General features: G+C 38.0%; 1 protein-coding gene across 7 annotated transcripts; it reads right to left on the bottom strand.

Annotated features, from left to right (window-relative positions):
- Positions 1-29235: 29235 nt before the first annotated feature.
- On the bottom strand, positions 29236-62862 carry LOC143022953 (histone-lysine N-methyltransferase SETMAR-like). 7 transcript variants are annotated; one of them, XM_076181373.1, is made up of 4 exons: positions 62525-62862; positions 55653-55721; positions 32493-32564; positions 31186-32323 (listed from the first exon to the last, which is right to left on the bottom strand). In XM_076181373.1, the coding sequence occupies exon 4, from the start codon at positions 32049-32051 to the stop codon at positions 31674-31676; it is 378 nt and encodes a 125-aa protein (XP_076037488.1). In that variant the 5' UTR covers positions 32052-32323; positions 32493-32564; positions 55653-55721; positions 62525-62862; the 3' UTR covers positions 31186-31673. The 7 variants fall into 7 exon arrangements, with proteins under 7 accessions (XP_076037492.1, XP_076037488.1, XP_076037493.1 ...); XM_076181378.1 differs by having other exon boundaries at positions 32493-32533; XM_076181374.1 differs by lacking the exon at positions 62525-62862 and adding an exon at positions 59422-59656.
- Between the last annotated feature and the right edge of the window lie 9227 nt (positions 62863-72089).

Raw genomic sequence — 72089 nt, 5'->3', positions numbered from 1 at the left:
CCTTAGATAGATGACTTGATTGAAGAAGCTGCATCAGCTAAATTCAAGTGTGAGTGTAGTAGTTTCAGAGGGATTAGCTTGTTAAGTGTAAAGTTGGGGAAGGCTTATGGGAGGGTCTTCATTGAGAAGATTAGGAGAGGGACAGAGGGAGTAATTGGTGAGGCACAGTGTGGATTTAGGACAGCTAGAGGTTGTGTAGATCAGATCTTTGTGGTAAAACAGATATGTGAGAAAGCCATAGGAAAAGGTAAAGATGTTTATTGGACTTTTATGGATCTGGAAAAGGCTTATGACAGGGTAGATAGGAAGCATTGTGGGAGGTTTTGCAGATATACGGTATAGGAGGAAAGCTTTTAGGAGCTGTCAAGAGTTTTTACAAGAGTAGTAGTGCATGTGTCCAGGATTAGAATTGGAGAGAGTGGTTCAAGGTAAAGGTGGGACTTTGTCAGGGATGTGTTATGTCACCCTGGCTGTTCAACTTATACATGGATGGGGTGGTGTGAGAGGTAAATGCAAGGGTGGTGGGTCAGGGATTGGAGATATTTAAAGAAAATGGAGAAAAGTGGGAGGTGAGCCAGCTGTTGTTTGCAGATGACACTGCACTTGTAGCAGGATCAGAGGAGGGATTGAGGAAGTTAGTGACAGAGTTTGAGAGTGTGTGTGAAAGAAGTTGAAGATAAATGTGGGTAAAGTAAGGCGATGAGATGTACAAGAGGAGAAATTGGCAGCAGACTGGAAGTGAGCATTAAGGGAGAGTGACTGGAAGTGGATAGTTTTAGATACTTGGGTGTGAATGTGGCAGGGGAGAGAGGAGTAGGGGTGTGGGTAGAATGTAGATTGAGAGAAGAAAGTAAATGCCTTGGTGGATTAAAAAGTGTAATGAGAAACAGACATTTGGGAATGGATGCTAAGAGATGATAGTATGAAGGAGTGACTGTGCCGACAGGACTGTATATAAAGAGAGGAAGAGAGAAGGAGTTTGAATGTGTTTGAGATGAGGTGTCTGAGAAGTATGATAGGGGTTACTAGGCTGGATAGAGGAAGAAATGAGGTGAGGAGGAGAACAGGGGTGGTAAGGGAGTTGGGAGATAGGGTGGATGAAAGAGTATTGGGATGGTTTGGACACATGGAAAGAATGAACGAAGAAAGACTAGTAAAAGAGGTATGGAAGGCAGATGTGGAAGGAGTGAACATGAGGGGTCGACCTAGGATGAGATGGATGGATGGGGTAAAAGGGGCTTTGGGAAAGAGGGGAATGTCTGTTGAGGAAGGATGGGAGAGGACAGAAGACAGGGGTGAATGGAGAATGGTTGTATATGGATGATGCTGTGATGCATGAGGTGGAATAGATGGAGGGTGAGGGAGTATGTGAGAAGTAATTTGACACAGCCCAAAGGGATTTCTCCCTGTCTTCTCCTTTTCTGCATGAGGGGACGGAGAAGGGGGGTCGCCGATTTAATGAAGCGGCCTTGCTGTGGATGTTGCTGTGTCTTGCAAACACTGCTTCTGACCCTGGACAGTGGACAAGATGCAAGGATGACCCATCATCCAGGATGTGCCAAGATAAGAGGGAGGGTAGAGGGTGGAGGGGAGTGGAGTGTATTAGGGATGGAATGGGTGGGAATGGTTTTTATGCCTTTGTTTTTTGGCTACCTCCCTTGTAAGGGGGTAAAAGCCTTTGGTATATGTATGTATGTATTTACAAACACACTACCCAAAGGCGAGAAGGCAAGGTGTTGCATAAGTTCGCTCTCAGCGTTATATTTATAAACAATGGCCGGGGGCCTGATATCCATTGCTGACTTTGTAACCTAAGTGAGTTATGCAGAGATTTGAGATTGCTAAAATAAACAATATTGCATTTAGACTTGTAACAATTAATCTGATTGGAGATAGGGTGGAGAAAATTCAATTGGTTCACAATTGTAAGGCCACGCCCTTTTGGTGAGGATCTTAAATATAAAGTTAAAGATCATTGGACTAAAGAAATCACTACGTCACTGCAAAGCTCACCTAGAACCTTACTTGCGTTTTCCCTGGGGATTCCTTGAGAGTAACTCGGAAAAGCAAGTTGTAATATATTTTAAAGAAGAAAATCAAGAACAACAGTCACAAGTTCAATTTACCCTCAATTGAAGAATTCATCTGAAGGAATTTTTTTTTAACAGTGAATGATTGGAGGGGACAGGGCTTACCAACTAAAATTGTGATTGACTAACAAAACAGTGGGAATAAAGACAGTTGTGAAAGGTGGTAGAAAAATGAAAAGGAGGTTGAAAGTGGTGGCAGCGGGTTAGATGGGTGTCATGCGGATTGTCTAAAAAAAGGTAGGTACAGTGATGGTGGACTGACCGGTGAAGTTTTTTTAATGCTTGTCTAAAAGAGGGTAGAGTGCTGGATGACAGGAATGTCTATATAGTTCTGCTTTACAAGGGAAAAGGGGACAAATGTAAGTGTAGTAGTTTTAGAGGAATCAGTTTGTTGAATGCAGTAGGGAAGGCTTATGAGAGGGTTTTAACTGAGAGGATGAGGAGAGGAACAGTAGGATTAAGTGGTGAGGAACTGTGTGGGTTTAGGAATGGTAGGGGTTGCATGGATCAGATTTTTGTAGTAAGGCAGATATGTGAGAAAGCTTTAGGAAAAGGTAAGGATGTTTTTTTTTTTTCGGGGGGGGGGGCTTTATGGATTTGGAAAAGGCTTATGACAAGGTAGACGGGAAGGTACTGTGGGAGGTATTACAGATATATGGGATAGAAGGACAACTGTTAAGAGCAGTCAAGAGTTTTTATGGGAGTAGTAGAGCCTGTGTTTGAGGTAAAGGTGGGATTTCGCCAGGGATGTGTCATGTTGCCATGGCTGTTCAATTTATACATGGATGGGTGGTGCAAGAGGTAAATGCAAGGGTAATGGGCTGGGGATTGGAGATAATTAAAGGAAATGGAGAAAAATGGGAGATAAGCCAGTTGTTGTTTGCTGATGACACTGAGCTTGTAGTAGGATCAGAGGAGGGATTATGGAAGTTAATGACACAGTTTCAGGAGATGTGTGAAAGAAAGAAGTTGAAGATAAATGTGGGTAAAAGTAAGGTGATGTGATGTGCAAGGGGAGGGGATGGCAGCAGATTGGATGTATTAAGGAAGAGCAGCTGGAAGTGATAACTTTAGATATTTGGGGGTAAATATGGCAGGAAATGGAGTGGAGGTATATACAGATTAAAAATTGTAATGAGAAATAGACATTTTGGAATGGATGCTAAGAGATTTTATGAAGGGGTGATTTATCTGATAGCACATTTCAATACAATAACTAATAAACAAAAAAATTATATATATATATATATATATATATATATACATATATTCACCTTCTGATGGTGTTGATGTTGATGCTTTGGAGAACTTCACATGTTCCATAGTTCCTTTAGCCAAACGAAGTCAATCATCAAAGGAACAATCTGTACAAGAATTTATATTCATTAGATCATAATTATGTACATTCAGCAAAGTATTCAATAAATGATTTGGTGCTTGTGAGTTTAATTAAGGGACTGTCGCCAGTGATCATCTGAAAAATTCTGGTACATGAGCGAGCGAATTTTAAGTAAACATTTCAAAAGAATCTCTATGATGGTGGCAACACTCATACAAAGTTATATAGCTGTATTTCATTTTATTTTTTTATACAGAATAAAATAGATAAAGTATTGGCAAACCTCTGGCAGCCCTATTGCATAAAAAAGCATTCTATATATTGAAATAGCATCAACATTTCTATAGTTTTTTTTGTTTTCTGCTACAGAATTGTATTTATGGAGATATTTGACAACTCCTCCGACCAGCATACCCCACAAAAACATTGGACAGGGCATCAGTACTCTTCAGAAGGTCAAAGTAAGGTCACATCGCTCATGGCGCTCTCACCATATGCCACAATTTTGATTCCTTGCCCTGTATTGTTACTGTGATCATGGGAAAATTAACAAGAAGCAAAAGAGTGAAGCGGCAGAGTACAGAGAGGGCCCGTGAGTGCCTGAAAAGAAATCAAGAAGGAGGAAAGCATCCCACCTGCACCCAGCACTCTACAAGCATCTACTAGCCACACCCACCTTACACCACCTCCACCCACACCACACCACTCACCTCACACCTCATCAGCAAAGAAGAGGAAATTGGAGATTTGCTATACATCACAACCATCAAACAAATGGTCACAAAAATTTAAATCCCTTGTCCTGTAAAGTTTATGTTTTTGTACTTTCTGTTGTAATATCTTCAGTTGTTCTTAATGGATATTTGTCATTTTTTTTTAATTTGAAAGAAAACATCATGCTCTTTATTTTCTACAGTAAAAAATAAAAGAAATTTGAATATATTTTTTCTATTTATGAAACCTAAATCTTGCAGCATTTTTTAATTATTCAGAGAAACAAATTAATAAAAAAACCAGAGGTATTAGTTTGATAAAATATATTCAATAATTTTTGTTCCCCAGACTCTAAGCTTTCCTTTTATACCAAGCTGAATGATGTGGAAGGATTTTCCATTAAGTAATGAGAGCTTCACTATATCTTCTCTATGCTTTATATATACATGGGAGGAACACAATACCCTGAGGAATTATAAATACATATTTGAAAATTTAATTTCACCTACTCTATAAAGTAATGCAATGCTCCCTTAAGTGGAAAACTTGCAGCCCAACAGTTGCTGGCAATGGTCCCTGGAACTCCCAGATCTCTTTTGGATGAGAATTTAGACTGTTGTCTATATTGTATTTACTTGACTTCACTTAATTGTAACATACAGGAAAGGAGCAATACTCATTGGGTCTCATCTCCAACTCCCCAATTTGTTTTACCTAGCTTGAAATTCATGTACAGTTCCAACTTAATTTATTTCCTTGATTTCCAATTATCACCTTTATATTTGAATTCATGTATTATTCAAGCTTGGGCTATGTGACCTGAGCTATTCCAAGTATTTATGTATCTATTTGGAAATAATATATTTCTTCACATCCTTTAGAAATGTGGTCTTAATTTACTCCCATGCCCTTTTAAAGCCTTTCCATCTTTAATCAGGAGATCTCTTCTGTCAATGTAATCTATCCCCTGAATACTATAACCATATTACCTCTTCTTTTTGACCTTTCAAAGTTGTCAGACCCAGTGTTTCCAGTGTGGTATTGTTTCTACATTACCAGCCAAAAGTAGTAACGAGAGGAGAGCAGTCACCAGCTGTCAGCTCACCATGTGTGAAAAAGAGTAAGAAATACAGTTGAGGATGGAGATCTTCGGCCCAGTCCAGTAACCACGTGTCAGCCTCTCTGGGCTGTGCCTCTTGATGGAGGTGAGGGGGTTGATGGCTTTTGAAAATGGGTAGCTTTGGTGTCCTCACAGGGCCATCACATCCAGCTATATGTCATTGACCCTACTGTCAAGTATTCGATAGAGGAATTACCCAAGGTCAAATATGATGAAGTAAAGCCCTGGGGTAGAATTTTTTAAATGTAATGCAAATTGCAACATGATAGAATTTCATCTTCCTTACAGTACAGAATTATGACCTGCCTGATGTCATCATTTTAGTGTGGCCTACCACTGACAAACCTCTCTAGATTTGAGAAGCTATCTCCTTCCCAGTATTAATGTTACCCATACGAGAAACAAGTATTTGGGGATGGATACAAAAAGTAGGTCATATAAAGGAGTAATTGTCCCCAATGCTATATGGAGCAGAGATTTGGAATATAAGGTCAAAAGAAAGAGTATAGATTTTTGTGATGAATGATTCAAGAAATTTGATGTGTTCTAAGAATGGATAGTGAGAAATGTGGAGGTGAGGCAGCGAATGGGGGTGGAAAGAGCTGTTGGATAGGGTAAATTAAAGAATGCTAAGGTGGTTTGGACATATGGAAAAACTAATTGAGGAAAGACTAGCAAAAAGTGTGTGAAGCAGACTTGGATGGAATGAGCTTGATAAGAGGACCAGGAATGAGGTGGGGGATATATGTGGAATATCTATTAACCTGGGAAGAGAGTGAGCAAAGGATATGAGTGAATGGAAGGAGATTATGAATGGATGAAGGGATATTCTCACCTGATTAAAAAATTATTTTAGGTGGATAAGGAAGGTGCTCATCACAATATAATGAAGTGGTGGGAGCAAATAAGCTCTAGCTTCTGGGTCCTATTGTGGAAATACTGTGCCTCACTGCATTGCCTCTGACCTAAGCTGTATGACAGTGGACAGGGATGGCCTTCATCCATAAGGACTGATGGGAGAAGAGCTAAATAGTTTTCAATTGTGTATGAAGTGGGTGTATACTTTGTCTTGGACAACCCCCCTAATAAGGGGGAAAATGACTTTTGATATACATATCAATATCACAAGCACATTTTTAGTAAATTCTTCAAGAGGTGTTGTAACTACCACAAATTTTATCTAAAAGCCCACTGCTTATTGTATTTACTTAATTGTAATATACATACATACATATACCAAAGGCTTTTTCCCCCTTACACAGGGGGTAGCCAAAAAGAAAAAGGCATAGAAAACACTCCCACCCATTTCATTTTCCATATATTCCACTCCCCTCCACCCACCTCCCTCCCTCCTATCTTGGCACCTCCTGGATGACAGATCATCCCTGCATCCTGTCCACTGCCCTGGGTCAGAAGCAGTGTCGCAAGACACAGCACATCCACAGCAAGGCCACTTCATAAATTCGGCGACCACCCCTCTCCGTCCCCTCATGCAGAAAAGGAGAAGACGGGGAGAAATCCCTTCAGGCTGCGTCAATTTTTTTTCATACACACTTTCTCACCCCCTATCCCCCACCCACTCCCCCTCATGCATCACAGCCTCATCTATACACAACCCTTCTCCATTCACCCTGTCTTCTGTCATCTCCCATCCTTCCTCTACAGACATTCCTCTCTTTTGTAAAGCCCCTTTCACCCCATCCATCCATCTCATCCTAGGACGCCCCTTCATATTCACTCCTTCCACGCTTCTTTTACTAATCTTTCTTCACTCATTCTTTCCATGTGTCCAAACCATCCTAATACTCTCTCATCAACCCTATCTCCCAGCTCCCTTTCCACCCGTGTTCTCCTCCTCACCTCCTCATTTCTCACTCTAGCCTAGTAACCCCCATCATACTTCTCAGACATTTCATCTCAAACACATTCAAACTCTTCTCTTCCTCTCTCATGTTCCATGTTTTTGCCACGTACATTGCTGTTGGCACAATCACTCCTTCATATAACCTCCTCTTAGCATCCATTCCCAGATGTCCATTTCTCATTACACTTTTTAATCCACCAAGGCATTTACTTGCTTTTCTCAATCTACATTCTACCTCCACCCCCACTCCTCCCTTTCCTGCCACATTTGCACCCAAGTATCTAAAACTATCCACTTTCTCCAGTTTCTCTCCCTTAATGCTCACTTCCAGCCTACTGTCACTCTCTCCCCTTGTACATCTCATCACCTTACTTTTACCCACATTTATCTTCAGCTTCCTTCTTTCACACACCTTCTCAAACTCTGTCACTAACTTCCTCAATCCCTCCTCTGATCCCGCTACAAGCGCAGTGTCATCAGCAAACAACAGCTGGCTCACCTCCCACTTTTCTCCATTTTCTTTAATCAACTCCAACCCCTGACCCACTACCCTTGCTCCACCCCATCCATGTAAAGATTGAACAGCCAGGGCGACATAACACACCCCTGATGAAGTCCCACCTTTACCTCAAACCATTCACTCTCTCCATTTCTAATCCTAACACAAGCTCTACTACTCTCATAAAAACTCTTGACTGCTCTTAACAGCTTTCTTCCTATCCCATATATCTGCAGTACCTCCCACAGTGCCTTCCTGTCTACCCTGTCGTAAGCCTTTTCCAGATCCATAAAAGCCCAAAATACATCCTTACCTTTTCCTATAGCTTTCTCACATATCTGCCTAACCACAAAAATCTGATCTACACATCCCCTACCTGTCCTAAAACCACACTGTTCCTCACCAATTACTCCCTCTGTTCCTCTCCTAATCCTCTCAATCAAGACCCTCACATAAGCCTTCCCAACTAAACTCAACAAGCTGATCCCTCTGTAACTACTACACTCACACTTGTCCCCCTTTCCTTTGTAAAGCGGAACTATACAGGCACTCCTCTAGTCCTCTGGCACTGTACCCTCTCTTAAACAAACACTAAATAACCTCACCAGCCAGTCCACCATTACTGTACCTCCTTTCTTCAGACATTCTGCATGGCATCCATCCAACCCAGGTGCCTTACCTGCTCTCATCATCTTAACAACTGCTTTCACTTCATCCATCCCTATTTCTCCATTTTCCTCACTCATCACTCTCATTTTCTTAGAGCTTCCCACTGCAACTACCTTTCCCTCCCTATCCTCCTTCACATTTAGCAACTCCCTAAAATACTCTGCCCACCTTCCTCTCACTGCCTTCTCTTCCATTATCATCTCTCCATCTTCACCTTTTACCTTTTCCTCTCTACTTGATTCGCCTCCTCTTCCTCTTTTAATTTCCTTCCAAAACATCTTTTTATTACTTTCAAAATTTTCTGTCATACTCTTTCCCCATTTCACATCTGCTCTCCTCTTTGCTTCCTTTATCTTATGCTTAACTTCCTTTATCTTATGCTTAACTTCCTTTCTCTTTACTTTGTACCTCTCATATGATTCCCTCATCCTATTTGTAATATACAAGATAGAAACTATGCTTATAGAAGTCCCATTCTTGTGTCTCCAATGATCAAACTCTGGTTTACATTTCCTTATGATGTCCACCTGAATTGTTCCTTCAATTTCATCACAAAAATTAATGTATCTGTGGGAAAACTATTTCTTCCAAGAATCTCATCTTAATTTTATTGTTGTTGTTGTTGTTGTTGTTCCCTAGACTGTCTGTCTGAGCAGTCCCATCTCCCCAAGGAATGCCACAGCCGAAATGGTGTTTTCCCACAAATCCTTTATGTTGTTGTTTGTGTGCATGATTGTGTATAATGCAGTCTTCCATGACGTGTTGAATAGTATGGGGTGAAGTGTTACATCCTGGGCATTTGTCCACAATGCGGTCATCCAGTCTCTTCTGGGAGAGAGGATTCATAGGGATGGATATCAGGGGTCTGGCATGCACCAATGTGTTGTCTTTTAGTGTGTTAATGGAGCAGTGAGTGATGTGATTATGAATATGTCTCCAGAGGCTGGTATTTGGTGGTTTTGGAGGAAGATATAGATATTTGGGTGTTTTTGTTTTGTTTTTTTTTTCTTGGTGTGTGTGGGTGTTCTGCTATGTAGCATAATGGGTATGCTGTTTTTGTGGAGGCTGCAACAAGTGTTTGTGTGCCTCTCATGTCAAGTTGATCTTTGACTTTGAGGACTTTTATTTCATAGTGTAGGTGGTCTGTAGGTGTTGTATATGTGCAGCCTGTAATTATTTCTAATGCTTTGTTTTGTATGGTCTGAAGGGTGTTGAGGTGTGTCTCAATGAGATTAGGTACCCATGCTGGACTCACATAGTTCACCGCTTCTTATGTCCTCTGATGTCTTTCACCCCATGATAATACATTTTTGTCTATCTTGTTCACACCTTTCATAATTTCAAAGACAATAATTGTGGCATGCAAATTGCCTAGTCTATCAGCTTAGCTAGGAATCATCTTAGTTGCTGCCTTTTATATTTTCTATCTTTGTGGTAACTTTCCTTTTGTGTGGGGACAGACACACACTCAGTGAGGAGCAATGATTGATGCTCAGAGTGCCTTTTAACAGCACCAGATGAAGACATTTACCAACTGAGTGGGTATGCTGGGGGGAGGGGGGAGTATCACTATTCAGGTTACTGTAAAGGCATAAAAATTACTGGTTCCAACTTTGGAAAAGAGTCAGGGAGAGGAAATATAAAGCTTTTTTCATCTCAGACATTGTTCATTTCATGATAGGAAACAAAGATCAAAATTCACTTTAGTTTGTTTATATTTCCAAGTATTTTCTCTTTTTGTTGTTTTCACACTACAAATGGCAAATGTCAAAGGTTTTCCATAAACTAGGATGAGTAATTTCATTGAGGAAATCTATGAGGTGCTCATGAAGAATTAGAAGAAAAAGATAGTAATTCTTCCATGGAGAAGTGAAATAACAATTGAACTGAAATAGCTGAGATGTTTACACTCTTCCCATGAGTCAAGATTACTTGATCTAGAGCAAAAGCTTAAACAAGAAAAAGAAACAAGCCTGTTTAATAAAGCAGATTGCTAAACTAAAAATAGAAAATGAAACAATGACAAATGAGATGGTCAACAAGTCAACTCTTTCTCTTCTTTGTTCCAGTCAGTAGTTCTAGTTTTGACAATCTTTCTTCATATGACATTTTTGATAGTGTTGGGGCCATTTTTGTAGCTCCCTGGATTCTCTCAATTTTCCTTATATTCTTTTTAGCACTGTGTGACCATGGTGTCCCTGTATACTCCAATTTAGGCCTTATCAGTGTCACTAATATTTTCTTTACTATTTCTTCATCCAAGTAAATAAAAGCCACTTTTATTGATCTTAGTAAGTTACAATTTTGTTTATATATTTGTCAGGGGACATAACTTTTGTGATGATCACTCTCAGGTCTTTTTCAGTTCCCACTTTCGTTACTTCTTTTTCACTAATTTTATATTGTCCTTTTTATACTTTTTCCAAATTCCATTATGCTACATTTTTTAACATTGATGTCCACTTCCCACTTCTGACTCCAGTCCCAGACTCTGTTCAGATTTCTCTGTAGTGAGTCAGTCTGTTTCAGTACTTTCTTTAAAAAATTTGTACCATCTGCAAAGAAACTCATGTAACATTCCACACCTTCATTCATGACATTCACATAGCAAACATTATTGGAGCCAATACAGATCCTTGTGAAATTCCACTAATTACTTCTTCCCAAGTAGAACTCTGATCTCTGAGCACTACTCTCCTTTTTCCATGCAAAAAGTCCTCCATCCATTTCAGAAGTTTACCTTGTATCCCTCCTATAGTTTCCAGTTTTCTTAACAGTTTTTTTGTAAGGGACTTTATCAAAAGTGTATAGGTAGGCCTGTGTTATCTATGCTGTCACTAAGAATCTTCAACAAGTATGATTAGGCTTGACTAAAATTTTTTGGGCTAAGCCTAAGCAGATTAGGGGTACAGTTGTTGTTGTTGCTGTTCCCTAGACTGTCTGTCTGAGCAGTCCCGTCTCCCCCAGGAATGCCACAGCCGAAACTGGGTTTTCCCAAAAATCCTTTATAGAGTGTATGTTGTGTTGTTTGCATGCATGATTGTGTATAATGCAGTCTTCCATTATGTGTTGGTCCTGGAGCCGCAGCATCTACGTCGTGGGACCACCCCCCAACCTCAAGAGTTGGGGGCCAAACGGCGGCAACCAGCCCTGGCCACCAGCTCTACGCAGGTGGCACCGATCTCCAAGAGGAGCTATGACTGCCTTGGGGAGTACCACAATCCTTTTTCTCAACATGCAATGTTAGGGGTACAGTTGTGACACAGGCTAGCCTGTAGGCCAATATGATCACCCCACTCCACCAGGGTGACAGGCATGACTATGATGACAAGGGCTTCCATGATAGGCCTATGACCACATCTTGTCAATTGGAATCAACCAAATTAAAGTCTGTTTTTTGAGAGTCAAACAAGTGGAATCCCACCCCCACATACACACCACCACTCCAGCAGGAGTTAAGCCTAATTATCCTGGACTAGGAGGGAGGAATTCATACTGATATAGACCTAACAATCTTTTTCAGTTGTTACAAAGTGCCTATGATGAATATTTACCTTCTGCAAGTACCAGTACCAGCAAAATTGAGATGGAACGTGAAAGTGACAATGGTGCCAGTCCCAGGCATATGATTGATGGCTTCTCTTCCCCGCAGCAACCATTACCTATGGCGCAGGTAATTTTATAGACATGTCTGTGAGTATCTTTTGTTAGCCTTCCTCTCTCCTTCAGTCAAATATTTTTTCTATTCCCTTTGCTACATAGGCCTGTTTTATTATATCTATCACAGATAAAAATAATTTGTAATTCATGAATCCTTGAAACTTTGGCTTGTAAATATGAAGCTTGGCATGGATCAGATGATTCATCCATGCACAAACTTTCTTAAAAGTTTGAGTGTTACTCAATTCAGCCTATGAAATCCACTTCTGTTGCAACTCAAGTGTTTGTACCACTAAGTCCAAAGTTTCACAAACCTGTACAGGTTTCCGTAAGGCCAGGGGCAGTGAACAGAGGGACACAAATGAAGAGAGCCATGACCAAAGATGTTGGTGTCCAATTTAAAGGAGGTGGCATCAACCCAGACTGAACCTGTCACAGATGTCTCTGAGTCTCTACCCGAGGCAGTTGCTTTATCTGAGCCAAAGTGGGACAAACCCTTGGGTCTTGGGTGTAGTAGTAGTGAGGAGGATCCAGTGGTGGATGCTATGGTAAATCATGATGGACACCTATCCTGATTGGGAACCAGTCATGCCAGGTATTGGACACATGGACTTTGATGAACCTGACATGTAGGTTTTGACTATCACTTTGACTTTTTTAAACAAACCAAAACAAGGATAGTTAGTTAGTAAAACACATTAAATCTATTTGGTCATCCCAAGTCAACTGGAAGTGATGCCATTCATCTGAAATTTTCATGCAGTCAGATTCTTTGTTTTAAAATGTTCTTCCTCGATAAAAATAGCACTTGATCCTTCATCATTATTTCGATTTTAGCTTATGTCAATTTGCTTTGTTTCAGATCATCTACGCCTTTTGAATCTGAGGCTACACATCAGGAAGCACATGGTGGTCCCCAAAGAGAAGGCAAATTTAGTCTTTAAATCATGCTTGAAGATCCTTTTTGAAATCTTTCACATCTGCAGATCTTCATGCAATATGACAACAAGGACACCGGTGACAACAATCTTTATTGCCACTGTCTGTGAAGGTCACAAAAGAGAATGAACACCACAGCCTCTACATGGACAACTACCATTGGGAAATTTGTTATATGCAGTGGGTAAATATTTGCTGTTTATGGAATGTTAAATTGGTAAAGTTATTGTTACCTAAATATGGTAATCTGATAAACTGAAGTTTATCAGTCATGTCAGTACATTGTCATGCAATGCCAATGAACATACCAAATCATCAAATTCCATTTGTAAAATTCGGATACTTTTTTTTTTTTTTTTTTTTTTTTGGGGGGGGGGGGTCAGTGGTACAGGTCCAGTAAGAACAGTCAACGCACTTCAAAATATAGGTGCATCAGTGTTCCATTTGCAGACATATTTCACTCTACAGTCCCTGTACTTGGTGCCATGTGTGAACCATGTTTGGAAAGTGCATCAGGATGACCTTATCCAAGAGAGACAAGGAGAGTGCCTGACTCTGGCAGGAGATGCAAGATGTTATTCTCAGGGACACACTGCCAATATGGGAGTTGCAGTCTTTTGGATGTAAATGGGTCTAGAAAAGCTCAAATTCTGGATGTATCTTTAGTACAGGCTCAGTACTTTAAAAAAAAAACACGGACATGATGAAAGAGGCCACATTATTTTATGTTTAGAGTAAGAGCTAACAGTCATTCCAAGCCAATGCAATTACAATGGCTGCCTAAACTACTAATTGTCACCAATTAGTAGTAATTATTTTGTTGTTACTGAGAGACTGTAGACACCTTATGTCCAGGTGCAAAAATTGGTGGGCGATTTAAATACATGTAGAACAAACACATCACCTGGCTTTGTAGGAGATTATAAAACTTTTCTTTTTCAAGTGGACAAAACATATATGCTACCCAATTCCATGTAATAACAATACAGTAATAACAATACAGTATTTAAATACTGTTTGTCAGTATTATTATTTGTCATGTCACCTTGGAATTAGGCAGCATGAGCATGTATGTTTTGTCCACTTGAAACAACCAGACAAAGGTGTAAGAAGGTGAGGATTCTGCTACTGTTAGCAAAATACATGCCTGAGACAGATGTGTGAAAAAACCTGCCACAAATTAAAATTAACAGCAAAATACTTCCTTGCATGTAGAATCCAAATGTGTACTTGCATCCAAATCCGATAAATCTTCTTCACTCAATGTGAAGTCACTTTAGTATAGCTCACTTGCCATGGTGAAGAATATAAACAACAGCTCTTACATCATCAGTTGCCCTAACAGTGGAAAATGTAACTATGACATTTAAAAGTTTGTCTGCTACCAGGCACTTTTAAGATCATGCTATTTGGATAAAATCAAGACTATAAAATCCTAGAAAGGTGCATTTTAGTGTTCTAACTTCTTCTAAGTTACATTTCTACATGGAATAAAAAATAAAGAAATGCAAACCTTCTCAGTTGACCTTTAAGAATGTAATGGAAGTTACTGTTAATCCATTATGCCACTGGCAGTAGCCCTGATGCTAAAAGACTCCCCAATTGTTTGCTGGTGTGCTTTCTTGGGAGATGATAGTAAAAATGAGCTTGATGAAATACAGCTACTTGAATTTTAGGAAGCCTAAGCCTAGCTGTCCCACAAAAAAGGACCTGCCTTCACCCTCTCCTAAAACTGTATGAACTTCATGGTGTGGTTCTCTTCATGTGCTGTTTGAGATTGTTCAGACTTGACATGTGCCCCTTAGAACAGACTTAGGTAGGCACACCTTGCAGCTGAAAATCAATTTCTCTTCCTTTAGCTAAGAAAGCAGTCCTCCAAATAGGTTTCAAACCTCTTGTTGATGAGGTTGAGTAACACTTACATTTTCAATGGATTCATCTTCTTGAGATAACATAATGAATGTCAGACTATGGGCAATGTAATATATATACAATGCAACAATGTTTCAAGGCCCACAGTTACAAAGCACAACTTGGCCACTGGGTTCAGAAACAGAAGGTAGTTTTATACGAGAGCAAGGCCCAATCAGATTCTATCTTACATAAAAAATTTTTGCCTTACGATGTCTTAACTTTTAACCCATGCAGTCCGACAGGCCTTAAACAGGACTGTGTCGCAAAAGTCCGACAGTCCTTAAATGGGACAGCTATTTTGAACGCTAATAAAAACCGTGCTAGCATTGGTATCGCTGCCATATTTGGTCATGAGATAGGCCTATGGTAGCACTGTTGACCGGCAACAAGCAGACTGGTCCTCGGCTCCAGCCAGCCAGTTTTCCGCCAACTTCCATGAGATGTATTTACCTAGTTGTAATATACGGGAGGGGAGCTATGCTCGTGGTGACCCGTCTTTGTATCTCTCCGCATCAAGTTTTATCTTAAAATCTTGTATAGTGTTAGCACATACTGTTTTGTTGTCTAATTTGTTCCATATATTTATCGCTCTGTGTGGGAAACTGTTCCTTTTCAAGTGTGTGTCAAGTGTTGCGGCGAGAATTATTTAAGTACTATACAGTATTTACTTATTTGTGTAACTATTATTTACAACTATGGGTCCTGGTGCAAAGAAGAAGCTAAAGTTTAGTGATAAATGTGATAGCCAAGGTGGGACGAGATGCACAGTGCACAGGTTAGATGTAGACCGACCCCGCTATTGTGACTACATCGTCACCCACACCTTGTACATCATCCAGGCGTGGTGCAGTCACAGCTGCAGCATCTGGTGGTGACCGGAAACGTGCCAGGGTGTCAAAAATGGGACCAACAACCCCTGTTGTTAGTGCACGTGGCCGGCCAAAGCGGGGTTCCGTGACACAAAGCCTCTCCACCCACACGCGACCACCACCACCACCCGGTCTACATCTGCAGCTGCTTCTGTGCCCTCTGACCCTTCTATTGTTACTATGGGAGTTCCTACGCCTCGTTCTTTTTATACACTGCCCGTGCCTGAGAGGCGGAGAGTTGCCGCTACCACAATTTTCTCCAACTATCGGTTATCTATCTGAGACAACCATGGTGAGTAGAGCAATAAAAACTTGTAGGATGATGCATTGTCATGTCTACTAACAGTAGAATTTTTTCCAGAGTAATTTGTAAGAGTTGATTTTTTTATGATAAATGCGGTACTAGGGGGTTGTGAATTTTGAGGCCTTCGGCCCAGGCGGGTTAACCAATCACAAGAGGCAATACTGTTTAAGGCTGACTTTTCCCTGTATCTGCAACAGCACCTAGTTAACTAAATATCACCGAGTCTTGATATTCGTTGGATTTCTAAGTAGGCCTGATTATATGACTGAAAAGTTTATTTTTCTACTGCACATAGACACATTATTTCCCCCTAGTTTTGACATTGGTCAGGGTCTTAACACTCGTCTGCTCTTAAAAGTCACCGCCAAAATCAAAACTCTTTAACACTTGATTCAATTTGATTTGCTAGGGGTGCACTGATTTTTTCTTTGTATTTTTCAACAACCATGTATTCTAAATTGGGTACATTCTCTGTTTTACACAGTAAAATCTACAAAATTTGCATAAAAAAATTCTTAAGACACTGTAGATGTTATCTAACCTAAGTAATAATAACTAGTTGTTGGATTTTTGTACCTGTGATATGTCATGTTAACATGTTGTGAATCTGTGCACAAAGAATAAGGAGTCTATCTATAATTTTTTTAAGATTTTTTTTTATTGTTTTATATAGCATTTTTCATGCTGATTATGGAAATAACTTTCATTTTTATCTATTACCAATATTTGATTTGAAAATCTATTTTCAATATACCATTTATGGCAAAAATGAGACAACTGCTTCCCTTTTTTGTCTTTTTTCCAACTTTAGAATCAAAAGTTGAGAAATTACACATTTATTTAACTCTTTTTTTTTATATCTTATTTTACTATTGATAACCTGGAATTTCCACTGAATGGGAAGCATGGTGGTGGAAGTATGTTTTGTTCCGACACATCATGTCGACACCAATGTTGTAAATCATCCCGTTCCTCCTCACTTGAGAGAGAATAGCCTTTGTTAGATGAACTTGCACTCTAATCTGATGTATCCGAGCTTCTTATTGAAGCTTCATATTCATTCTCATCTTCTGAGCTCGACATCTGGACATACATATACATATACCAAAGGCTTTTTCACCCTCACACAGGGGGTAGCCAAAAAGAAAAAGGCATAGAAACCACTCCCACCCATTCCATCCCCTACATATTCCACTCCCCTCCACCCTCCCTCTCATCTTGGCACCTCCTGGATGATGGGTCATCCCTGCATCCTGTCCACTGCCCTGGGTCAGAAGCAGTGTCACAAGACACAGCACATCCACAGCAAGGCCGCTTCATTAATTCGGCGACCCCCCCCTCTCCGTCCCCTCATGCAGAAAAGGAGAAGACGGGGAGAAATCCCCTCAGGCTGCATCAAATTTCTCATACATACTTCCTCACCCCCCATCCTCCACCCACTCCCCCTCATGCATCACAGGATATCTATACATATGGAAAACTGTATTTCTTCACATCCTTTTAATATGTGGTCTTAATTTAAATGACCTCTTAAAGCCCTCTCATCTTTAATCAGATCTCTTCTATCAATGCAATCTATCCCCTTTAGTGACCCACTGTAATCATGTCACTTCTTTCTCTTCAATCTTTCCAAGTTAGGAGACCCAGTATCTTTAGTTTTTCCTCATATGGTTTACCTGCCAGGCTGGGGACCAGTTTGGTTCCTGCCCTTTATATTCTCTTGATCTTGCTTATATCCTTCACTCTGTGTGGGGACCATACTACTGATGCATATTCCAGTCTTGGACATATTAGGATTTCAATGAGTTTTTCACCATCTCTTCATCCATATAATGGAACACCACTTTAATCTTTTGCAGTAGTCCATATGTCTCTCCCACAATCCTGCTCATATGTCTGTCAGGTGACAGGTTATCTTTCATCAACACTCCCAAGTCTCTCTCTTTTGCTTTTGTAATGTGTTCACTTTTTGAGGAATAGTTTAAGGATGCTCTTTTGCTGTTATTGCCCATTTCCAATACTTTGCATTTTATTTATTCTTGGCTCCATGCAAAAATGTGATGCGACTGATGTCACATTAATTTATTTCATATAGATTATAGTTCCTAGCTATTTCAGACTATGTGCATTATTGCATACTATAATTATACCCCACATGGCATACATGCATAAACTTGCGAAATTCTTTTTAAAATGAACATCAACAAAAATATTTAAAAAAAATCACATTAAATGTAGAATAAAATAAAATTTAGTCAAGTAATCAGTTAAATAATCATATATATTAATTTGATAGTTGACAAAATAAAATCACTTGCCTGTAGTTTCAAAGTTTATTAGAGAGAAATAAAAAAGTACCTTTGTAATACACTTAGAAAGCAAAATAAAGAGCAGAGGGAAACTGTTTTTATTGTGATTGTCCAATGAACAAATTATAATTCAGGCCAGTAAAAAATACGTTTTTGTACTGATCTAGCTTTAAGTATCTTGGATCAATTGTAACAGACGAAAACCTGATGGACACTGAAATAAAATCAAGAATTGCATCAGCCAACCAATGTTATTACAGCCTCCAAAATACACTGGGAAGAAGGAGCATATCAACAAAGACCAAACTAAGAATATATGATACAATAATAAAACCCATTCTATTATATGGATGCGAAGCCTGGAGCCTAAGAAAATGGAAAAACGTCTTTTTGTATTTGAGAACAGTGTACTAAGGAAAATTTTGGGCCCAGTATTTGATGAACTAGACCAAGAATGGAGAAGGTGGCATAATGAAGAGCTAAGGGAAACAGCAGGCCAAATAAATATCATGAATATCATAAAGTCAAGGCGACTGCAGTATGCTGGCCACATTGCTAGAATGGAACAAGAAAGAATACCAATGAGAGTAATGATGGATGAGATGGTAGGAGGAAGACGTTTCCCAGGAAGACAATGCAGTAGATGGATGGACAATGTGAAAGAGGACCTGGAAAGGGCTGGAGCAGATGTCCGGGATTGGATGACAGTGGCACAGGACCGTAGAGTCTAGAGGCATTTGGTGCTAGCGGTGAGGGGTCAGCAAGTGGCCCGACCACCACTGGAGTGAGTGAGTGTACTGATCTAGCAACTGGCTCTCTAGCCATCTCCCCTCCCCATTCCCACCACACTATGGAATAAAGATGTATAAATACCATACAAAAAAACCCAAGTGACAGAGAAGTTCATGGACCCAACAAAACACCCACCTTCACAAATAGTCATATCACCATCATCTGTTCACTTACAAGGAAAATAAAATATCCCCAATATTTAGGGGATAATTTTTTAAACACATGTAAAAATAATTCTTACTATACTATATATATTATATGCCTAGCACATGTTGACAAATGAAAAGAAAAATATTTGTTTGCAACTTTCATGGTACTTATCATAATCATCAATCATCATCACATAATACATATTGTGACTGTATTATGACAGACCAAGTTAAATTGCCTTCCAAGCCAAACACGCCCTTAGGATCTAAATCAAATGTCTTGGACTTGATTAAAATAAAGAGGTGTTTCATTTACTTCTTTGAATGACCACAGGAATCACACAAACTGTCAAAATCAGAGAAATTAAAATTGATGTTTTATTTCTTACTTCCAAACTGCTACATAAATAACAAAGAAAAGGAGAAGGCATACAAGAAAAAGCTGAGAGAGGAGTGGGAGGGAATGAAGGATAGATTAGAACTAGGACTGGAGGAGGAATGGAGATGGTTCAAGGAGGGAGTCACAAGGTGTGCAAAGATGGCGTGTGGAACAAGGAGGATGGGAGGAAATAGAAGGAAGGATAGTGAATGGTGGAGTCAGGAACCAAAGAAGGTTGTAGAATAGAAGAAGCAAGCATTCACAGATTGGTTACAAAATAGGACAAGAGAATCATATGAGAGGTGCAAATAAAAGAGAAGATTAAGCATAAGATAAAGTAGGCAAAAAGGAGAGAAAATGGGATAAGAGTATGACAGAATTTTTTGAAAATAATAACAAGATGTTTTGGAAAGAAATTAAGTGAGGAAGAAGAGGTGAATCAAGTACAGAAGAAAAGGTAAAAGGTGCAGATGGAGAGATGATAATGGAAGAGATGGCAGTAAGAGGAAGATGGGCAGAGTATTTAAGGAGTTGCTAAATGTGAAGGAGGAGAGGGAGGGAAAGGTAGCTGGAGTAGGAAAACGCTAAGAAAATGACAGTGATGAGTGAGGAAAATGGAGGAGAAATAAGGAAAGATGAAGTGAAAGCAGTTGTTAAGATGATGAGAGCAGGTAAGGCACCTGGGTTGGAAGGGTGTCATGTGGAGTGTATAAAAAAGGGAGTTATAGTGGTGGACTGGCTAGTGAGGTTGTTTAATGTTTGTCTAATATAGGGTAAAGTGCAGGAGAACTGGAGGAGTGTCTGTATAGTTCCACTTTAAAAGGGAAATGGGGACAAGTGTGAATGTAGTTGTTTCAGATGATCAGTTTGTTGAGTGTTGTAGGGAAGGCTTATGGAAGGGTTTTGATTGAGAGGATTAGGAGAGGAAGAGAGGGAGTAACTGGTGAGGAACAGTGTGGGTTTAGGAGAGGTAGGGGTTGCATTGATCAGATCTTTATGGTAAGTTTGTGAGAAAGTTTTAGAAAAAGATAAGGATGTTTTTGGGCCTTTATGGATTTGGAAAAGGCTTATGACAAAGCAGACAGGAAGGCAATGTGGGAGGTATTGCATATACCGTATTTTCCGGCGTATAGTGCGCGACTTTTTTCCGTTGGAAGGGCCTAAAAATGGGGGGTGCGCGTTATCCGGTGGTGCGCATTATCTACGGCCTACGATAAAAATTCTGCGGCTGTGTAATTTTTTTTCACAACAATGTGACGATGTTGGCCGTCACAAAGTCGGGAGGCACATTTCTCCGTGACGTTCCGTGAGAACAAGAAGAACAGCCATGGTGACATGAAAGAATACGCCAGCATGGGCTACCGTATATAAATATTTGGTATAGGTATCTATCGAATCTTATTTTTCATGGTTAAATAGGCCTAAACACCATGAAACATGATCAATATTCATGATATTTGCCCATGTTCACAGCATCTTAGTTTGAATTTTTATGTTGGCTTTGTTGCTTCACTTCAGGTATGGTACAAATTCCGTTGCGGCCGTTCATAAACTTGTGTCAAACACCTGACTACAACACCCTCTTTCGGGAGTTATATTTACTAAACGTCACCTCGATGAGAGACTGTCCTATTTCACCACTGTCATTGCAGGTTCAAAGCTAAAACGAAACAGTCTGTAGTTTGTTTCAGTATTAAAAAAAAAAAAATAAAAGGTAAAGACGAATTATTTCCTCAAGATATAAAATGAAAATTTTCTGTAAAAATCCCGAAATTTTTCTGTATATTTTACTTTCAATAAACTTTTTTAGATCATATTTCCAACAAACTATTTAAGCTACAAAGTAATAAGGGACCAACGCACAACATGAGTCATATACCGGTACATGTAGTTCCGACTTTTTCTTAGTTGTGTCCTGATTGATGCCTAAACTGACACTTAATTTAGTGACAAATCAACAGATTTCCCAGCGGTGGCTCTAGCCAATGAAAAATACTTCTCCATGTAACCTCATTCACATGATATTAATACCGAGGTAAAACTGCGTTATAGACAAATGCGATCGGGCATGCGCGTTATACGTCGGTGCGCGCTATCTGTGTACTGAGATAACGAAGTGCATGGGTGCGCATTATAACCCGATGCGCATTTTAAGCCGGAAAATATGGTATATGGGATAGGAGGAAAGCTGTTAAAACAGTCTAGAGTTTCTAAGAGAGTAGTAGAGCCTGTGTTAGAATCAGAAATGGAGAGAGTGAGTGGTTTAAGGTAAAGGTGGGACTTCATCAAGGTGTTATGTTGCCTTGGCTGTTCAATTTATACATGGATGGGATGGTGCAAGAGGTAAATGCAAGGGTAATGGGCCATGGATTACAGGTGGTTAAAGAAATGGAGAAAAGTGGGAGATAGGCCAGTTGTTTTCTGATGACACTGTGCTTGTAACAGGATCAGAAGAGGATTAAAGAAGTTAGTGATAGAGTTTGGGAAGGTGTACGAAAGGAAATTGAAGATAAATGTAGGTAAAAATAAGGTGATGGGATGTACAAGGGGAGAAGGTGGCAGCAAATTGGACATATTAAGGGAGAGCAGCTGGAGGAAGTGGACAGCTTTAGAAACTTGGGGGTGAATGTGGCAGGAAATTAAGAGAAGCAAGTAAATGCCTTGGGGGATTAAAAAGTGTTATGAGAAATAGACATTTGGGAATGGATGCTAAGAGGAGATTGTATGAAGGAGTGATTGTGCTGACTGCACTGTATGGAGCAGAAACATGGAACATATGAGAGGAAGAGAGGAGTTTGAATGTGTTTGAGATGTGGTGCCTGAGAAGTATGATAGGGGTTACGAGGCTGGATAGAGTGAGAAATGTGGTGATGAGGAGAACGGGTGGTGATGAGGAGAACGGGCGTGGAAAGGGAGTTGGGAGATAGGGTTGATGACAGAGTATTGGGATAGTTTGGATAAATGGAAAGAATGAGTGAAGAAAGATTAGTTAAAGAGGTGTGGAAGGCAGCAGTGGATGGAGTGAACGTGAGGGGCCAACCAAGGATGAGATGGATGGATGGGGTAAAAAAGGCATTGGGAAAGAGGGGAATGTCTGTTGAGGAAGGGAGACGACTGAAGATATGGGTGAATAGAGAATGGTTATGTATGGATGATGCTGTGATGCATGGAAGAGAGTGGGTAGGTGATGGAATATGTGTGAATGATAACATGATGCAACCCAAAGGGATTTCTCCCCGTCTTCTTTTTTTCTGCATGAGGGGACAGGGAGGGGGGGTTGCCAATTAAGTGAAGCTACCTTGCTGTAGATGTGCTGTGTCTTGCTACACTGCTTTTGACCCAGGGCAGTGGGTGATATGCATGGATGACCCATCATCCAGGAACCAAGATAAGAAGGAGGGAGGGAGGGAGGGGGGTGAATGGGAGTGGAGTATGTGGGGAGGGAATGGGTGGGAGTAGATTTTATGCTTTTGTTTTTGGGCTACCTCCCTTCTAAGGGGGAATAGCCATTGGTATATATACATGTACTTCCAAACAACCAAATTATTTATTGAAAATACACACCCATACTCAGGGGGTTCTCTCTCTCTCTCTTTTTTTTTCCCCTGCAGTCTAACCATTATTCCCACCATCAAAGCATCTACTAGTATTACAAAATCTGTCATCATAATATTTTGTCTATTATTCCAATTATTTGCTCACCAAGCACATGCACATACCTACCACCCACCTCCCTCATAATAATTAACATACAACATGCACATGTGGTGGCCTGGAAGCATAAGTCGTAATGTAAACCTAAGTGATATCAAAAGCAGTTTGAGCACACACTCAATCAAGCACATGTAATCCTATTTTGTAGGTTTACATGGTGACAATAAGAGTTACATTTTAGACAATTTCTACAATGGCAACACACACATACATGTACGTACACATAATCATGTTGATTATGTTATGTACATCACATCATATTATACATGCACATTAGTTCACACTCACCTGCTGCATACATTAAAAATTACTGAACAGGAATATATTTGGCTGCTTGCTAGCAGCAATTAAATAGTGGTCTGTTCTGGATCCCAGCCTTGCAGCTGCGGCTGTCGCATGCTCTGCTCAGTACATGTTCAAAGAAGGTGAGAGTGAGGCATAATTCATGTTCAAATCAATTTCATCTGAGCATATTTTTGAGGTATTTCATATTTTCACATTGAAAATGGAAAAATACGAAATATTCCACAAAATTTGTCATTTTTCATATGATACTAAAGCAATATTTTAGCTAGCCACATGGACTAGTAACTCCGAATTTAGCCCATTTTTGGTTAGTGGGCTACCATTAATTTTGAACTCTGATATACATACATACACACACACATACATAAGTAGATTATTAGAGATAGAGAGAGATATGAGCAAAAATAGGATTTGGTGGGAGAATGAAATTATGGACTTAAGAAAAGAGGTTATTGGATTAATAGATTGCTTAGCTCGGGCGAACCACGAAATTTCGGACCTAAGAAAAACCAACTTGGATCTTACAAACGAGATTAAAGAAATGAAAAGGGATATAAATGAACTGAAGAATGATAATGAAAAGAAGAAAACTAATGATAATAACAATAGCAAAAATCTAAAGCAGGATAAGAATTAACACAAAAGATCGAAGAGAACCTAGGTGGGGATAGTATCCAGGAAATTAAGAAGTGGAAGGAAAACATTGAAAATAAGGAAATTGCTTTCAAAGAAATAGTCAAGCAGCAAATGCAGGATAATGCAAAAGACACAATCATACAAGTGATTAACGAAAAAGCAAATTGGGTCAGGGATACAGTAGATAGAAAAAATGTATTGTGGTATATGGACTAAAGGAAAAACAAGGATTGGCGAGGTACATGAGGGAAAAAGAAGAAAAAGAGACAGCAGTAGAAATCCTAAATGAAATTCAGGGGGAGACAGAGATTCAGGCATAGACCTGGAAGAGACTTATAGAATCGGTCGCTATACTAAGGATAGGAATCGACCTCTAAAGATAAAACTAAGGTCACAAATGGTAGTAGAAGACATATTTGAAAAAGTAGGCAACTTGGCAAAGAGTGAAAAGTACAATAAGATATGGATAAAAAGAGAAATGAGTACTGAGGAATTAGAAAAAGAAAGGGCACTAAGAGAAGAAGCAAAGGAAAAAAACTTGATGAGAACGGAGACAGAATGCAAAGAATTCCAGTGGAGAGTAATAGACTTGAGATTAAGACAATGGTGCATCAAAACGAAAAAACCAAGGACAGAAGAAACCAGGGAGAAGGAAGAAAATTAAAAGTGGCCTATACCAACATTGACGGACTAATTTCAGGACTGAACGAACTCAATGATTATCTGTTAGAAGCAAAACCAGACATAATGGGAATTGTAGAGACTAAACTAAGAGGTGAAATACCATCCATCGTTATTGGACAAGGTCTATACAATTACTGGATAAAAAACAGGGACAAGAAACAGGGAGGGGGAATCATGTTCTTGGCCAAGAAAGACCTAAAGGTGACAAAAATTGCAGAGGGCAAAGGTAATGTTGAACTGATCATGATAAAAGTCGAAGGCAAGAATATGAAAAGCAGAAAGTTTGTGGTGACCTATGTGCCTCTAAAAATGAATGCTTGGAAAGAAAACGAACATACAAAAATGCTAGAAAGATATAAGAAAATCACTAAAGGAGATACTAATGGGTATCTGGTAATTATGGGGGACTTCAATTGCAAAGAAATTTGTTGGGACAGCATGACAGTGCAAGGAGATGACTCGTGGGGCAATGTACTGCTAGACATGACCATGGAGTACACAATGACCCAATGGGTCCGTGAAAACACAAGGTACAGAAACAATGAAGAGCCATCGAAACTAGATCTAATATTTACAACAGAACCTGAAATAGTGGATAAAGTCCAGTACGAGACACCAATTGGAAAGAGTGACCATGTACTCATCGAAACTGTACTAAAGGAAGAAATAGACATGGAGAGGAACGAAAAGCATAGGAAAGGAAGATTGATGTACAACAAAACAGACTTTGCAAAACTAAAGACATTCTTCTGGAATGCAAACTGGGAAAATTTTATAGGGAAGAGACAACAGTGGAAGAGAAATGGAATATATTGATGGATAATTACAATGAAGGGGTAAACAGGCATGTACCAAGACAAAAGCGAGAGAGTGAGTACATTAAATGTTGGTTCAACAAAAGATGCAGTGAGGCAAAAGACAGAAGGGACAAAGCTTGGAAAAAGTGGAGAAAAGACAAAAAACAAAGCAAATGGCAAATTTATATAAACTGTAGAAATGAGTATATTAATGTGAGAAGAGAGGAAAAAAGGAACCATGAGAACGACATTATAGACAAATGCAAAGATCAACCCAAGCTATTCAATCGGTATGTGAATGGTAAACTTAAAACCAAACAGGAAATGGTGAAACTATGCCAAGGAAATATAGAATACCCAGAAGATTTAGAGATGGCCGAAGTCATGAACAATCACTTTATATCTGACTTCACCAGAGAGAAAATACAAAATTGGGACATAGATAATAACAAGCAATCTCCCCACATGAGTGAGTTTACAACATCACTAAAAGAAATATCAGAGCATCTATCAAGACTGGACATCAGAAAATCACATGGCCCGGATGGTATTGCAAATTGGATTCTAAAGGAGTGCAAAGAAGAACTAACAGACAAAATACACATCTTAATAAACAGCTCACTCAAAGAAGGAAAGATACCCAAGGACTGGAAAAATGCTAACATTGTACCAATATATAAAGGAGGAAACAAGGAAGAACCCACCAACTATAGGCCAGTATCACTAACAAGCACTATAGCCAAAATTTGTGAGAAAATAATCAAGAATAGATGGGTAAAACATCTGGAAGACAACAACATATTAAACCCAAGACAATTCGGGTTCAGACAAGGAAGATCATGCACCACAAACTTAATATGCTTATACTCAAGACTAATAGACATAGTAAAAGAAAGAAATGGATGGGCTGATTGTGCATTGACAAAGTACCACACAGAAAATTACTTAAAAAACTGGAACACTTAGGAGGAATACAAGGAAACCTACTAAAATGGATGGAGGACTTTCTGACTGGTAGAAAGATGAGAGTAGTGCTCAGAGAAAAATATTCAGATTGGAAAGAGGTGATCAGTGGAGTACTGCAAGGATCTGTACTGGCACCAATAATGTTTGCTATCTATATGAATGACATGGACGAGGACGTGAACTGCTACATGAGCTTCTTTGCTGATGACGCCAAACTGTTAAGGAAAGTAGAAACTGATGACTGATGAGGACTGTGAAGCACTGCAAGAAGACCTAAATAGGGTATGGAACTGGAGTCAGAAATGGGAAGTGGACTTTAATACTAAGAAGTGTAGCATAATGGAGTTTGGAAAAAGCAAAAACAGAATATCAGGAAAATATACAATTGGAACCAAGGAAGTAAAGAAAGTAGGATCCGAAAAAGATTTGGGTGTAATTATCACGAACGACTTGTCCTATGATATACAGATTAACAAAATTGTCGGGGAGATTTACAACTTGCTAAGATCAATAAAAGTGGCATTTACATACTTGGACGAAGACATGATAAAAAAAATATTGGTTACATTGATAAGGCCTAGATTAGAGTATGCGGCGACATTGTGGTCCCCCAGTACCAAAAAGAATATAAAGAAAATAGAAAGAATCCAAAGAGCAGCTACAAAAATGGCACCTGCACTTGCAAACCTATCATACGAGGAGAGATTGGCTAAACTGGAGTTACCGACACTGGAGCAAAGAAGAGAGGTGACCTATTGACCATCTACAGAATCATGAAAGGCACAGAGATACTTGATAGAGAGAACTTACTTAACTGGGACAAAAGAAACACAAGAGGACATGGAAAGAAAATAAAAAAACATAGCTATAGAAGAGAACTGAAGAAAAACAGTTTTCCACATAGAGTTTTGGACACTTGGAACAAACTGGATAATGAAATAGCATGCGAAAAAAAAACATTCATGAGTTTAAAAGCAAACTAGACACTGCGAGATACAATGGCGGGACATCACGAGCATAGCTCCCCTTCCCGCAAAATACAACTAGGTAAATATGATGATGATGATGATGATGATTTAACGTCACAAACTCCTCTCTATAGAGAGGCTAGGACAGTGCCCCTTTATTAAAGAGGACTTTGTAGCTTAGAATTTAATGAACTATGTCCTTAGTTCAACTCTCCCCAAGTAGGGTTCAAATTGTCATCATCTCAACCCTCAGCAAAAGTAATGATGCCCTAACCCACTATGCCAGTAAGCATATATATTATATTGATATATTATTATATGTATTATCATGTCTATTGTATATATATATATATATATATATATATATATATATATATATATATAGTAATATATACATTAGAGATATCTTATATATAGGGTATTCGAGATAAATTTGATCATTTTTTTTTATCTTTTGTCATTTCAGAACCATTTGAAGGATTTAATGGCAGTAAAATGCAACAGATAGCTGATTCTGTGTATTGTTGGTGGATGTGAGACCTAGAGAGTAAGGACAACTGGAAAGCACCAGAATATTGGAAGAGAATGACCTACATCATGATTTACACCAGATTAAAAAATTCAGAAACATTAGCTGCAGCTCAGTGCTCCTGGAATAATGTGAAGGCCATGAGATATGAGCTGGAGAATTGTGATGGAGATGTGTAAGCAGTGGCTAGCAGGAAGGATCATAGCAGCTGTTTTGACTCTGTCTGCACAACAATATTCATCGAGAAGCTGCAAAAAAGGTGTGGGAAGATCCAGGCAAGGCAATGTGGACCTTGGCAAGAAAGATGGGCATCAAAGTGGTGACTATGAAGAAAGCACTGAATGAGGATCTTTGCCACTCGCCATACAAGAGGTGCTCTGTGTCACACCTCCAGGAAAACCCAGAAGTGGCTGTTTGAGAGCTTCTAGGACTTCAGTCCCAACACCTGGCACCCCAACTAGCCTGATTGCAACCCCATGGACTATTATGTGTGGGGCACGGTTAAAAAAAGGCACCAATAGTACCACCTCCAACACCAAGGATGAACTGATTGCCAGGATCAAACTGGTGTTCGGATATCTCTCGAAGGACACCATAAAGGCCATGTGCTACAGGTTCAGGCCCTACCTGGAGGCCATGGTGGAGGCTCAGGGCAGCTTCTTTGAGCTGTATTTGGCAAAAGATCCTCTAAGAGATGCATTTTGAATTTTGAGAATACATAAATTTTTGGCCAAGATTTTTTTCTTTCCTTTCCAAAAAAGTGTGAAATTGATCACAAACACCCTGTATATATGTATATATATATATATATGTATATATATATATATATATATATATATATTATATATATACATATATATATGCACTGTCAGATGGGGCTAAAGTAGCCTAGAAATGCTTGATTTCTATACTTAGAGTATAATAAAATTTAAATGTAAGGCAGTTCTTATAATTCCATTACAAAATACAGGGTTTACATAAAACATGGTCAAATACATCATGTGCCTGCACATGATGCTAAAAAATAAATAAATAAATAAATAAATAAAATAAATGCTGGGGCAAAAGTGGCCATGTGAAAATGGGGGAAAATTGACCAACATACACACACTTCTAGCTCTACCTAACATACACAAACCCTCAAATGTGTTTTCAGCATTATTCTTCCTTTGTAGGTGCCTGCCAGAGTTAACTTTCTCACAATCTGGTCTTTTAAGACCTGTCAGGTCAATCATTTGAGATTTTTTAAAACAATTGGTTATGAACCTTATATTTTTCATTCTCAGCCCTTCTAAATATGTCCACTGTAACAGTGGACTCCTATACATTTTTTACTTGGCCAACAAAATGAGGTACCTTTCTTGCCTTAAACCTAACAAGAACATAACAGTTGAGCATCAAATTGTCCGGTGACCCATCCTCTTCTGCTGTCTCTTCTGACTTTTCATCTTGATTCAATGGTTTGTCTTGCTCTTCATCTTCACTCAGCTTCTCTAGCTTTTGTTCTTCTTCAAATACCAGTTTGCGTTTACGTGGACGGGCTGAGGCTGGAGTCCCAGATGAGGAAGCAGCTTCAAGGTCTGCAAGACTGATGCTTTTACCTGGCTGAGGCTAGAGTCCCAGATGAGGAAGCAGCTTCAAGGTCTGCAAGGCTGATGCTTTTACCTGGAAGGATGTTCAGAGCCTTCCTTCTGGGTTTCTGATGACGCACACTTTTCTCATTATTCCTTAAGGTAGGAGAGCGTGTTCAGCCTGAGGAAATCTCACTGGAAGTACTGGTTGACCTCTTCCTTAGTGACAATAGCTCATTTTCAGGATATGTTTTGGCACTGCCACTGTGACAAGAGATCCTGATGTCACTTGAGGAAGCCATAAGCCCGATCCATGCCTGGCATGTTGTTAATGAATTGAGGGATTTGTATTCATATCCTTGTCAAGTGATAGCAAAGTGTCACGATGTGTCCAAATCGAAGGCAAAGCTGAAATCCCCTAATGCACCTATATTCTGGATAAGGACTAGCTCTTCTCCTGATGGCAGTGCAGTGTTCCTTCTGGATTGGAAAGGACTTTCAACCTTTCTTTTGAATCTGTTTTGGAGGGTTGCCCTCTGAATGACATATTTAGCACTGACTTCATGGTCAATACAACCTTCTTCAAGCTCTACGAGGGGTGATCAAAAAGTAATGACAGTGATACCATATATTTTCACGGTACAGAGGTAAATCCAAATAGTGGCCTACATTCCTTCAAAGTACTCCCCTCCTGCCTCTATGCAACGTTCCATCCTCTTTTGCCACTTCATGAAGCACTCACGGTACTCAGAAGCCGATATACCTCGTAGCTCTGAATTGACTGCTCGCGCCAGATCTTGGATGCGATGAAACAGCTTCCCTGCGATCGCACCCTTGATCTTTGGAAACAGCCAAAATTCACAGGGAGCAAGGTCAGGCGAGTAGGGTGGGTGGGGGAGAAGTGTGATCCCCTGCTGCTCCAGGAACTGCACAGTGAGGCGAGCTTTGTGGGGGGGCAGCATTGTCATGGTGCAGCAAAAGGCGCGATCGGCGACGGGTTGGTGCAGTTTTGGCCTGATATTCCAGGACTCGAGGAAGGACGTGATCAGTGTAGTACTGGGCTGTGATAGTACACTGTTGAGGCATTACATCCACACACATTGGTCCTTGTGAATTGAAGAAGATGGTGAAAAGGCGCTTCCTGCTGCGAAATCCTTCCTTCAGAATCTGAGGTCGAGGTTCTTCATCACTCAACCACACCATGTTAGACTGCTTGTCTCTGGTGGTGAAGAAAGAAATCCAACACTCATCTCCGGTAGCTACATCTGAGAACTGTTTCGGACCATTTGGCTCGAATTCAGCCAGCCATAGACGACAAATCCGCACCCGTTCGCTCTTTACAAAGACAAAGGATTACAAAGGCGGAGCATGCTGACAGGAGGCCTTTTGATCCATACCTAGGTCGGATGGGAAAAAAAAAAAAAAAAAAAAATCATGATAATAAAATAATAAATGAAAACTATAATAATGTAAATAACAAATAAAATACATAAATAAATGCATAGGTATAGTTAAAATAATAAACAAACAGGTAAATAGTAAATGATAATAAATTGACATATAACTAATAATAAATGAAAATCAGAGACAAATTATAACAAAACAAAAACAAATAATATAACATAAATTATAATCATTACAGCATCTTACTTAGGTATTTATCTAAATGATTCTTAAAGCTTCGAACTGAACTCCATTGCACTACCTGTGCAGGAAGTTTATTCCATTCATTAACTACACAGTTGGCAAAGTTGTTTCTACCTACTTCCAAATTGAATCTATTTCCGGACAGTTTGAGACCATTGTTTCTTGTCTGATTCTCATTCAATGTGAAAATTTGGTCACTTTTGATTTTGTCAATTCCCTTTCAAATCTTAAAGACCAGTATCAAGTCACTTCTGAGGTATCCATCGATCACACTTCTTCCTCAGCCCTAAGTGTTCATGCACGATGTCATGTGCGCTCCCATAACTGACACCGAGCACCAAGGATAAGAATCGAAGACTAACAGTTGGATCTTCGTCAATGATGTCCCGCGCACGGACCGTCATTGCTTTGGTCACGGATGTCCGAGGGCGGCCAGGACGATGATCATCTTCTAGCTGCAATTTTCCGGCTGCGAAAGCTCGAATCCAGCGGGAAACAGTTTCCAGTGATGGAGTAGACTCGGGAAAAACTTGCAACAATTCCTCTCTGATCTCCGTTGCTTTTTTCCCGAGTTTCCACCTTGTGAAGGTGTAGAATCTGCAGCCTTCTTTCGAAAAATCCATGTTTCCGGTTAGAGAGGCAAACCAACAATGACGCAATCGCACAGCACAACGATAAAATGTAAGCTAGACAAACAGCGACAAGCTCAAACATGTAACAACAGGCAACACTTGCTGCCCCTTGCTCCCCGCCCCCCCAACACTTATAGTCTCTCAGCTACGAGTCCGACTGTCATTACTTTCTGATCACCCCTCGTACTAATGCAACCACTACTGCATCTTGGGTGTACTGGAGGCTGTTAGTCCCAGATTTCTTTTTGTATTTGCAGATCATTCTGGAAACAAGAGAAAAATTATATTAGAACAAAGATTTTTATTATAAATAATAATAAAAATATTGGCCATTTTGGCTCATATATTTCACTACTTTTGCCCCATGGCAGTTTATTTATGACCAATTTTTACACACTTAAAGTAGACCTCTAACATTTGTTATGTACATACCTGATTAACTGTCCATTAATGGTTTGAAAGCTGTAGTATTCCTGTAACCGCAATTTACTAATTAGTTAATCTCTGAAAAGCATAAATGGTAATTATTAGTCAAACATTTTCAATTAACATTAGTGGTATAGGCAAGGAATATTTTTTTTAGATAGACAAGGTAATAAAACCACCAACTACTATGAGTTTTGTATAATTCCTCCCTTTATTTTGACAAACATAATTATGTAACAAAGACAATGGCCAGTTTTACCTCATGTGGCTACTTTTGCCCCTTCCAATGGTATATATAAATAGAAATACACACACACACACATATATATATATATATATATATATATATATATATATATATATTTACACACACACACACACACACCTAAAGTGACTTGACACCTGACAAACATGTAAATAAGTTATTTGGAGAGAGACCTACAATTTATTAAGATCAATGAAAGTGGCCTTTGACTACATGGATGAGATGGTTAAGAAAATAATCATTACATTGATAAGACCAAAACTAGAATATGCTATATCAATGTGGGCACCTAGCACGACGAAAAACACATGAAAATTAGAAAGAATCCAAAGATCAGCGACAATAATGGCATCCACACTATCAAATATGACATATGAACAAAGATTAGAGAAATTACAGTTGTCAACATTGGAGCAGAGAAGGGAAAGAGGCAATTTGTTGACCATTTTCAGAATTATGAAAGGGATGGAGGTTCTCGATAGAGATGACCTATCAAAATGGGACAAGAGAGAAACAAGAGGACACGAAAAGAAACTAAAGAAAGACAGTTACAGAAGAGACCTGAAAAAGAATAGTTCCCACATGGAGTGATTGATGTCTGGAACAAATTGAACAGTGAAACAGTGAATGCCAGAACTATACATGATTTCAAGAATAAACTGGATGTGGAGAGATACAAAAATGGGTCACAACAAGCATAGCTCCTGTCCCATAAAATACAACTAGGTAAATACACACAACGGTCAAAGTGACAGCGAAGTTTGAACTCCAGGAAAACTTCAAATTTCATGGATCTCAATGATGAGGAAGTACCTTTGTTGTATTAGTAGGGACGGGGAAAGCTTGTGGGGTAGTGGGAAGGGGAAAGCTCATGGTGTAGTGGGAAGGTGAAGAAAAAGGAGAAAGGGAGGGATTACTGAGGAAAATGGAAGAAAATAAGGAGACAAATGGGCTCCCCCGGACTTCAGAAGGAATGTCAACAAAAGGGCTGCAGACGACGCAGGTGAAGTTGAAAATATCAGTAAAGGCACTAAGATTAGAAATATAGATAAGAACAACACAATAGAAACTGGAGATAATAATTTCCATGGATTTAATGAGGGAGGGGATGCCAACCTCCTCCAATTAGCAAGTCCAGAGGAAAAACTAGAGAAAATGAACAAACAGTGGGAGGCTAGGTTCAGCCAACTTACACGGATTACACAAAGAGTTGATAAATTGGAAGAACTAAAGGAGAACCAAAACCTAAATAAATAGAAGAATTAAAAAGACAGTTAAAAGAAGTAAAAGATGAGAATGAGGAATTGAATAAAAATAATAAAGAGAATAAAGAGTCCATAGCAAAGGAAGTAGAGGGTTGGAGAAAAGTCCAATAGAACAACAAAATTGAATTTAGAAATATGGTGACACAACACATGAAAGAACAAACTAAGGACACAGTTATTAAAGTGATGAGAGAAAAGGAGACTATAGTAAGACACTTAGCGGACAAAAAGAAATGTATAATTATATAGGGATGGAAGAGAAACATAATCTAAATAGGACTACAAGAGTAAAAGAGAAGGAAAAGACAATGAACAAGAAACAGGGAAAGGAATTGAAGAAATATATGGAATAGGGAAGTACAATAGAGATAAGTCCAGACCAATTAAGGTTAAATTCAGGTCACAAATAACAGCAGAGAATATCTTAGCAAAAACAGGGAAACTAGCAAAAAGTGATCAGAATAAACAGATATGGATAAAAAGAGAAATGAATAAAGAGGATGGAGAGGATGAGAAAACAAAAAGACTAGAAGCTAAGGGAGAAGAAAAAAAAAAAAAAAAAAAAAAACAGTGAGAAAAAGAGAAATTCTATTGGAGAGTAGTGGATATGAAAGTGAGGAAATGGTTCATAGCAGAGAAAAATGGAAGGGAAACAGAAAACACAATGGAAGTAGCAGAAAAATAAAAGTGTCTTCCACAAATGTAGATGGCTTATTACCAGGCTTGAATGAACTGAATGATTACCTGAAGGAAAAAGAACCAGACATAATGGGAATTGTAGGGACAAAATTGAATGGTCCACTACCACCCAGCAGTGTAGGAGATGGTGCATATAATTATTGGATTAGAAACAGAGGTAAAACAAGGGGGTGGAGTTATGTTCCTGACTAAGAAGGATATAAATTTAAGGAATGTCATTTATGGAAAGGATAGAGACGATTATGATGGAAGTGGAGGACAGGGATGGGAAGAGAGAGAACACAAAAGTATGTTAGAAGACACAAGGATAACACTAAATAAGATAATGGAAGATGGAGGGAGAATAGTTATAATGGGTGATTTTGATTGTAAAGAAATCTGCTAGGAAGAGATAACAGTGAAGGGTGGAGACGACCTATGGGGAAATGTATTACTTGATATGATTGTAGAACATACAATGATGCAATGGATACAAGAGAATACTAGGTATAGAAATGAGGAAGAACCATCGAGACTGGACCTGATAATTACATTAGAACCTGAAATAGTGGACAAGATTGAATATAAGACGCCAATAAGTAAAAGTGACCACATATTAGTTGAACTGGAACTAAATGCGGAAAAATACATGAAAAAAAAAAATGAACAATATAGAAAGGGAAGATTGATGTATGGAAAAATAAATTTTGATACAATGAGAGAATTCTTTCAAAAAGCAGACTGGGAAAGGATACACAAGGAGGAAACAACAGCAGAAGAGAAACGGAATATTTTGACAAAAATTTATAAAGGAGTGGAAAAGTATGTTCCAAGACAAAAACAAGAAAAAGGATATGTAAAGTGTTGGTACAACAAAAGATGTAGGGAGTTAAAAGAAAAAGGGATAAAGTTTGGATAAAATGGAAAAAGACGAAAGACCTGAAAAATGGAAAATATATACTAATTATAGAAATCAATATGTACAAGTGTGCAGAGAAGAAAAGAGAAAATATGAAAAAGGTGTCATAGAAAAATTTAAAGATCAACCAAAACTATTTATTTAACAGATTTGTAAACAACAAACTGAAAAACAAACAAGATTTAGAGAAACTACGACAAGGAAGAACTGAATACACAGAGGAAATAGAAATGGCAGAAATTATGAACAAGCATTTTAAATCAGTGTTTACGAGGGAGAACATACAACTTAAGAGATATCGAGTGGGAGGAGAAAGTCCACCCTATGAAAGAGATAGAAGTACCAAGGAATGACATAATGAATCACTTGAGTAATCTTGATATCAGAAAATCGCATGGATCAGATGAAATAGCAAACTGGATTTTGAGAGAATGCAGGAATGAACAGACAAAATACATAGTCTAATAAGCAGTTCATTGAAAGAAGGAAAAGTTCCAGAAGATTGGAAAAGAGCAAATATAGTACCAATATATAAAGGGGGAAACAAGGAAGACCCTACTATCAACCGGTCTCTCTTATAAGTATGATAGCTAAAATATGTGACAGAATTATCAAAATTAGATGGGTAAATCATTTGGAAAAAAACATACTAAATCCAAGGCAACTTGGATTTAGACAAGGACAATCATGCATCACAAACTTAATGTGCCTCTATTCAAGGCTAATAGATGTAATACAAGAAAGAGATGGATGGGCTGATTGAGTATTTCTAGACCTGAAAAAAGCCTTTGATAAGGTGCCACATAAGAAATTGCTAAAGATATTAGAAACTGCAGGAGGAATACTGGGCAAACTGCTGAAGTGGATGGAAGACTTCTTGCATGAAAGAAAAATGAGAGCAGTGATAAGATGAAGTGATTAGTTGAGTTCCACAAGGAACAGTACTGGCCCCAATAATGTTTGCTATATATATTAATATGAATGAAGGAATTGAAAGTTATATGAGCTTCTTTGCGGATGATGCAAAATTGTTGAAAAAAGTGAACACTGTAGATTGTGAGTCACTGCAGAGTGATCTCAATAAAGTATGGGAATGGAGTAGGAAGTGGGAGATGGAATTCAATATTAAGAAGTGTAGTATAATAGAATTTGGAAGAATCAAAAAAAGAATAGCTAGATCATATAAATTGGGAGAGGAAAAGAAATAAAAAAAATAAGTAGAAAATGAGAAGGACCTGGGAGTCATTATTATGAATATGTCCCCTGAGAAACATATAAACAAAATTTTTGGAGAAACTTATAATTTAATAAGAAAAATCAAAGTGGCATTTATATACCTGGACAAAGAAATGGTGAAGAAAATACTAGTCACTTTGATAAGACCAAGATTGGAGTATTGAGCAACAACGTGGTCACCAAGTACACAAAAATATATAACATAACTTGAAAGAATACAAAGAGCAATTATGAAATTGGCACCAACACTCTCAGAACTATCATACGAGGAGAGACCAGCAAAACTTGAGCTACAGACATTATAGCAAATAAGAGAGAGAGGAGACTTGATAACTATAGAATCATGAAAGGCATAGAAACTATTGATAGAGAGGATCTAATAAAATGGGATAGTAGAGATACAAGAGAACACAAAAAGAAAATCAAGAAAGTTATAGAAGAGACCTGAAAAAAGAACATCTTCACCCACAGGGTAATAGACGTTTGGAACAAGTTAGATGAAAAGGTGTTGTGTGCAAATACGATACATAAATTTAATATCAGTCTAAATAAAACGATATGAAGACGGGACACCACAAGCATAGCTCCCCTTCCCGTAAAATACAACTAGGTAAATACATATATATATATATATATATATATATATATATATGACACACACACACACTTTGATAATGTTTGCCATATATATAAATGACATGGATGAAGGTGTGGAATGTTATATGAACTTCTTTGCAGATGATGCAAAACTACTAAAGAAAGTAAGTACAGAGGAAGACTGTGAATCACTACAGAAAGACCTGGATAAAGTCTGGGAATGGAGTCAAAAGTGGGAAATGAACTTCAACATCAACAAATGTAGTACTGTGTAATGGAGTTTGGAAAAAGTAAAAATACAATATCAGGGCAATATAAAATTAGTACAAAGGAAGTAAAAAAAATTAGCTCGGAAAGGGACCTAGGAGTAATTATCAGCAAAGATATGTCACTAGTTGAAGACACCTATAATTTACTAAGGTCAATGAAAGTGCCACTTGACTACTTGGATGAGGAAATGGTAAAGAAAATATTAGTCATGCTGATAAGACCATGATTGGAGTATGCTGTGACACTATGGCTACTCAGTACTAAAAAGAATATAAAGAAATTAGAAAGAATTCAAAGACCAACAACAAAGATGGCACCAACACTCTCTAAATTGACATATGAACAAATATTGTCCAAACTGGAACTACCAACCCTGGAACAAAGAAGAGAAAGAGGAGATCTACTGGCCTTTTACAGAATTATAAAAGGGGATGGAAGTCCTAGAAAGAGATGATTTATTAAAGTGGGATAAGGAAAAAACAAGAGGATATGAAAAGAAATTCAAAAAGGATAGTTCTAGAAGAGATCTGAAAAGGAATAGTTTCCCACACATAGTGGTAGATACCTGGAACAATGTGTGCAAAAACTATACAAGAATTTAAGAACAAACTAGATGCTGAAAGAAATAAAGACAGGTCACTACGAGCATAGCTCTCTTCCCATATAATACAACTAGGTAAATACACTCACGATCGAAACACTGACTGGAATGGACATCTAAAGTGAGCTCTGAAACTCAAGAGCTTTTTCGATAAATTTGAGGAAACACCCACCTAGCTTTGCTTATGTGATACGGGGCTATGTTCAGAGGGTGGCCAAATTATTAGCACCATTTGCTACAAGTATAAAACTTATATATACACTCCACCCTCCATTTCATAGACTAAATGAGGGAGTTCCAAGTCTGGGAATAGTAAATGTCTGGCAACTGCAAATACACATATTTATGTAACCATACAGACTTTAAGCACACATACAGACTCAAAAGTTGGAAGTGAACTTCAATATCAAGAAGTGTAGTATAATGGAGTTTGGAAAAAAGTAAAAATATGATATAAAGAAATTATAAAATTGGTGAAGAAGTTAAAAAAGTGAACTCGGAAAGAGACCTTGAAGTAATAATCAGCAAAGACAATAGTCGGAGAAACCTTCAACCTATTAAGGTCAAAGAAAGTGACATTTGACTACTTAGATGAGGAAATTATTAGAAAAAAAAATATTAGTTACATTAATAAGACCAAAACTGGAGTACACAGCAACACTATGGACACCCAGTACTAAAAAGAATATAAAGAAATTAGAAAGAATACAAAGAGCAACAACAAAGTTGGCACCAACTCTCTCCAAATTAACATACGAACAAAGATTGTCCAAACTGGAATTACCAACTCTGGAACAAAGAGAAAGAGGAGATCTGCTGACTATTTATAGAATCATGATCATGAAAGGAATGGAAATCCTAGATAGGAATGATTTACTAAAATGGGACAATGGAAAAACAAGAGGACACATATAGAAAATCAAAAAGGATACCTATAGAAGAGATCTGAAAAAAAAAAAAAAAATCCCACATAGAGTACTGGATACCTGAAATAATTTAGATAAAGAAACAATGTGTGCAAATACTATTCAAGATTTTAAGAAAAAATTTGATGCTGAAAGATACAAAGAGGGTCACCACGAGCATAGCTCCCTTCCCATATAATACTAGATAAATATACCTCAATGTGAATGGAATGTAAACACAGCAAATGTTTAAATGGTTATTCACTCCATACATTAACTTTCATCTACATCTCATCAAAATATCACTCCGTTCAATTTGTACATCTAAGATACGGTCAATTGGCATGCTGTTGTTGCTACGGCATGGCACCAAGAAAATTTTATACAATGGAGCTCACTGTAATTGCCCTTCTTTTAGATGAAGAGGAGAGTAGAGTTAAAGCTACAAAGAAAAGATTGTGGGTGTACAACTGCCAAAGGAAAAGAAACTCAGAGGGTGAGTTCTGGACTTTCTACAAACTCCTCACTCATGTTCTTCATTGCTTATGACTATTTCTTTATTGTGCAAAGCCAAAAGTTTCCACAGACTAAAGGTAATTCACGTCCTCTCCCATGTTACTGCCACACAACTGATACATAACGATGTTGTTATTGTCGTCGTTCCCTTGACTGTCTGAGCAGTTCCGTCTCCCCAAGGTATGCCAAGGCCAGAACAGGGTTTTCCCACAAATCCTTTATGGAGTGTGTGTTGTGTTGTTTGCATGTGTTATTGTGTATAATGCAGTCCTCCATTATGTGTTGAATAGTATGGGGTGAAGTGTTATATCCTGGGTAGTTGTCCACAATGTGGTCACATCCAGTCTCTTCTGGTAGCTTAGAAGGGCTGGGTGGTGGCCGCATCACTGTCTGGCCAGGTGGACTCTGTCCTTTCATGGGAGAGAGGATTCAAAGGGAAGGATATCAGAGGGTCTGGCATGCAGCAATATATTGTCTCTTAGTGTGTTAATGGAGAGTGAGTGATGTGATTATATGTTTCCAGAGGCTGGTATTTGGTGGTTTTTAGAGGAAGAGAAGAGAGTATTTGTGTGTGATATAGTTTTTTTTTTTCTTGGTGTGTGTGGGTGTTTTGCTATGTAGCACAGTAGGTGTGTTGTGTTTGTGGAGGCTGTAGCAAGTGTTTGTGCACATTTCGTGTCAAGGTGATCCTTGACTTTGCAGACTTTCATTTCATGGTGTACATGGTCTGTAGGTGTTGTATTTGTGCAGCCTTTAATTGTTTTTAAGGCTTTGTTTTGTATGGTCTGAAGGGTGTTGAGGTTTGTCTCACTGAGATCAGGTGCTCATCCTGGACTCATATAATTCATCACATAATGATGTTCACACTTATGGTTGGGATGTGGAATGTTTCCATTATGTATGTGTTTCGTCTATCAGAGATTTCTTCCAAACATATCCAGTACATATGACACAAGACAAATGATAAATAGAATGTACAGTGTGAATAACTTCATTGATTTCAATGTAAAAATATTGTACACATGAAACCTGATTGTATCTGAACTGTATCTGAGCAGTATAATGTGAACTGGCCCTATGATAATGAGACTAATTCAGTGCTCACACTGCCACCTCCTCACAAAAACACAGGCTTGGACTGATAGTGATCATTCTAAAATACTGGAAGACACAAAGAATGCATTAATTGAATAATTGAAAGGAGGAAACATAGTAATTATGGGGGACATTAACTCAAAAGAAATATGTTGGGAAGAAATGACAGTAAAAGGTGGAGAGGAACTTAGGGGAAATATCCTACTGGATATGACCATTAAATACACACTGACTCAATGGGTAAAGGAAAATACCAGATATAGAGACAATGAAGAACCATTGAGACTAGATTTAATATTCACATCAGAGCCTGAAATCATGGCTAAAATGGAATACAAGACCACATACTAATAGTTTGAACTAAAAGAACAAATTGATTTGAGAAGAAATGAGAAACACAGAAAAGGAAGACTAATGCACAACAAAACGGACTTAAAAAAACGTAGACAATTTGTTCAAAATGCTAACTGGGAAAAAATTATAAATGAAGAAACAAAGATGGAAGAGAAGTGGAACATATTAACAACACAAGTCATATTCCCGATTTTTGCCAAGTCATTGCTGGACATTTTGCTTTCCTGTGACCACATTTTTTTTTGTCTAGACTAAAAATCTTTTTTTACAGCTTAAACACAAAATTATTATGCACCCCCGATTTAATTTTCATATAAATTTATATATTACTTTTTTCATAAAAAAAAATCTAAGATTTTTACCTTAGCCTAAAATATTATATGTTCATAGAAAACTATTCAAAGGAAAAGAATCTCCTTTGTATGAGAGTTAAAAAACACTAAAAGGAACACTACTGCATATTCTCATTTGTATATCACAAATAGTATGTTCACACAATAAAAGGAATAATTTTTTTTTGTAAAAAATAGCTATAAAAAATCATAGATCCTACAAGATTAAGAAAAAAAAATGAATGTGCATTTTTGAAGAGATTTCTTTTCTGGTTTTTATGCCACAAGAATTTTTAAAATTGGAGCAAGAGAAGTTGAGATATAAAAATTTTAACCTTTAAATTTTAGTTTAGAGGAAAACTTATTTCTATGTTAAGACTATGCACAGCACAGTAATATTTTTTTTTTTAGTATGATTTGTTCCTTACCTTACATCTGATAATGTTCAAGAGGTCAGATTTTCAAGGAAGGTCATTCAGGTCACCTCAGGTCATTTTTATGGGGAAGGTGTGTGAGGTCATCCATGTTGATATAGGCACCTGGTCCCCTTTTGTCTTTTATATTACATGAATGAATGCAGATGTATTCTAAAAGACAAAATACTAATCCCTCAAAGGGGAGGGTATGATTGGGCACCACCCAACTCCTTGTTGCCAGGACAGTCCTAATGTACCTATGTATCAAAAGCCCCCAGGCTGATAATCTGCAGACTCAGTTTTTCTTGCATTTTTCTTCAGTTTGACTTGGCGTGGAGATATTTCGGCCTTGTCCATGATTTTCCTTGTCTTTACTGCCTCAGATGTTGAAGGGAAGTATATATAGTCAATGAATCTGTTCCATACATGAGATACCAGAAGTACTGAGTTGAGGTGCCGATTCATCACTTTGTTCCTTCTTTACTCTATCCCAACATAATTTAATTCTTTTCTTGGCAGACTGACTTCATGCCATAGTCTTATATTTATGTTTTCCCATTGTTTATGTAACAAGAAAAATGCACTAGATAACAACAGAGCACGATTTTTTTTTTTTTTTTTTTTTTTTTTTTTCTATATGTGTTTCTCTGAGTCTAAGTGGTGTTGGTGGAAAACATATCATACACTACCATATGTACATATATCCATGAAAAAAAAATTGAATAAAAATTATGCAGAAGATATACAAAGATAAGTCAACAGTATAAATGAAAACAGAGTTAAATCCCCACCACGTGGGGTAATAGACATTTAAACTTTTAAATGCCAAAACAATTTTCTGGTATCTGGCAGAGTGGTGCATGACGTCCCCACATCCCTCATGATGTCACATGCTGTTTTTTTTTTTTTCAATCGAAAAAACAATTTTCGTCATTAAAAGAAAAATACAAGGAGGGAACAGATTAAAAAAAAAAAAAAAAAAAAAAGTGTTGGTATAATGAAAAAGGGTAGTGAAGCTAAAGATAGAAGAAACAAAGCCTGGAAAAGATGGAAGAAAAACAAAAAAATTACCAAATGGCAAATATACATCAAACTAAAAGATGAATATGTAAAAATATGCAGGGAAGAAAAAAGAAACTACAAAAAGACATAATAGAAAAATGCAAGGACCAACTTAAACTATTCTACGGGTATGTAAATGCCAACCTAAAAGACAAACACAAAATAGTGGTGCTCCATGAAGGAAATAATGAATATATAGTTCATGCAGAAATGGCTGAAATTATGATCAAACATTTTTCTGTATTCACAATTGAAAGTTCACAAAATAGGGAGGAAGGGCAGAAAGATCCTCACCAATGAAAGAAATAACGGTGACACAGAGAGAAATAAGGGACCAAATAAAAAGCTTTGATGTCAGAAAGTCACACGGTCTGGATGGAATTACAAAGTGGATATTGAAAGAATGTATAGATGAACTAATGGACAAAATACACAAGATAATTGATTTCTCACTCAAAGAAGGAAAAGTACCACAAGATTGGAAAAATGCAAATGTTGTACCAATATACAAAGGAGGGAACAAAGAAAATCCAACCAACTATAGACTGGTCTCCTTCATAAGTACAATAGCAAAAATATGCAAAAAATACTATTTGGAGCCACAAACTTGATATGCTTTTACTCGAGGCTAATAGATATAATACAAGAGAGGGACGGATGGGCAGACTGTGCTTTCTTCAATTTACAAAAAGCATTTGACAAAATACCACACAAAAAGCTATTAAGAAAAATTGAAACAATAGGTGGAGTACAAGGAAAATTATTGGAATGGATGAAAAATTTCTTGAACGGGAGAAAAATGAGGGTGGTACTTAGAGACAAGAACTCAAATTGGGAAGAAATTATAAGTTAAGTCCCACAAGGCCCTGTATTGGCTCCGATAATGTTTGCCATATATATGACATGGATGAAGGTTGTGGAATGTTATATGAACTTCTTTGCAGATGATGCAAAACCACTAAAGAGAGTAAGTACAGACAAAGATTGCAAATCACTACAAGAAGACCTGGACAAAGTCTGGAAATGGAGTCAGAAGTGTAAAGTGAATTTCAACACTCAGACCTCTCATTAACGGACGTTAATTAGCTGTGTTTGCGGTGTTTTCGCTGTGTTTTCAGTGTTTTGGAGTGGTTTTTGGGTGGCACAGTGATTGCACACACTAAACAACAGCACCAAAAACACCGAAAACACCACAAACACGGCTAATTAACGTCCGTTAATGAGAGATCTCACTGTAGTATAATGGAATTTGAAAAAAGCAAAAATAGAATATTGTGACAACATAAAATTGGTACAAAGGAAGTTAAAAAAGTCAACTCGGAAAGGGACCTAAGAGTAACTCTCACGAACGACATGGCATCAGACAAATATATCAACAAAATAGTCGGAGAAACTTTCAATTTATTAAGAACAAAGAAAGTGGCCTTTGAGTACATAAATGAAGAAATGGTAAAGAAAATATTAGTTACATTGATAAGACCAAAACTGGAGTACACTGACACTATGGACACCTAGAACTAAAAATAACAAAGAATTCAAAGAGCAATGACAAAGATGGCACCAACGCTCTCCAAATTGAAATACAAAGATAGTCCAAACTCGAACTACCAACCCTGGAACAAAGAAGAGAAGGAGGAAATCAACTGACAATCTACAGAATTATGAAAGGGATGAAAGTCCTTGATAGAGATGATTTACTAAAGTGGGATGAGAAGAAAAACAAGAGGACACAAAAAGAAACTTAAAAAGGATAGTTACAAAAGAGATCTGAAAAAGAATAGCTTCCCACACAGAATGATAGATATCTGGAACAAACTAAATGAAGAAAGTCACCTGGGCTAGATGGGTGTCATGTGGAGTGCCTGAAGAAGGGAGGTACATTAACAGTGGACTAGCTAGTGAAGTTGTTTAATGCATGTCTAAGGGAGAGTGGAGGACTGGAGGACTGCCTGTATACTTCTGCTTTACAAGGGAAAAGGGGACTAATGTGAGCGTGGTAGTTTCAGAGTGATCAGTTTGTTGAATGTAGCTGTGAAGGCTTATGGGAAGGTTTTGAGAGGATTAAGAGAGGAAAAGAGGGAGTAATTGGTGAGGAACAGTGTGTTATGTCACCATGGCTGTTCAATGTCTACATGGATGGGGTGGTGCGGGAAGTAAAGATGAGGGTAATGGGTAAGGGACTGGAGACAGTTAAAGAATATGGAGAAAATTGGGAGGTGAACCAGTTGTTGTTTGAGGATGACACTGCACTTGTAGGAAAGTTAGAGGAGGGATTAAAGCAGTGAGTGACAGAGTTTGGGAAGGTATGCGATAGAAGAAAGTTGAAGGTAAATGTGGGTAAAAGTGATGTGATGAGATGTATAAAGGTAGAGGATGAGAGTGAGTGAAGTAAGTCTCAAAGGAGATAGGCTGGAGGAACTGGATAGCTTTAGGTACTTGGGGTCGCATGTGGCAGGAAAGGAAGGAGTAGTGGAGGTAAACTGTACACTGAGGGAAGTAACTGCATTGGGGGATTAAAAAGTGTTATGAGAAATAGGCATTTGGGAATGGATGCAAAGAGGAGATTGTATGAAGGGGTGATTTTGCTGACAGCGTTGTATGGGGCAGAAACTTGGAATTTAAGAGAGGCAGTGGAAAAGCTTGAACATGTTTGAGATGAAATGTCTGAGAAGTATGGTAGGGGTTACTAGGTTGGATAGAGTGAGTAATGAGGTGAGGAGGAGAGTGGGAGTTGAAAAGGAGATGGCAGATAGGGCTGATGAAAAAGTATTGAGATGGTTTGGTCACATGGAAAGAATGAAAGATTATTAAGAGGCGTAGAAGGCAGAGGTGGAGGGAGTGAATTTGTGGGAATGACCAAGGATAAGATGGATGGATGAGGTGAAGGGGGTATTGAGAAAGGGGAATGTCTGTTGAGCATGGGAGGGAGTAGGCAGGAGATAGAGATGAGTGGAGAGTGACTATGTACAGATGATACAGTTATGCAAGGAGGGGAGGAGCAGGGGATGGTGGGGCAGGAAGTGCTCATGTGTGAATGTTATTTTGACACAGACCGAAGGGATACCTCCCCATCTTCTCTTTTCCTGCATAAGGGGATGGAGAGGGGTGGAGTGTCATCAATTAACCCCTTGCCTGGCAAGAACAAATAAACTCATCTTCACCCAATTTTTCTATTTCGGAGTGCGACGAATAAACTCGTCCAAACATAATGTTTAAAAAACACAGACAAGTATAATCGTTGAATTAGGGCCATTCTCAGCTGTCAACGAGTATACTCTGTGAATCCTATGTCTGGTAGCTGTCACTTCTGCCTTGGGATGAATTTGTTAGTGATAAGCTATCAGTCAAATGAAGCAGACTCATTGCTTTTGAGCACATACACCAATTTTTTTATTATTATGCCCAGATGTCAAGCTCAGAAGATGAGAATGACTATGAAGCTTCAATTAGAAGCTTGGATACATCAGATGAGAGTGCAAGTTCATCTAACAAAGGTTATTTTCTCTGAAGTGAAGATGTGGAGGAGGAGGATTTACAACACTGGTGTCATGTGTCGGAACAAAACATGCTTCCTCCACCACCACGCTTCCTATTCACTGGAAATCCTGGATCATCAATTGTAAAATAAGATATAAAAAAGTAAATACGTGCGTAATTTCCCTTTACTTTTGATTCTAATTTTGGTAAAAATAATAATAAAAAAAAAAAAAAAAAAAAAAAAAAAGGAAGATGAGTTATCTCATTTTTGTCAGAAATAGTATCTTTAAATAAATTTTCAAGTAAAATATTGGTAATAGATAAAAAATAAAATTTATTTCCATAACCACCATAAAAAAGTCTTAAATTTGTCTTAAAATTAAATGTTTCCTTAAAAAAAAAAAAAAAAAAAAAAAAATGATAATATATATATATATATATAACGGGTAAGGGTTAAATGAAGCAGCCTTGATGTGGATATACTATATACTGTATATATGTGTATCATACTAACACGTAACAAAAATAAATAGAATAAAAATAATTCTTTCCTTAAAGGGAGACCAATTCCCCATAAGCTTTGCATCACGCTCTCCCTTTTCAACAAGCAATTTTGTAAAAAAAAAAATTGTATATATGTATATATAAATTGTATTTTATTTTGTTGAATAAACCTTAACTAACTGTGTCTCACTATATTGCTTCTAACCCAGGGCATTGGACGTGATGCAGGGATGACCTGTCATCCATGAGGAGCCAAGACGAGGGGGGGGGTGACCCCCCCCCACCTCATGGATAGGAATGGAATGTGTATTTACATTGTTGTATCTTATGGGAAGGGGAGCTACGCTTGTGGTGTCCCACCTTTGTATCTTGCAGTGTCTAGTGTGCTCCTTAATTCATGTATAATTTTTGCTCACACTATTGTTTTGTCCAGTTTGTTCCAAGGGTCCACCTTTCTATGTGGAAAACGTTTTTTTTTTTTTTTTTTTCAGATCTCTTCTATAACTATCCTTTATGAGTTTCTTTCTATGTCCTCTTGTGTTTCCCTTGTCCCAATTTAGTAAGTCCTATCAAATATTTCCGTGCCTTTCATGATTCTATAAATGGTCAGTTGGTCACCTCTCTCTATTCTTTGTTCCAAAGTCGGTAACTTCAATTTAGCCAGTCTCTCTTCATATGACAAGTTTGAAAGTGCTGGGGCCATTTTCGTGGCTGCTCTCTGGATTCTGGGTGAGAGTAAGTACATACTTTTAACTTGATTACCTCCCTTGAATGCTTTTCTCGGCCAATAGCACTACCACCTAAGCTCGGTAGTCCTTCTTCTACGAGTTTGTGTTGAAATGCTTATATTTTCCAGTTTGATTTCCTTTGCAATATGTTCAATTGTAGTCTTTCTGCCATTTCTGTGTGTAGTTTTCCTTTTTGGACCACATTTACTATATCTTGAAATTCAAATCTGGCATTTTGTCACATTTTCCAACAAAACTTGCTCTTGACACAGTCTTTTTGGATATTTCTCTGTAAAAATAGTTTCTTTCAATATGGTAATCATATTTTTTGCCCATTTTCATGTATTTTTTTCACTACTGAATAACAAAGACATACCTGACAATTACACCATTTGCATCCAATAACTGTAGAATGCATAATTTTTCACTAATACATAAAAGTTCTGTGAAAGTTGAATAATGTAAGAAACACCATGTTACTGAAGCTCACATTTCTCCTGTCGGTATTTACCTAATTGTATTTTGCGGGAAGGGGAGCTACGCTCATGGTGTCCCGCCTTTGTATTTCGCAGTGTCTAGTTTGCTCTTAAACTCATGAATGGTTTTTGTGCACACTATTTCATTGTCCAGTTTGTTCCAAGTGTCCACCATTCTATGTGGAAAACGGTTTTTCTTCAGATCTCTTCTGTAACTATGTTTTTTTATTTTCTTTCCATGTCCTCTTGTGCTTCTCCCTTCCCAGTTTAACAAGTCCTCTCTATCGAGTATTTCTGTGCCTTTCATGATTCTGTAGATGGTCAGTAGGTCACCTCTCTCTCTTCTTTGCTCCAGAATTGGTAACTCCAGTTTAGCCAATCTCTCCTCAAATGACAAGTTTGCAAGTGGGGGTACCATTTTTGTTGCTGCTCTCTGGGTTCTTTCTATTTTCTTTATATTCTTTTTGGTACTGGGTGACCACAGTGTCACTGCATATTCTAGTCTAGGCCTTATCAGTGTGACCAATATTTTTTTAATAATTTCTTCATCCAAATATGTAAATGCCACTTTTATTGATCTTAGCAAGTTGTAAGATTATCTGACAATTTTGTTTATCTGTTTGTCATAGGACAAGTTGTTTGAGATAAATACACCCAAATCTTTTTCGGATCTCTCCTTCTTTACCTCTTTGGTTCCAATTTTATATTGTCCTGATATTCTGTTTTTACTTTTTCCAAACTCCATTATGCTACACTTGTTACTACTGAAGTCCACTTCCCATTTCTGACTCCAGTTCCATACCTTATTCAGGTCTTCCTGCAGTGATTCGCAATCCTTTTCAGTTTTTACTTTCCTTAACAGTTTGGCATCATCTGCAAAGAAGCTCATGTAACATTTCACATCATCATCCATGTCATTCACATAAATAGCAAACATTATTGGAGCCAATACAGATCCTTGCGGTACTCCACTGATCACCTCTTTCCAGTCTGAATATTTTTCTATGAGCACTACTCTCATCCTTCTACCAATCAGGAAGTCCTCCATTTTAGAAGGTTCCCTTGTATCCCTCCTATATGTTCCAGTTTTTTTTTTTTTGTTTTTTTTTATAATTTTTTGTGTGGTACTTTGTCAAAAGCTTTTTGTAAGTCAAGGAAGGCAGTATCAGCCCATCCATTCCTTTCTTGTACTATGTCTATTAATCTTGAGTAGAAACATATTAAGTTTGTGATGCATGATCTTCCTTGTCTGAACCCAAATTGTCTTGGGTTTATTACATTGTTGTCTTCCAGGTGTTTTACCATCTATTCTTGATGATTTTCTCACAAATTTTGGCTATAGTGCTTGTTAGTGAGACTGGTCTATAGTTAGTTGGTTCTTCCTTGTTTCCTCCTTTATATATTGGTACAGTGTCAGCATTTTTCCAGTCTTTTGGTATTTTTCCTTCTTTAAGTAAGCAATTTATTATGTTATGTATTTTGTCCATTAGTTCTTCTTTGCATTCTTTTAGAATCCAATTTGCAATTCCATCTGGGCCATGTGATTTCCTGACATCAAGGTTTGATAGGTGTGCTAATATTTCTTTTTGTGTTATTGTTATCTTGCTCATGGGGGGAGATCTCCTTTCATTACCTTCATCCCAATATTGTACTTTCTAGTGAAGACAGATTTGAAGTGATTATTCATGACTTCGGCAATTTCTAATTCTTCTGTGCATTCTATATTCCCTTGGCATTCACGTATCGATAGAATAGCTTGGGTTGCTCTTTGCATTTATCTATAATATCCTTTTCATGGTTCCTTTTTTCCTTTCTTCTCACTTTAACATCCTCATTTCTATAGTTTATAGACTTGCCATTTTCCAGGTTTTTTATTTTATCTCCATCTCTTCCAAGCTCTGTCCCTTCTGTCTTCTGCCTAACTGCATCTTTTGTTGAATCAGCATTTAATGTACACTCTCTCACTTCTGTCTTGGTACATGCCTATTCACCCATTCATTGTAGTTATCCATCAAGATATTCCATTTCTCTTCCACTTTTGTCTCTTCCATGTAAATTTTTCCCAGTTTGCATTCTGGAAGAATTTCTTTAGTTTTGCAAAGTACATTTTGTTGTACATCAATCTTCCTTTCCTATGCTTTTCATTTCTCTCCATGTATATTTCTTCCTTTAGTTCAGTTTCATAGAGTATATGGTCACTCTTTCCAATTGATGTCATGTAATGGATTTTATCCACAATTTCAGGTTCTGTTGTAAATATCAATTTTAGTTTTGACGCCTCCTCATTATTTTTGTATGTGGTGTTTTCACTGACACACTGAGTCATTGCGTATTCCATAGTCATATCCAGTAGTACATTACCCCACAAATCGTCTCCTCCTCACACTGTCATGTTTTCCCAACAAATTTCTTTGCAATCGAAGTCCCCCATAATTACCAGATTACCCCCACCCATTAGTATCTCATTTAACCACTTCCATACGGTGACGCCTACGTAGGCGTCATGAGGAGCAAGTGGGTACGTGATGATGACGACGTCGGCATCTTGATTATATTTATTGTAGTCATACCTGTGTGACCCTCATTCTCTCTAAACTGGCTTCATCATATTTTCTATGGTTATCAAAATTCACGGGTGAAAGAGAACGAGCCATTGAGCAGCGACTTTTTTTATAATGCGATTATTATGACACAACATCGCTCCACATCTGGCACTACAAGAGTTGTTCAGTTGACAGCTGGGCATACAACAGCTTTCTCCCTTGCTCCCAGCAATACTAGCACTCCTGCGCTCACACACCCAAGTTCAGTGTTAGCACCTTGCTCATCAGTACAGCATAGTTCCTCTGACTCCTTTTGTGTCTCATATCTAACAAAAAAAAAAAAAATGTCACATCTAAAAAAAAAAAATTTCACCCCTCCCACACAAGATATTTATCATGAGGAAATTCTATGTCAACTCCTCAACCTCCCAAAAGGGAAAGAAAGGCCATCAATCTTTAACACAAAAATCATGGTGATTAAACAGTATGAAGGAGGAAAGACAGTCAATGGTATTTTAAGTTATCACATTCTACTGTCTAAAATTCTGAAAAAAAAAAAAAAAGGAATTTCTGAAGCTGTGAAAGGTTCTGCACCCATGCAATGAAAAGTTATAACAAAGAAACAGATCAGGCCCATCCATGAAATGGATAAATTGCTGAACATTTGGAATGAAGGTCAGATTAAGAAACAAACACCGTGATTCCTTTACACTTTCAGCACTTTTTCGACAGTAACAAAGAAATGCCTAAGTTGTGTTTATGAAAGTGAAGTTGCATTTTTCAGGTGACCAAAGTATCCAGTTTGATATAGTGTATTAACACACAAAATGGAGGAAGGAAAGGAAAAAAAATAGGAAAAATGAATCAACAAAGAGAGGATTGGACATGAGCGGAGTCGAGTCACCACATACTCCACTCCCATTTACCAACCAACCCTCCTTCTTTTCTTGGCTTCTCCTGGATAATGGGTTATCCCTGCATCTTGCCCACCACCCTGGGTCTGATGCAATGCAGCAAGACAGAGTACATCCACAGCAAGGCCGTTTCATTTAATCAGCGACCACCCCTCTCTGTCCCCTCAAGCAGAAAGAGATGAGGAGAAATCCCTTTGGGCTGTATCAAAATATTCACACATACTACCTCACCCCCATCCCCCACCCACTCCCCTCCATGAATCACAGCATCATCCCTACACAATCATTCTCCACTCATCCCTATCTTTGGTCTTCTCCCTTCTTCCTTAACTGACATTCCCCTCTTTCCCAATGCCCCTTTTACCCCATCCATCTATCTCATTCACTCTTTCCACCTCTGCCTTCCACATCTCTTTTACTAGTCTTTCTTCACACATTTTTTCCATGTGTCCAAACCATCCCAATACTCTTTCATTCACCCTATCTCCCAACTCCCTTTTCACCCCTGTTCTCCTCCTCACCACCTCTTTTCTCACTCTATACAGCCTAGTAACCTATCATACTTCTCAGGCATTTTATCTCAAACACATTTAAACTCTTCCTCTCTTATGTTCCATGTTTTTGCCCCATACAGTGCTGTCGGCACAATCCCTCCTGTATACAATCTCCTCTTAGTACCCATTCCCATATGTCTATTTCTCATTACACCTTTTAATCCCATGAGACATTTACTTGCTTCTCTCAATCTACATTCTACCTCCACCTCCACTCCTCCCTTTCCTGACACATTTGCCCCCAAATATCTAAAGCTATTCACTTCCTCCAGTCTCTCTCTCTCTTAATACTTGCTTCCAATTTACTGCCATCCTCTCCCCTTATAAATCTCATCCCCTTACTTTTACCCACATTTATCCTGCTACACACTGCTACAAGTGCAGTGTCATCAGCAAACAACAGCTGGCTTATCTCCCACTTCTCTCCATTTTCTTTAACCATCTCCAATCCCGACCCATTACCTTTGCATTTACCTCTTGCACCACCCCATCCATGTATAAATTGAACAGCCATGGCAACATGACATATCCCTGGCAAAGACCCACCTTTACTTCACACCACTCACTCTCTCCATTTCTAATTCTAATACAGGCTCTACTATTCTTGTAAAAACGACTGCTCTTAACAGCTCTCCTCCTATCCCATATATCTGCAATACCTCCCACAGTGTCTTCCTTTCATAAGTCTTTTCCATATCCATAAATGCCCAAAAAACATTCTTACCTTTTCCTAAAGGTTTCTCACATATCTGTCTTACCACAAAAATTTGATCCACACAACCCCTACCTGTCCTAAACTCACACTGTTCCTCACCAATTAATCCCCTGTTCCTCTCCTAATCCTCTCAATCAAAACCCTCCCATAAGCCTTCCCAACTACACTCAACAAACTGATTCCTCTGAAAATACTACAATCACACTTGTCTCATTTTCCCTTGCAAAGTAGAACTACACAGGCTCTTCTCCAGTCCTCTGGCACTCTACCCTCTTTTAGACAAACATTAAACAACCTCACCAGCCAGTTCACCATCACTGTACCTCCCTTTTTTAGACACTCCACATGACACCCATCCAAATCATGTGCCTTGTTGTGGTAACCATGCATGCTTGTGGCACTGTACAATTTGTCATGCACTGTACGTGTGAGTAGATTGTGAAATACATGCTTTCCCCTTTTGTATATAAGTACTATGAAATTGGTTTATATCAATCTATTGAAATTATTGTATTGATTGCATTTCCATGTGCCCATTTTGTGAAGGATTTATGCAGTCGTATATGCTTCCTGCCAACTCAGACTGCATACAGAAACATCACTATTTCTAGTTTGCCTTTGAAATGTACATGTATTTTGTTGTAGTGCTTTAAATAATAAAATTAATACATTATTTTCCCTTGTTAATATACTTTTATTAGCCACCTGCATACAGCCTTACCTGCTCTCATCATTCTAATAACTGCTTTCACCTTATATTTTCTTATTCTTCTCCATTTTCCTCATTCATCACTGTCATTTTCTTAGTGCTTCCCACTGCAACTACCTTTCCCTCCCTACCCTCCTTCACATTTAGCAACTCCCTAAAACACTCTGCCCCTCTTCCTCTTACTGTCGTCTCTTCTATTATCATCTCTTCATCTGCACCTTTTACCTTTCCTTCTCTATTTGATTTGCCTCCCCTTCCTCTCTTAATTTCCCTCCAAAACATCTTATTACTTTCAAAATTTTGTCATACTCTTACCCCATTTCACATCTGCTCTCCTTCTTAACTCCTTTATCTTATGCTTTACTTCTTTTTTCTTTGTACTTCTCATATGATTCTCTCATCCTATTTTGCAACCAATCTGTGAATGCTTGTTTCTTCTCTCCTACAACCTTCTTTGCTTCATCTTCCCACCACTCACTACCTTTCCTTCTATTTCCTCCCATCCCCCTTGTTCCACACATCATCTTTGTACACCTTGTGACTCCCTCCTTGAAATATCCTCATTCCTCCTCCACTCCTTGTTCTACTTTGTCCTTTACTCCCTCCAATTTTCTCTCAACTTCTTCTTGTACTTTTCCTTTTCTTCCTCATTTAACCAGTTTACTCTAAGCACCTCCCCACCTTCTGTCCTTTTCCTCTTTCTCTATCCTCCACTCTCAATTTACCTTCCATCACCCCTACCCAGTTTTTAGTTCCTCCTTGATGACAGGCAATATATGTGAGCTAATTTTAGCTTAGGCCGAGTTATGACCATATAGACTTACAACCAGTTGGTTGGAACCAACTGCGGTCATACTAATTCCCAACAACTCCAATAATATTTTTAATTAATACATACATACATACATATACCAAAGGCTTTTCCCCCCTTACAAAGGGGGTAGCCAAAAAGAAAAAGGCAGAGAAATCACTCCCACCCATTTCATTTCCCATATATTCCACTCCCCTCCCCCCCTCCTATCTTGGCACCTCCTGGATGACGGGTCATCCCTGCATCCTGTCCACTGCCCTGGGTCAGAAGCAGTGTCGCAAGACAGCACATCCACAGCAAGGCCGCTTCATAAATTCGGCGACCCCCCCCTCTCCGTCCTCTCATGCAGGAAAGGAGAAGACGGGGGAGAAATCCCTTTGGGGTGCATCAAATTTTTTCTCATACATACTTCCTCACCCCCCATCCCCCACCAACTCCCCCTCGTGCATCACAGTCTCATCTATACACAACCCTTCTCCATTCACCCCTATCTTCTGTCCTCTCCCATCCTTCCTCTACAGACATTCCTCTCTTTTGTAAAGCCCCTTTCACCCCATCCATCCATCTCATCCTAGGACGCCCCCTCATATTCACTCCTTCCACCTCCGCCTTCCACACTTCTTTTACTAATCTTTCTTCACTCATTCTTTCCATGTGTCCAAACCAACCATTTAAATCAATATTGGCATAAATAAATTATTTGTGCTATATTTAACTGTCTCTATCATTTTTAAAGCTTTTGGCCACATCTATATCGAGATAACCAAGATGTGATACACTTACCTGTGTGAACCCAGACTCTTCAGGCCTCTACAACTTTAGCAATGTGAATAAACATGTATCAGCAACAGATGGGCAAGCACCCTACTTGGCACACTGAGCAGTGTAATACTGCAGTAGTTGTTGCAGTCCTGCTGGTCCATTTTCCCTTTCCAGTTAGAGATGCCCAGACCCTTTTTCCAATCAGGGAGAATTATACTAGACTGCCAGACAGCAGACAGTACTGCATGCAACCTGCATGCAGATCATATCCTCACCTCCAGCTTTCAGTAACCCCCACTGATGTTGCAGATGCCAGCTGCCTTACCAGCCTTCAATTTACAGCCTCTCTAACCTCTGTTAGATGATTCTTTTAAGACATTCATCCCACAGAACCATCATTGGCAGGTGTTTATCATTGGTCTTACTTCAACTAAACCTTTCCAAATGTAATTTTCTACTTACTTGTTCCTTATTCCAAATACTCCTTTTGTCTGCCATTTCTTCTCCACTAACTGGTCTTCTCAAGGGATACTGCAGCAGAGAACATAAAATATTTTACAATTACTAACAGAGCATAGTGTATGACTTTTTATGAAGATAAAATATACACAATAATTCAGCTTAACATAAAATATACTGAAGCTACCTTCACACTCTATTAACTGAGGGGTGGTCAGTTCCAAGATTTTTTTTTTTAATTACAGCCATAGTATGCCTTTCATAACCAAGACTTTGTGATATACTAGTCAAATCCACTACAGAAATGGAATCTGCATTTTTCCCACAATTTTGAATTTTTACATATATCAATTTTTAAATTTCTATCTCCTGTAATAATTGTTCAAAACTTCATCACATTTAAATTTCTCTCTTCTGCCTATTTAAATTCCAAGTCTGCTCAATTTAAAGTCAGACACAATCATCACTTCATATAATCTTCTCTTTTATTACATCCCTTGATATCTATTTCTTATGAAACTTTTCAATCATCCACAACATTTACTTGCTTTCCTCACTCTATAATTAACCAACACTCCTTCATTCCTCACTACACATGACTCTAAACACTTTAATTTATCCACTTCCTCTAAACTCCCCCCTTTAAGATCTACCTCCAACTTACTGCCATCTTCACCCCTTGTGCATCTCAACACATTTTACCCAAATTTATGCTGAACTTCCTCCTGTCACATATTTTCTCAAAATTTGTCACTAAATGCCATAGACTCTCCTCTAAGCAAGCCACAGGCACAGAAAGAGAAGACACTAAGAGACAAAGCTAAGGGAAAAAAAAAAAATTGAAAAGAATGGAGGCTAAAAGAAAGAAGTTCTATTGGAGAGTCTTAGACACAAAGCTGAGAAAATGGTATGCACAGGTAAGCGAAACGAAAGAAACAGAAAACGAGATGGAGATGGAAAAAAATAAAAGTGGCTTATACTAACATAGATTGATCTCAGGATTAAATTAACTAAATGATTACCAGTCAGATGAAAAAACAGATATACTGGGAATTGCAGGGACAAAATTAAGGGGTCCATTACCACCAAATAGTGTTGGACATGGATTATATAATCATTGGATTAAAAATAGAGACAAGAAATTGGGCAGAGGAGTCATGTTGTTGGCCATGAAAAACTTAAATGTGATGAAAGTTACAGAGGGTATAAACAATGTGGAAATGATCATGATAAAAGTTGGAGACAGCAACGTGAAAAGTAGAAACTTTGCAGTGATTTATGTGCCCCCAAAAATGGGCTCTTGGAAAGAGGGCATTCAAAAATGTTAGAAGATACAAGGCATTTATTAACTGAGATGCTGAAGGATGGAGATAACCTGGTACTTATAGGAGATTTTAACTACAAGGAAATCTGTTGGGAAGAGATGACAGTGAATGGTGAAGATCTATGGGGAAATGTATTACTTGAGATGACTATAGAACATACAATGATACAATGGGTAAAAGAAAATACCAGATATAGAAGTAATGGAGAACAGTCTAGACTTAATATTTACAACAGAACATGAAATTGTGGATAAAATTAAATACAAAACACCATTTGGGAAGAGTGATCACTTATTAATAGAATTTGAAATAAAGGAGGAATTATAGAGAGAAATGAGAAATACAGAAAAAGAAGACTGGTGTACAATAGAGCGGACTTTGGGAAGCTTAAGAATTTATTTCAAAATGCAATTTAGGAAAAATTCTAAAGTAAAGAGACAGAATGGAAGAGAAATGGATGATTTTGATGGAAATTTATAATGAAGGAGTGGATAAATATGTACCAAGACAGAAACAGGAAAAGGTGTATAATAAGTGCTGGTTCAACAGAAGATGCAGTGAGGCAAAAGATAGAAGAGATAAAGCTTGGAAAAGATGGAAAAAAAAGTGGTAAGTGACAAAAAAATGAATATGTACAAGTATGAGGAAAAAAGAAACCACAAAAAAGACACCATAGATGAAAGTAAATATCAACCTAAGCTATTCTATAGATATGCAAATGGTAAACTTAAAAATAAACAGGAAATGGTGAAACTACGTTAAGGAAATAAAAGTACACAGAAGAATTAGAAATGGCTGAAGTCATGAACAATCACTTCAAATCAGTTTTCACTTCAGAAAAAGTACAGCATTGGGATGATGGGAACAAAGTTCAATCTCCCCATGAGGGAAATAAAAATAACACAAAAAGAAATAATGAATCAATTAACAAACCCTGATGTTAGGAAATCACATGGTCCAGATGGAATAGCAAACTGGATACTAAAAGAATGTAAAGAAGAATTAATAGAAAAAATATATAACATAATAAGTTCCTCACTCAAAGATGGAAAAATACCAAATGACTAGGAAAATACCAATATTGTTCCTATATATATAGGAGGAAACAAAGATCCAACAAATTACAGACCAGTTTCCCTTCCAAGCACTGTAGCCAAAATTTGTGAAAAGGTTACTAAGAATAGATGGATAAAGCATCTGGAATAAAACAATATAATAAATCCAAGACAATTTGTATTCAGATAGGGAAGATCATGTGTTACAAATTTAATCTGTTTCTACTCAAAACTAATAGACATAACATTTGAAAAGGATGAATGGGCTCATTGTGCTTTCCTAGACTTACAAAAAACCTTCGACAAAATACCACATAAAAATTATGAAAAAAATGGAAAACATAGGGACACAAGGTAAACTACTAAACTGGATGGAGGATTTCTTGCATGGAAGGAAAATGCGGGTAGTGCTAAGAGAAAAGAGTTCAGCTTGGAAGGTGATTAGTGGTGTTCCACAAGGATCAGTATTACCTCCAATAATGTTTGCTATTCATGTGAATGACATGGATGAAGATGTGGAATGTTACATGAGCTTCTTTGCAGACAACACTTAATGCTGAGGAAAGTGAATATTGAAATGGATTGTGAATCACTGCAGAGACATGAACAATGTTTGGAAATGGAGTCAGTAGTGGGAAGTAGACTTCAACATCAAGAAATGTAGCATAATGGATTTTGGAAAAAGTGAAAAAAGAATATCAGGACAACATAAAATCGGAACAAAGGAAGTAAAGAAAGTGGGATCTGAAAAAGACCTGGGAGTAATCATCACAAATGTCCCCTGATAAACAGATAAACAAAATTGTTGGAGAATCCTACAATTTGCAAAGATCAACAAAGGTGGCCTTTACCTATTTGGATGAAGAAATGGTTAAAAAAAATACTAGTCACACTAATAAGGCCTAGACTGGGGTATGCTGTGATACTATGGCCACCCTGTACCAAAAAGAATATAAAGAAAATTTAAAGAATCCAGAGAGCAACTATGAAGATGGCCCCATCACTTTCAAACCTGTCATACGAAGAGATCATCAAAACTGAATTTACTGACTCTGAAACAAAGAAGAGAAAGAGGTGACCTGCTGGCCATTTACAGAATCATGAAAGGCACAGAAGTCCTTGATAGAGAGGACTTACTAAATTGGGATAAGAGAAATACATGGGGACATGAAAAGAAACTCAAAAAAGACAGCTATAGAGGAGACCTGGAAAAAATAAAAATTAATACAGAGTGGTGGATCTCTGGAACATATTGGATGACACAATAGTGTGTGCAATAACTATACACGAATTTAAGAGCAAACTGGACACCGCGAGATACAAAGACAGGACACCACAAGCATAGCTCCCTTTCCTGTAAGATACAACTAGGTAAATACACAACTGGCTCACCTCCCACTTACTTCAAGTCTCTCTAATCATCTCCAATCTTCTGCCTATGATCCTCACATTTCCTCCCACACCACCCCATCCATGTAAACACTGAACACTCATGGTGACACAACACGATGCAACCCTAACTTTTCAAACCACACACTCTCACCATTCCCAACCCTAACAAAAGCTCTACCATTCATGTAAAAACTTGTATATCTCAATGCTTCCTGTTTATCCTGACATAAGCCTTCTAAAAAAAAAAAAAAAAAAAAAAAAAAAATCTTTGCCAAAAACTTTTTACAAATATCTTTCCCAAACTCATACTATTCCTCACCAATTATTCCGTTTCTTTCCTAATCCTCTCAATTGTCCCTAGACAACAACAAAATCTATCTTCTAAGTGACTTATGCTCCTGACTACAGGCTATTGCCAATTTCCTGGAGGGTGTGGATCTTCTACAAGAGGGACCAGGGGACACAGATTAATCCTCTCAATTAACACTCTCCCTTAAGTCTTTCCAACTACATTAAACAAATTCATCTCTTTGAAACTACTACATTCACATTGCCCCACTTTTCCTTTGTAAAGTAGAACTATGTAAGCACTCCTGTTCTTTAGCACATCATCCTTAGTCACACATTAACATCATTAGTCAGATAATTGTTCCTCTCTTTGTCAGACACTCCATATGACACCCATCCAACCAAGGAAGAAACAATTTGCAATTACTTTTTCAAGAATCTTTGACAGAAACATCAGATCAGATACTGGTCTAAAGAACTTTAAACACTGGGAATCTTGTTTACCCTTAACAAATTTCACACTTGCCCTTTTTTCACTCTTAGGAAAAATATTCTAATGAATGCTTGCATTAACCATATCAGTCAAAGTCTTTAATAAATCACTAAAATTCTCACTTCTCTTGATATCACTCATGGGTAATGGGTCATTAGCACAATATGTGAATTTCACTCTGTGATATATTTTACTATATTCACATCTACTTGCTGGAAACATAACTTGATTTCAGGAACTGCATACTACACAACAGGCCCGACTCTCACCGACATTAAAATTCCTGATCACATCTTCAGTTTTCTTTTCAAAGAAATCAAGAAACATATTTGCCAATTCAGCATCAGCAAATCTATTAGGCAACTTCATAACCTTTTTTATTTCCAGTCATACTACCCAGCATGGTATACAGTTTGTTAATGTTTAATCCTGTCTCCAACAACTTATTTCTATAGTATTCCCTTTTTCTTTTCATCAGCAGACTGTTTTCTATGTTCTTTGCTACTTGATATGCTCTCCTCGCCTCCTCATTTTGAGATCTACACCATTTTTTTCTTTTTTTGTCCCAAGTATTTCAGCATTAAACCAAAGTGCATGATCCTTTACCACTATTTCCTTCTTAACTAAAGTGCACATGCTATTATACTCTTCTCCTGTAATCTTGTTATATGACAAAACATAACATGTTACACATTGTCCAGATTCCACTAACCGGTCACATATTTTACCTTTTTCTTCAGAAATTTTCTGTGTGACAGAATTCACTAATAGTTTTGGTTGAAAATTCCTCTTCAGTCAAAACGTAATCCTTTCCTTAGATACTGGCTTTCAAATGTGTAATTTCAAAAGTTATAAGTTTATGCACAAGCATGAACACACACTTCTGAACAAGATTATAATTACAGCCACTAAAAACAAGATCTAATATGTGATCACCTTCAGAAGTCACCTCATTCACTTTGTTGTTAAGGATAAACAAGGACATCATCTCTGTAAATGCTGTGATGAAGAATTTTCAACATCTTCAAAACATATATTAATAATAATAATAATAACAATATTAATTTATTTTGTATTGAATCAATATTAAATATACATGAAGTGCAGATAAAGAAGAGAACATATAATGATAGTTAAAAATAACAATTACAAATGCCGAGGATAACACAAAAAGCATGTAAGCTTATTTCTATTGTGGTCTTCAATAGACTGATTTTCTACACTAAGTTACACAGACAACATATGATTATGTAGGGGTTAAGGGGACCAGATAGTCATAAGTGATACCAATCAGTACACATATCATATGACACATACATACATATATCAAGGCTTTTTCCCCCTTACAAGGGGGGTAGCCAAAAAGAAAAAGGCACAAAATCATTCCCATCCTTTCCATCCCATATGACACATAAACATTATTATAGATTTGTTAATACTATTCAATGTTTGTAACATATAGGATATTAAAGTCTCTGCAGATAAACACCAATGATATATGTATATATGTACACATCTATAAATTGAATTTTTTATAAACTATAAAGTCAACACAGTCTAGATGATAGTAACATATATAGTTATCAATGAGAAACAACAATAAGAGTATACAATCCATAATATATAACATGATAATTAGTTAAACTGGGTCCCCCACAGTCTATAAAGTACCAGGTATATTGGGTTTTACCATATACCACCACACAGAGTGAAAGATATATCATATAAGCAAGATTGAGAGAATACAAAGGGCAACAGCCTAACTGGTCTCCAGCCTGGCAGAAAAAACATACGAGGAAAGACTATTTACTATACTATTAGCACTTGGTCTGCAAACTTAGAAAGATCATAGGTGATATGAATACAGTATTCAGGTCACTAATGGGGATAGATTGCACTGACAGTAGAGGTATCTTCATAAGGATGAGAGCTTTCAGAGATCATAGGAACAAACTAACTACTAAGAGAGACCGTATGGCATATGTCATATGACGATGTCTGATCATGTGAAAAGTAGTTTCATGGCATATTTATATACTTAGTACTAATATAGATCATTAGATGCATAAACACTTAGAATGAATTAGGTGATATAGCTTAAGCTCGAACAATACATGAATTCACTTCTAAATATAATTGGAAATCAAAGGTATATATTAAGTTGGAACTGTACATAAACACGGAGTTCGAACCTTTTAATTCAGAAAATGATCGAAGACTCAAGATTTCGGATTTAACAATTCGGGTGCTGAATAACGCCCCCCTACGAGCATTAATCTTTTATGACAGTAAACAATCAATATAAGTTGATGTCTTACTAACCTTTTATTCAAATTTGACACGTGTGTAATTACAATTTGTTTAAACTATCAGTACGTAATTTTGTAATACTTTAGTCTCAGACAGAACCAATCACTCGTAAAGTGACAACATGGTAGAGACTTCTGGAGGACTTTTTATATTACTGATTTGGAGGTCATTTCAAATATTATAGAAAAGGAGGAGCAAATATAATTTTATATCAAAATTATATTTTCAATGTAAAGTTTAATATACTTAAAGAACCGTGGTTGCGTATCAATAAAATTCATAAAATTCTCAGAACTATTCTAATGGTACAACGGTTACATCCATGGCCGGCCGTACTTTAGCAGGGGAAGTGGAAGGTAAATTAAATAAGTTGTTTTAAGGTGATTCCAAAGATTTTATATTCTAGGCGATAACTGTAACAATGATACACATGAATCTGCTGATCATACACGCTTTCTTTTTATTGTGAAAAATTGCACGTAATAAAAATAGAGATTCAACAGTGGACGCGGCGTCTTGTTGGGAAGGGAAGGCCACGGCGCCAAGGTTCAATAGGGCACGGACCACGCGGATTTCTCATGGGTGCAAATTATGTAGACCGGGAAAACAACAAAACGAGTTGTAAGAGACCATAAATTGACACTGGTAAAAAGTGTGTCAAACTGATGGACATGCAGGTTAACATAAGGTAATGGGTTTGTCACATATTTCCAGTCAAAAATTGGGTGTACTTGTATTGACTTTAGTAACAATACATTTGATGCCAGGTATTCTTCAAACTTACTTTTGGTAATTTGTACTCTCATTGAAAAATGGAAGTACCCTGAACTGTCAGGCCTCGTTTATTTAATTACAAGTTTCCATATCGATGTCTCATAGTTATATTCATGTTAGTATCTGTGAGTAATACACAATTATTGGAAATATTTTAGTCCTTCAAATTACATGCAATCTTGGATTATATTTCCAATAAACTGTGAGCATGAAAACAGTCTTGGATACAGTACCCAGTATCTTATTGTAAGTAGAAAATGGTAGCAAATAAATTAGAAGAACCTCAGTTTTATGGCAAAGTAAACAAATTGCTATAAACTAATAAAGGGTGGAGTAAATGTATTCAAAGGGCACCAGGCACAAGATGTCATTTACCAGAATATCAGAGACAGCTTGCCAAAAATATAAAAGTATTTTTTCAGTTGGGCTCAGGAATCCTGGAGGTTTCATCCAGATTAATTTCTGCCCCCACATCTCTGGGGACCAGCACTTTGTTGAAACCAACCAAACAGGAGTGAAATCTGCTGAAAATAAGCAATTCCAGCTAATATATAACCATGAAATATGTTTGGCTCTTAACCCCTTCCATACGGTGCCGCACACGTAGGCGTCATGGACTTAGATCTCGGTGGCAGCAGCCAATGCCAGCCGTACGACGTGTCGTAATAATACTCGCATCATAAAATATAGTCACCGCTTATATCGATCGTTCTCTCTTCACCCGTGAATTTTGATAACCATAGAAAATGCGATTACAAAAGAATTAGAAAGAATGTCATTATAGAGGGGCGACTACAATAAATATAACCAAGACGCCGATATGGCAGCCTCGCGAATACACTCGCTCCCCATGACGCCTACGTGTGCGGCACCGTATGGAAGGGGTTAATATAAATTTTACTAAGGTTTTTTAAGCCTAATTGTCTTGCTTTATGAGGTATTGACCAGTTCTGTGATACCCACCAAACTGGATAAAACCCACAGTCTTGAAAAACTCTCAATATAATATATTGAAAATGGTTATATTAGATTGATAAAATGACTAAACCTGACCTAATATATTTCATAAATACAAAAAAAGGACTTAAACCTCCTAACCAGATAGGAAGCTAAAATTAAAAGGCATATACCCACCCCCATCTATTCTACATCAATCCACCACCCTTTCCTCCCTCTCAGCTCCTCATGGATGACTGATCATCCCTGTATCCCATCCACTGCCGAGGTCAGACACAGTGTAGCAAAACACCTAACCTAACAAAGAAAACTTCATGGTCATGAGATTTGCAACCAATACTAATGGAATATTACAGAATGCCATTATATCACAAAAAATCATCAGATGAGTAATATCTGGTTTCAACATTAGAATGAACAGGTCAAAATATACAAAGTTTCAGCAAGGTATGACATAAGTGGTAAAATTTTAAAGTGCACACTTATGCAATATAGCAATAGAAAATTAAATAATTTGGTAAGTTATAATACATCAACACGTTATTCATGACAGAAGTCAATAATAGAAAAAGTCGCTAAAAGCTATAAATAAACAAACATAGCCACTTTGACTACTTGAGATGCCATCTTTGTCTTGTAGAGGCAGAGATGGACGAAATTTAAAGTATGATAAATTTGTCTATTCTAACCTAACCTGCATATAGTTATGCGGTACATGTAATTCTAGAGGTCATCAGGTCATCGTTGTCTCAGACCTCTGAATCTAATCAAAGGTGGCATCTAAAGGAGTTGACACAACTTTGTTTCTGCATAGTTTTCAGCAATGTTTTCCTATATTGATTTTCACCAAGAAAAATATCGGTATTTTAGTTGTGCACACCTATGCAATATAGCAGTAGAAAATTAAATATTAATTTTGTAAATTGTAATACAATAACTTAATATGCAATTTGCTTGGTGGAAATAATAAACAAAGAACCTTTGCTACAAGCAAATATACTAACAAACAAAGCCGCTAGGATACAATCCGGATGCCATGCAAGTCCAGTCACTCTCAAATGATAGTTTTCATGTTGTGGACCGGGTGTTCTCCTACTCCATGGGACGTTAATAAGCGCTTTTACAAAGACAATAGGGGTTCCTTGGACTTTATGAGAGAACAAGGGTGTTCTGCTGTCATCTGTTAATTGCCTGAGGTACAATAATAATCACGGCGTCAACATCTGGGACGATGATGACGAGCAGGATGATTTTTAGAAGTTGAGTTAGCGAATTACAAATGGTATTATTTTAATTATACATACCTGCGTTATATAGCATTAGAAAATTAAATATTAGTTTTATAAATTAAAATACATGAATGTAATATGCAATTTTCTTGGCAGAAAAAAAAATTGCTACAAGCAAATTTACTAACGAATGAAGCCACTAGGATACAGTTTGGATGCCATATCAGTCCAGTCACTATCAGATGACTACTTTCACGTTGTGAACTGGATGTTCTCCAACTCCAGGTGATGTTAATAAGAACTGTTACAAAGACAATAGGGCTTCCTTGGACTTTATGAGAGAGCACAAGGTTCTGCTGTCGTTTGTTAATTGCCCGAGGTATAATAATAATCAGACAACCAGTATGCATGACGACGATGATCCAGATGATCTTTAGAATTTGAGGTACCGAATTACTAAACATTGGTTAGGTTACATAGGTTAGAGTAGACTAATATATCCTTTCATTTCTTCGACCTCGGTAGCTATCAAAACAAACATGGCATATCATTCGACCACCAAGACTTTCTTCGTTAGAAAATAGGTTTTGGCAACTTTTTTGTTATTGATGTCTGCCAAGAAAATCGCATATTACGTTGATCTATTATAATTTACTAAATAATTTTCTATTGCTATATCGCGTAAGTGTACACAACTAAAATTTTACCTTACAAATATAGGTTAGGTTACGTAGGTTAGAATAGACTTGTTTAACCTTTCATTTCTTCGACATTGGCATCTATTTAAACAAACATGGCATATCATTCAGCTGCTGCAACTTCATTCATTAGTAAATAGGTTTTAGCAACTATTTTGTTATTGATTTCTGCCAAGAAAATCGCATATTACGTTGATCTATTATAATTTACAAAATTTGCAGATGATGCAAAACTACTAAAGAGAGTAAGTACAGAGGAAGGCTACAAATCACTTTAAGAACACCTGGACAAAGTCTGGAAATGGAGTCCAAGTGTAAAGTGAACTTCAGCATTAAGAAATGTAGTATAATGGAATTTGGAAAAAGCATAAATAAAATATTGGGTCAATATAAGAATGGTACAAAGGAAGTTAAAAAATTCAACTCTGAAAGGGACCTAGGAATAACTATCTCTAATGACATGACACCAGACAAACATGTCAACAAATTAGTCGGAGAAACTTTTAACTGAAAGTAGTCTTTGACTACATGGATGAAGAAATAGTAAAGAAAATGTTAGTTATACTGATAAGACCAATATTGGAATATACTGTGACACTATACTCCTAGTTCTAAAAAAAAAAAAAAAAAGCAGCGACAAAAATGGCACCAACACTCTAATTTGACATACAAACAAAGATTGAATAAACTCAATCTACCAATCCTGGAACAAAGAAGAGAAAGAGGTGATTTGCTAACCATCTACAGAATTATGAAAGGGATGGAAATTCTTGATATAGACAACTTGTTAAGTGGGACAGAAGAAAAGCGAGGACACAAGAAGAAACTTAAGAAGGGCAGTTACAGAGGTGATCTGAAAAAGAATAGCTTCCCACACAGAGTGATAGATATCTGGAAGACGGAATGAGGAGGAAAGAGTGAGTGCTAAAACTATAGAAGATTTGAAGAACAAACTGGATATGGAAAGATACAAAAGCGGGTCACTACGAGCATAGCTCACTTCCCGTAAAATACAATTAAGCAAATACATACACACACACACACATATATATATTAACCTAGATGTATTTTACGGAAATGGGAGCTACGCTCATGGTGTCCCGCCTTTGTATCTCGCAGTGTCTGGTTTGCCCTTAAATTCATGAATGGTTTTTGCACTTGCTATTTTTTTGTCCATGTGGAAAACTGTTTTTCTTCAGATCTTTTCTATAACTATATATTTTTTTATTTTCTTTCCATATCCTCTTGTGATTCTCTTGTCCCAGTTTAACAAGTCCTCTCTATCGAGTATTTCTGTGTTCTGTAGATGATCAGTAGGTCGTCTCTCTTTTTTGCTCCAGAGTTGGTAACTCCACTTTAGCCAATCTCTCATATGATAAGTTTGCAAGTGCAGGGGCCATTTTTGTGGCTGCTCTCTTTCTATTTTCTTTATATTCTTTTTGGTACTGGGTGACCACAGTGTCGCTGCATATTCTAGTCTAGGCCTTATCAGTGTAACCAATTTTTTTTTAATCATTTCTTCATCCAAATATGTAAATGCCACTTTTATTGATCTTAGTAAGTTGTAGGATTCTCCGACAATTTTGTTTATCTGTTTGTCATAGGACAAGTTGTTTGAGATAATTACACCCAAATCTTTTTCAGATCCCACTTTCTTTACCTCCTTAGTTCCAATTTTATATTGTCCTAATATTGTATTTTTACTTTTTCCAAACTCCATTATGCTACACTTCTTAATGTTGAAGTCCACTTCCCATTTCTGACTCCAGTTCCATACCTTATTCAGGTCTTCCTGCAGTGATTCACAATTTTCAGTTTTTACTTTCCTTAACAATTTAGTGTCGTCTGCAAAGAAGCTCATGTAACATTGCACACCATCATCCATGTCATTCATATAAATAGCAAACATTATTGAAGCCAGTACAGATCCTTGCAGAACTCCACTGATCACCTCTTTCCAACCTGAATATTTTTCTCTGAGTACTACTCTCATCTTTCTACCAATCAGGAAGTCCTCCATCCATTTTAGTAGGTTCCCTTGTTTCCCTCCTATATGCTCCTTTTTAAAGTTTTTGCAAGTCTAGCAATGCACAATCAGCCCATCCATTCCTCTCTTGCAGTATGTCTATTAGTCTTGAGTAAAAACATTAAGTTTGTGGTACATGATCTTCCTTGTCTGAACCCATATTGTCTTGGGTTTATTATATTATTTTCTTCCAGGTGTTTTACCCATCTGTTCTTGATAATTTTCTCAAATTTTGGCTATAGTGCTTGTTAGTGAGACTGGCGTATAGTTAGTTGGTTCTTCCTTGTTTCCTCCTTTCTATATTGGTACACTTTTAGCATTTTTCCAGTCTTGGTATTTTTTCTTCTTTAATTGAGCAACTTATGTATTTTGTCCATTAGTTCTTCTTTGCATTCTTTTAGAATCCAATTTGCAATTCCCTCCAGCCTATGCAATTTCCTGACATCAAAGTTTGATAGGTGTTAATTATTTCTTTTTGTGTTATTATTATCTCGCTCATGGGGGGAGATCGTACTTCACTTCCTTTGTCCCAATATTGTGCCTTCTCTCTAGTGAAAACAGACTTGAAGTGATTAATCATGACTTCAGCCATTTCTAAATCTTCTGTGTATTCTATATTTCCTTGGCGTACTTTCACAATTTCCTGTTTATTTTTAAGTTTACCGTTCCCATATTGCTACAATAGCTTGGGTTGCTCTTTGCATTTATCTGTAATGTCTTTTTCATAGTTTCTTTTTTCCTCTCTTCACATTTTTACATACTCGTTTCTATAGTTTATATACTTACCATTTTGTAGTTTTTTTTTTTTTTTTTCCCAAGCTCTGTCCCTTCAGTCTTTTGTCTCACTGCAAAAGTGTGTGTGTGTATATATATATATATATATATATATATATATATATATACATATACGACGTGTGTTTTTAAGTACCATTTTGAAATAAATATGAAACAAGTAGACTTTTCGTAACAATTTTATTTTTACATGAAAGCATGCACTGTAATCTACTTTTCAACATAATAACGGAATAATCTGACTGTGTTTTAAGTTTGTATTTGAAATACTGCCAACTGAAATACGTGCTGTGATTCGTTTTCTTACTGCTAAAGATGTGAAAGTTGCTGAAATTCATCGTCAGATCAGTGAAATGCATGGAGAAAACATTACAAGTGATGGGATGGTGCAGAGTATCTAAAACTATCCACTTCCTCCAGTCTCTCTCCCTTAATGCTCACTTCCAGCCCACTGTCACTCTCTCCCCTTGTACATCTCATCACCTTATTTTTGCCCACATTTATCTTCCTTCTTTCACACGCATCTCAAACTCTGTCACTAACTTTCTCAATCCCTACTCTGATCCTACTACAAGCACAGTGTTGTCAGCAAACAACAACTGGCTTATTTCCCCACTTTTCTCCATTTTCTTTAACCATCTCCAACCCCTGACCCATTACCCATGCATTCACTTCTCGCACCACCCTATCCATGTATAGATTGAACAGCCAGGGTGACATAACACATCCCTGACAAAGTCCCACCTTTACCTTGAACCACTCACTCTCTCCATCTCTAATCCTAACACAAGCTCTACTACTCCCGTAAAAACTCTTGACTGCTCTTAACAGCTTACCTTCTATCCCATATATCTGTAATACTTCCCACAGTGCCTTCCTGTCTACCCTGTTATAAGCCTTTTCCAAATCCATAAAAGCCCAAAAAACATCCTTACCTTTTCCTATAGCTTTCTCACATATCTGTCTTACCACAAAAGTCTGATCTACACAACCCCTACCTGTCCAAAATCCACACTGTTCCTCACCAATTACTCCCTCTGTTCCTCTCCCAATCCTCTCAATCAAGACCCTCCCATAAGCCTTCCCAACTACACTCAACAAGCTGATTCCCCTGAAACTACTACACTCACACTTGTCCCCCTTTCCCTTATAAAGCGGAACTATACAGGCACTCCTCCAGTCCTCTGGCACTCTGTCCTCTCTTAAACATTAAATAACCTCACCAGCCAGTCCATCACAACTGTACCTCCTTTCTTCAGACATTCTGCATGGCATCCATCCAACCCAGGTGCCTTACATGCTCTCATCACCTTAACAGCTGCTTTCACTCCATCTTTCCTTATTTCTCCTCCATTTTCCTCACTCATCACTCATTTTCTTAGCACTTCCCACTGCAACTATTTTACCCCCTGTCATGCCCTTCGCCACGATAAAGAAGATATACAAAATCACTTAGGAATTTACTAGCACAAAATAATGAGCGTCTCTTACAAAGTACCGGTGAGTGCAGACGGTGGATGCGGGGAGAAGCTATGGGTGCCCGCATCCCCTTTTTATACACCAGCCGCACAACACAAGTGCCACAGCACAGGTGCCAACATATTGCAACTTACATATTCTTATCCCTATATACCCAACTTCACACATCTCACTATTGGTTTCGTATCCCTCCGCCGCCGGCCCACGGGCACTTTCGTGCGCGTTCTAGGCCATGTGGTCCTAGCGGACAAGGAGTCATTGTTCCACCGGGCCCCTTCGATACAGGCCCATGAGTACATTGCACGCATCCATCACAACGCGGCGCTGCCGCGCACAAAGGGTCCGTTGTTCACTCACCCTCCATAGGGCTAGGGCAATCGAGAGAGGGGACGCAGTCCTTCCACTTGACGGACCTACGCCGCTCCATATTAGGTCCGCGTTATAGGCCACAACGAGGGGTGGCACAACACACGTAGTCATGCTCAAGGAATGAATATGGCACAGCACCGTTATGCTCACTGTGTGACGTGACACCCTCCCTATCCTCCTTCACATCTAGCAACTCCCTAAAATACTCTGCCCACCTACCTCTCACTGCCTTCTCTTTCATTACCATCTCCCCATCTGCAACTTTTACCTTATCTTCTCTACTTGATACGCCTCCTTTCTCTTTAATTTCCTTTCAAAACATATTTTCATTGTTTTCAAAATTTTCTGTAATACTCTTACCCCATTTTACATCTGCTCTCCTCTTTGCTTCCTTTATCTTATGCTTAACTTCCCTGCTCTTTACTTTGTACCTCTCATACGATTCACTCGTCCTAATTTGTAGCCAATCTTTGAATGCCTGTTTTTTCTCTTCTACACCCTTCTTTGCTTCCTCATCCCACCACTCACTACCCTTCCTTCTATTTCCTCCCACCCTCCTTGTTCCACACACCGTCTTTGCACACCTTATGACTCCCTCCTTGAACCATCCCCATTCCTCCACTCCTAGTTCTACTCTATCTTTCAATCCCTCCCACCCCTCTCTCAGACTCTTCTTATACTCTGTCATAGGCTGAGGTTCCACTTGAGTTGATATATTAAACTCACTGTAATCGAACAGTGTTTATATAGTTCCTACAATATGATACCTCAGATTACGATCACCTCTTTAAGGATACATCTACTGCACCAGGATAAAAAAAAGAAATTGCACACGTTCACATAAGAATATTTACTAATATGGATATGAATGGGTTCTTACTTACAAAGTAATGGACAGAGGAGCGGCTGCGGGGAATCTGGCGTGGGTGCCTGCACCCCCGACTTTATACCTCAGCCGCACAACACCGGTGCCACAGCCCAAGTGCCAAATTAACTATTATACATTGCCCTATCTCTATTTGCACAACTCCACACACCACTCTTATCCTTTATTCATGCATGGAGAGGGCTCACAGTAAATTCCCTAACTAACATCTTAACCTACGAGACAATGAGGTAGCGAAAAAGGGGAAAGCACTACTTCGCCTTCTTCTTCTTGATTAATGTTACCCCCTTAACCTCGGCTGGTGGACGGCGTCCCTTCTGTAGTCCTCCGCCGCTTGTCCGCGAGGAGTTTCGCGCGCGTTCTAGGT

Source organism: Oratosquilla oratoria, unplaced genomic scaffold (assembly GCF_046742065.1).
Source record: "Oratosquilla oratoria isolate Oo_2021 unplaced genomic scaffold, ASM4674206v1 SCAFFOLD240, whole genome shotgun sequence".
NCBI classification, from domain to species: domain Eukaryota; kingdom Metazoa; phylum Arthropoda; class Malacostraca; order Stomatopoda; family Squillidae; genus Oratosquilla; species Oratosquilla oratoria.
This window is presented reverse-complemented; position numbering and strand designations above follow the sequence as displayed.

Excerpts from the sequence above, each read along its gene's own strand:
- LOC143022953 (XM_076181373.1), bottom strand. The coding sequence starts at position 32,051 with ATGGATTTTTCGAAAGAAGGCTGCAGATTCTACACCTTCACAAGGTGG.